The following is a 70,511-nucleotide window of genomic DNA, read 5'->3' as shown; positions in this document are numbered from 1 at the left end:
TATCAACCTGGCGAAAAGGCTTATCTTCGAGTCACACCTATGAAGGGTGCTCACCGCTTCGGGATCAAGGGCAAACTAGCTCCTCGCTATATTGGCCCATTCACTATTCTCGAGAGGCGTGGAAAAGTGGCATACCAACTGGAGCTACCGCCGAACCTTTCTCAGGTTCACGATGTGTTCCATGTGTCACAGCTCCGCCGTTGCTTCAAGGACCCAATCTGAGCTGTGGATCATGAAGTGCTCGAATTGCAGCAAGACCTCTCCTATAAGGAGCATCCGGTCCGCATTCTCGACCAAGCTGAACGCCGCACACGTCAGAAGGCGATCAAGTTTCTCAAAGTCCACTGGTCGCACCATTCTGAAGATGAGGCCACTTGGGAACGAGAGGATCGTCTGCGCGAAGAATACCCCGCACTATTTCCTTCTACCTCCTAAATCTCGGGACGAGATTTCTTGTAGTGGAGGAGATTTGTAACACCCTGAGGATCATGCTGCAGTAACCCTCTGTGATTAAGCTAATCATGTTGCTAAACAGGGCTTGATCACAATTGCATCACATTTCTTTTCAAACTCCTAATTCAAACTTCAATTAAATTTAAAGTGGAAAAAAAAAGTTTTCAAAAATTTAAACAAAAATGTTCGGGCACTGCCAGAAATTGCACTGATAATTATTGTGGAGAAAACACATTTTTATAAAACACCTAAATACTTCTAAATGAAATAAAACAGCAAAGAAAATAAACAAATAAAAAGAAAACAGAAAACAGAACAAACAGAGCAGAAAAAGAAAAGGAGAAGCCCTCCCCCCCCCCACTGGACCCGTGGCCCATCTGGACCGAACCCCCGGCCCAAACTGGGCCGCCACCCCCGGCCCAGCCCACTCTCCCCCTCGCCCCCTTCCCTGTTCCCCCGACCGGGGTCGAACAGTGGCCGTCCCCGCCGCACCCCCTCGCCGACGACGGGGAGGATAAGGGCGCCAGCACCCCCGCCTCCTCGGGCCTCTCTCCCACTCGCCCCCCGCTCTCCCTCTCGGCCTCTGCGCCTTCCCCCGCCAGATCCACCTCCCTCTCCCCTTCGATCCCCTCTGCCCGAGTGTGCTCGCCGCCGTTCACCGTCGTTCCCGCGGCCACCGTGCCCCGATTGCCCCAACGACGTGCCCGAACGGCTCCCCGTCGTCGACTACGTCGACTACGCCATCGGGAACGAGCCGAGCGCCTCTGCACCGACCTCCACGAGCTCGTCTTCAACCTTCGGGTCGCCGTCGTTCGTCGCCAATTCCGGCTACCCCGCGCCCTCCCCGAGCTCACTGCCACTCCCTACGGCTCCGCTGTGAGCTCCCGCTTCTCCTCCCCCTCTCCGTTAGCTCGCCCGCGTACCGTAGCCGCTGTTTCCACGCGCGCCCGAACGCCGCGCCACGGAGCTCGCCGCCGGCGGGTCTCCGGTGACCAAATGGTCACGGGCGTAGGCCCGCTAGTTCGACCGCATCGTGCCGCACCCGCCTAGCTAGATAGTTCGGCCGCTCGCGCGCTCTAACGCTGCACCCGCCCCAGCCCGTAGCACCTCGCCGCCGGCGAGCTCGTAGCGCTCGCCCCCGCCCGTTCCAGCCCCTCCGGCCACCACCGTTGGACGCGCGGCGCCGAGCCGCGTCGAACGCGCCCAGCCACGCCCCCGCAAACCCCCTGTGCGTGAAACCCGCACCCCTCCCGAGCCGCGCCGCCGCGTTTGGCTCGCCGGAGTTGCTCCGGCCGCCGTACTGACCTGCCGCCGACGTGGCTGGCCTGGGGCCACCCCAGTGCCCCTGCCCGTGGGCCCCGTTGACTGGGTCAACGTGCTGACTGGGCAGGCCCAGTCACTGACATGCGGGCCCCGCCGCAAAAATTAAAAAAGAAAAAGAAAAAGAAAAATGTTTTATAAATAAAATAATTAATTAATTTAATCACTCACTGACAGGTGGGCCCAGTAGTTAATTAACTAAAAATTAATTAGTTTAATCTTCTGTTTAACCCACTGTCTATGACAGGTGGGTCCCCCGTGTCAGTTTTGACCAGTCAACCGGACTGTTGACCGCTGACGTCGCTCATACGTCATGCTGACGTCATATCCCTTTTTCTGTTAATTAAATAATTCCAGAAATTCAAATAAACTTTGAAAATTCATATCTTTTAAACCGTAACTCGGATGAAAATGTTTTCTATATGAAAGTTGCTCAGAACGACGAGACAAATCCGAATACGCAGTCCGTTCGTCCACCACACCTCCCTAACCTATCGAACTAGCAATTTTCCCCCTCCGGTCCGTCTGTCCGAAAACGCGAAACATCGGGAATACCTCCCGGATGTCCCCCCCCCTTCGCCGGTACCACCTACTGTCGCGTTAGGACACACCTAGCACCGTTCATTGTCATGTCACGCATCGTCATGCTTATGTTTGCATTGTATTTACTGTTTCTTCCCCCTCTTCTCTCCGGTAGACTATGAGACCGACACTGCTGCTGCCCAATTCGCCTACGGAGTCGACGACCCCTCCTACTTGCCAGAGCAACCAGGCAAGCCCCCCCCCCCCTTGATCACCAGATATCGCCTATTCTTCTCTATACTGCTTGCATTAGAGTAGTGTAGCATGTTACTGCTTTTCAATATCCTATCCTGATGCATAGCCTATCCTTGCTACTACTGTTGATACCTTTACCAGCAATCCTATATGCTTAGTATAGGATGCTAGATTTCCATCAGTGGCCCTACATTCTTGTCCGTCTACTGTGCTATACTATCGGGCCGTGATCACCTGGGCGGTGATCACGGGTATATACTTATATACTATATACATGACACATGTGATGACTAAAGTCGGGTCGGCTCGTAGGAGTACCCGCAAGTGGATCTTTGTGGCGGAGCGACAGGGCAGGTTGAGACCGCCTAACTGAGAGGTGGGCCTGGCCCTGGTCGGCGTTCGCGGATACTTAATACGCTTAACGAGATCTTGGTATTTGATCTGAGTCTGGCCATTTGGTCTATACGCACTAGCCATCTACGCGGGAGTAGTTATGGGTATCCCGGCGTCGTGGTATCAGCCGAAGCCTTCTTGACGTCAGCGACTGAGTGGCGCGCGCCGGATTGGACTGGAACGCCACTAGGCTAGGTCTGCTTCCGGCCGCGTACGCAACGTGCAGGTGTGCATAGGGCGATGGGCCCAGACCCCTGCGCGCATAGGGTTAGACCGGCGTGCTGACCGCTCTGTTGTGCTTAGGTGGGGCTGCGACGCGTTGATCTTACGAGGTCGGGCATGACCCAGGAAAGTGTGTCCGGCCAAATGGGATCGAGCGTGTTGGGTTATGTGGTGCACCCCTGCAGGGAAGTTTATCTATTCGAATAGCCGTGTCCCTCGGTAAAAGGACGACCCGGAGTTGTACCTTGACCTTATGACAACTAGAACTGGATACTGAATAAAATACACCCTTCCAAGTGCCAGATACAACCCAGTGATCGCTCTCTAACAGGGCGACGAGGAGGGGATCGCCGGGTAGGATTATGCTATGCGATACTACTTGGAGGACTTCAATCTACTCTCTTCTACATGCTGCAAGATGGAGGCTGCCAGAAGCGTAGTCTTCGACAGGACTAGCTATCCCCCTTTTATTCTGGCATTCTGCAGTTCAGTCCACTGATATGCCCCTTTACACATATACCCATGCATATGTAGTATAGCTCCTTGCTTGCGAGTACTTTGGATGAGTACTCACGGTTGCTTCTCTCCCTCTTTTCCCCCTTTCCTTTCTATCTGGTTGTCGCAACCAGATGTTGGAGCCCAGGAGCCAGACGCCACCGTCGACGACGACTCCTACGACACTGGAGGTGCCTACTACTACGTGCAGGCCGCTGACGACGACCATGAGTAGTTAGGAGGATCCCAGGCAGGAGGCCTGCGCCTCGTTCGATCTGTATCCCAGTGAGAACCCCCACCTAGTGTCCCTAGGTCTTTTAAGTGATCGAATCTGATTTGCTCCTTGTTCTAGTATGAACCTTCCTTTTTCTATCATATGTGCTAGTTCTACTAGTTGGGCATCATGGAGCTCATCATGGAGTTTTGATGAGGAGTCAAGAGTGTTTACAATGAAGATCAAATTCTAGAAAAACTAGGCAATAGGAACCACCTCTTTGGATGCATCTACTAGTGCAAGTTGCAGTCTGTAAGCATAACAATGATCGTAGTATGCATATGGGCACACCTTCAGGAAAAAAAAAGATTGCAATCCATTCAGTTCTCCTCTCATGTTGCTAGCCCCATCGTATCCTTGTCCACAAAGTTTCTGAATATCAAAACCATTTAGTGATAATGCAGAGCACAATTTATCTTTCAATGTCATGGCCTTAGTGTTGGCCACATGTATCAAATCAAATAACCGCTCTTGTGAAAAGCCAGCTTCATTAACAAATCTAAAAACCAGTGTCATTTGTTCTCTTTTCGCCACATCACATGTCTCATCCACTAGAATAGAGAATTTAGAATCCCCGATTTCTTCACGGATATGTCTCCTAACTTTATATGCATATATGGACAAGGTTTCCTTTTGAATATCCGGAGACGTGTACTTTGAGTTGTATGGAGAATTCCCCAAAATGACTTTGGCAAGATCAGGACTGAACGCTGCGAGAAGCTCTAACAATTCAAGAAAATTTCCTTTATTCCTTGACTCAACTTTCTCATTATGTCCTCTAAAAGCGCAAGATCCAAATGTTAGCAACCTAACAACCACAACAGATGCTTTTAGCCTTAAACGGTTTCTTTCTGCCTTTTGCATCATCCTTTGTTGCTACAACATTTTCTAAATGGCCTTAATGGTTCAATAATGCTTGACGTTCTACGACTGCATTGTTGTGAGTATTCTCCACCACCACTTGATGATCAAACATCTATTCATGACCGAAGTATTCATAATGCCCAAACCCCCAAGGTTCTTAGGCTTGCACACTAACTATCATTTAACTAATATGTACTCCCTCTGTTCCTTTATATAAGGTGTATTTGTATTTTCAAAAGTCAAATGAGTGCATGTTTGACCAAGGTTTCAGAAAAATATATCAATATCCACAATACAAAATTCATATCATTTGATTCATCATGAACAGTAGTTTCATATTTTATCTATTAGGTATTACAGATGTTGTTATTTTATTCTATAATCCTGGTCAAACTTTTAAATGGTTGACTTGCACGGAAATCAATACACCTTATATTCTGGAACGGAGGGAGTACTTTCTTTTATTATATTTATTTTTAGCGTGTAGCGATTGATCCTACTCCCTCTGTCTGGAAAAGCTTGTCCCTCAAATGGATGTATCTAGCACTAACTAGGTTCTAGATACATCCACTTGAGGGATAAGCTTGGGACAAGTTTTTTCGGACGGAGGGAGTACATTCCTACTGAGATGCTGACAAACGCTCCGTACTAGTACTCCTACTACTTTTTGACACGAAATGGAAAACAGACGCTCCATCGTTGAACAATTCGTCCATCCTTTTTTTAGGGTTAATGTTGCTGCTTTATTTAAAACTCAAAGTTCGGAATCTCATCCGAAAGAACATCAAGCACAAAGTCTGGGGGAGCCCCCAACCAAACCTTACATAGTTCATCCCCTATGCCAACTCTATCTAACTTATGTGCGGCAACATTAGCTGAACGTCTAACCCACGTTACCTTTGAATCTGCAAATGATCTCAGCATCACCTTGATCTCCTCCACCAACGGCCCCGCAGCTGAGAGATTCTTCTGTGGGTTGTTCAGTGCATGAACTACCCCCTGGCTATCCAGCTTCATGTGAACTCTCTCTGCGTTGATTTCTCACGCCACATGAAGGCCTTGCCTGCATGCCAACATCTCAGCCGTCTCAGGATCCACTATATCAGGGAAAAGATGGCACATTCCTGCCCTAAAAGCACCCTGGTGGTCCCTTAGCACTGCCCACCGCCCGACTTGTCCCCTGTCTTGGTAGTCGCCCCGTCGAAGTTGACCTTGATCCACCCCTCCTCCGGCGCCTCCCACTTCTGCACCACTTTTTGCACGGGGTTTTGGTTCGACGGAGGTTGAGCTCATTTCCATTCTGCCATGTGATAGAGGACGGAAGCTAGTATTTCATGTGGTTGCTTGATCTTCCTCCCATCTCTAGCTTCATTCCTATCCAGCCACAGGCCATAGATTGCATGTATCGTCGCCTCTTTCTCTTCATCTGACACCCCCGCTAGCCACCCAAGGAGCCAACGCGCTAGTTCACTATGGGACTCCATCGGACCAGGTGGGATTGCCACCCTAACTCCCATCTCCGAGTGAAACAGCTTCGAGAATAAAACCGAGTGTTGGCATGCCCAAAAACGATGGTAGATGGTTTCTTCTCTTCCACAAGCCACACAAAAGACTCCTGGTTTTATTCGTCGTCGATGAATCTCAGCTCCTACCGCCAGCCCATTTTTGATAAGCCTCCATAGGTGTATCCTTGTCTTGCCAGGCGCACATGTATCCTAGAGAGCAGAAAAACCCTTGTGACAGGCAACAGAGCTTGATGATTCCGGTTGTCCGGTTCTTGCTCTGCCCCAGGACATTTTTAGATGATAGGCTGATCGCACCGTAAACACACCGTTCTTTGTGTAGTTCCAAGCGAGGTGATCCTCTCTTCCAGCTCCACCAACAGCGATCTGCAAAATATCCGCAACATCTAGGGGGGAAAACATCTCCCGAACTCTCTCCTTTTGCCAAGAGCTACCGTCCGGCGTCAACAGATCGGCAACTTTCCTCACCCCTCGGATAAACACCTGGCCCAATGGCTTTAATGATCCCGCCCGAGGTATCCAATTTGCATGGTGGATTCTAACCTTTGACCCATCGCCAATACGCCAAACCAGTCCCTCTCGCGACAGGTCCCGTCCATGGAGAATGCTTCTAAAAGTGTACGAGGCCGACGCGGGGCAAGTTGATGACAAAATGGAGTCCTCCTTAAAATATCTCGCCTTCAAGACCCTAGCACATAGAGATTGGGGGTATTGCAGAATTCGCCACGCCTGTTTGGCGAGAAGAGCTTGATTAAAGGCCTCCGAGTCTCTAAATCCCATCCCCCTTCTCTTTTTGAATTGCACATTTTCTGCCATGAAATCCAATGTACTTTCCGTTCACCATCTTTTGCTCCCGACCAGAATTTTGACGAGATAGAGTTCAGTTTCCGGCTTGTTTTCTTTGCGAGGAGAAAACAACTCATAGTGAACGTAGGTACGGCTTGGAGACCCGACTTGATCAACACTTCCCTTGCAGCTTTCGAAAGGCCTTGTCCCTTCCAACCACTTACTTTTCCTTTAGAGCTCTCCATGACATACTAGAAGGTTCCATCCTTTGATCTCCCAACCAGTGTTGGTAGACCTAGATACCTTTCACTTAGCGCTTCCGATGAAATACCCAAGACTGTTTTGAGCTCATCCTTAGTGTTGTCCTGGCACCCCTTACCAAAGAAGATAGAGGACTTCTGCAGATTTACCTTTTGACCCGAAGCTTGTTCATATATGGCCAGCATATCTCTAAGTGTCTCCATGTTATCCTTGGACCCCTCAAGAAACACAATGCTGTCATCGGCAAACAGAAGGTGTGTGACATGGGGGCAGTGCTCCCAAACGGCACCCCTTTGATTTTTTTATCAGTTTGAGCCCTTTTCAGCACTGCAGAAAACCCCTCAACACAAAACAAGAACAGGTAAGGAGAGAGGGGGTCCCCCCGCCGGAGCCCCTAGTAGGCACAAAACTCCTAGACAAACCTCCATTCATCTTGACTGAGAAACTGGTTGTAGATACACACCTCATAATCATCTCAATCCATTCTGATGCAAAGCCAAAACTGTCCATCACTTGTTGCAGAAAACTCCATTCAACTCTATCGTAGGCTTTCATCATATCCAACTTCACAGCACACAAAGGTTTCCTTCTCTTCCGATTCCTTATCGCATGAACACACTCATAAGAGACAAGAACATTGTCCGTGATGTGCCGCCCGGGTACGAACGCGCTCTGCTCCTCTGATATAAGAATGGGAAGGATGATTTTCAGTCTGTTAGCCATCACCTTTGTCGCAATTTTGTACAGCACATTACACAAGCTAATTGGCCTAAACTGAGAAAGTAACTCCGGTGAGTTGACTTTCGGGATCATCACAAGTACAGTTGCGTTAAAACTCTCCGGTGCTTCCACCCCACTCAAGAAATCGCGAACAGCACGGCACACATCAGCACCCAACAACGACCAGTGTTGTTGATAAAATAGTGCAGGCAACCCATCCGGTCCAGGCGATTTCGTCGGACCCATCTAAAATAGAGTCGTCTCTATTTCTTTGTCCGAGAAAGGAGCAATTAGAGCTGCATTCATCTCTGGTGTGACCAGTACATCAATGTTCTGGAGTAGACTCGCCGGTCCTGTAGTACCCTTTGAGGTGAAAAGCTTTTCATAAAACGTTGCAGCCATCTCCCTCATCTCTTCATCAATCATGCATTTAGTTCCATCTTCTCTCCTTAGCGCTTTGACTGTGTTTTTTCGCTTTCTATGCGAGGCACGATTTTGGAAGTATTGGGCGTTTTGGTCCCCCGCTTTGAGCCAATCTACTCTCGAGCATTGACGGTACATAATTTCTTCTCTCTCATAAACTTCTCGGAGCTGTTCTTCTATATCTCGCACCTCATGTTGCGAGGCATAAAGCTCTCTCTTTAGCATCAAGTAGCTGCGGCTTCAGCTTCTTTATTTTCTGCCTGATAGATCCGAACACCTCGCAAGCCCATCGCTGCATGGAGCCCGTCATGGCCCAGCTTTTGCCACACTACTATCAGCCCCTCCTCGCCCGAGCTGGCGGCCTGCCAAGCCTCATCTATCATTGTCTCATACTGATCATGTCTGGTCCATGCTTCTTCAAACCGGAACTGCCTCTCCCCCGATCTCGCATGACATGGAGCCGTCTCCAGTACACGCACTAACAGGGCTTGATGGTCGGACACCTCGCATAAAATGTGCTTCACTGCCTTCTCCGGGAACATGCTTAAGAAACGGTCATTGCAAGTAGCTCTATCCAATCTCACCTGTACATTATCCAGCCCATCTCTCTTGTTATCCCAAGTATACGGGTACCCCGAGAAACCCAAATATGCCAGCCCACAATCAGCTAGGCAATCACGGAAGTCTTCCATTTGAGAGAAAGCCCTTTGGTTACCACCCAGCTGGTCCGTCTGAAAAAGTGCCTCATTAAAATCCCCCACGCATATCCATGGTAAATCATCCTGGGCACGAAGATATCGAATAGCATCCCAAGATTTTTTTCCGAAGTTCAGTCTGTGGTTCACCATAGAATCCAGTTATTCTAAAAGTTTTACCATCGCACGCTAATTTAGCATCGAGGAAATATTGACACCATGGTCTAATAGTAACCTGGATATGCTCTCTCCACCACAATGCAAGACCTCCACTTCTCCCCTTGCAGTCCACCGCAACACCACTCCTGAACCCCAAACTCCACTTAAGTCTCTCCATAGCTTTTGCTGTTTTTTTTGTTTCACTGAGAAAAACCACCGCTGGGTTGTGTGACTGTATCAGGTCCCGTAATTCGCCAACTGTCGAGTCCGACCCCAAGCCCCGACAGTTCCAGGCCAAGATGTTCATTGGTCTCGGCGGCCCCGGAATCCGGGGCTCGCCGCTTTATCACCACTCTTCTGAATACGGTCGAACACCGAGGCCGTCTTCTGCCTCTGAGGGAGTCCTGGATTAGGGGGTCCTCGGACAGCCAGACTATATCCCTTAGCCGGACTGTTGGACTATGAAGATACAAGATTGAAGACTCCGTCCCGTGTCCGGGTGGGACTCTCCTTGGCATGGAAGGCAAGCTTGGCTAGATCTCCTCCCTTGTAACCGACTCTGTGTAACCCCAGCCCCCTCCGGTGTCTATATAAACCGGAGGGTTTAGTCCGCAGGACAACAACAATCATACCATAGGCTAGCTTCTAGGGTTTAGCCTCTACGATCTCGTGGTAGATCAACTCTTGTAATACTCATATCATCAAGATCAATCAAGCAGGAAGTAGGGTATTACCTCCATCGAGAGGGCCTGAACCTGGGTAAACATCGTGTCCCCCGTCTCTTGTTACCATCGACCTTAGACGCACAGTTCGGGACCCCCTACCCGAGATCCGCCGGTTTTGACACCGACATTGGTGCTTTCATTGAGAGTTCCACTGTGCCGTCACCGTAAGGCTAGATGGCCCCTTCGATCATCGGCAACGATGCGATCCAGGGTGAGGTTTTCCTCCCCGGACAGATCTTCGTATTCGGCGGCTTCGTACTGCGGGCCAACTCGCTTGGCCATCTGGAGCAGATCGAGAGCTATGCCCCTGGCCATCAGGTCAGGTTTGGAAACTTGAACTATGTTGCCGACATCCGCGGAGATTTGATCTTTGACGGATTCGAGCCCATGTCAGGTGCGCCGCACAGTCACGACGAGCACGACTTAGCTCTGCCGCCGGACGGTGTTCGGGAGAGCACACCTATGCCTACTCTGGCCCTAGCTCCGGAATCGATTACGCCGTCCGAGGACGGGTGGATGGACCCCGCCTCGGAGGCCACACACTCAGTGGCAATAGAGCCGAACACTAACTTCACCTCCTATGAGACCTGTGTCGCCGGATCCTCGGATTCATCCCCGGCCACAGGCCCCGAACCACCTACGTCCGTGCCTATCGAATCCGATTGGGCACCGATCATGGAGTTTACCTCCACAGATATCTTTCAGCACTCGCCCTTTGGCAACGTGCTAAACTCGTTGAGGTCTCTCTCCCTGTCAGGAGACCCTTGGCCGAAGTATGTCCGGCTAGAATGGGATGTGGACGACGAAGAAATTCCTCCCCACCCACCACCCACTTAGTAGCCACTGTCGATGATCTAACCGACATGCTTGATTTCGGCTCCGAAGACATCGACAGTATGGACGACGATGCAGGAGACGAACAGGAACCACCGCCCACAGGGCGCTGGACAGCCACTTCATCACACGATATATATATGGTGGATACACGCAAAGAAAACAATGATGAGGAACGGAAGGATGCAGCGAAGGATAGCTCCCTCGAGAAGCAACCAAAGCGACGGCATGGGCGCGGCTCCAAATCCCGCCTCGGCAAAAACAGCGATAACAGCGCAAGAAAAAATAACACCCCGGTCGACTCCAGAGGAAGCGACGACCACATTGACCCAGCGATAGAGCAGGATGAACCAGCGAACGGCAAACATAGTACAGAGCCGCTGTCCGATCATGTCGACGCCGAGGATAAAGCTCATCAACCTCTCTCCGGAGAGGAAAACAGTCCGGACGACGACGCACACATCATCCCGGAAAGGCACTTGGAACAAGAGAACCTCCGTAGAAGGCTTATTGCCATCGCGAGCAGTCTGAAGAAGCAGAAGCAAAGGCTTAAGGCCGCGCAGAATACACTCAACAGTAGATGGAACAAAGTGCTCGACATTGAAGAAAAGTATGGTGGTAGTTGCCACACAAAGAGCTATCCAAAGCGCAAGCTGTTGCCTGAATTCGATGATGAGGCCTTAGAGCCCACACAGCCGAAAAATAAAACGGCCGACCCGTCGGATCGACCACCTCGTGGCTGCGATAGGGCGGCTAACGAGGCTGCGCATAAGTCAGCACATGATCCACGCAAGGACTTGCATCAAAAAGCCGGCGTGACCAGATCCATCTACGGATCTAGGAAGCGCGCTCCAGCGCATAATCAAAACCGAACACTACAACCGTCAGAACGCCATGACACATCCAAATACAGGGGTGCCGCGCACCCCCTATGTTTCACTGATGAGGTGCTAGATCACGAATTTCCAGAGGGATTCAAACCCGTGAACATAGAGGCGTACGACGGAACAACGGACCCTGGGGTCTGGATTGAGGACTTCATCCTCCACATCCATATGCCTCGCAGAGACGATCTCCACGCCATCAAATACTTGCCCCTCAAGCTGAAAGGACCAGCTCGGCACTGGCTGAAGAGCCTCCCCGAAAATTCAATTGGAAGTTGGGAGGAGCTTGAGGATGCTTTTAGGGCCAACTTTCAAGGGACCTATGTCCGACCTCCGGATGCAGACGATTTAAGTCATATAATTACAGCCCGGAGAGTTAGCCCAAAAGCTTTGGAACAGATTTCTCACTAAGAAAAACCAAATCGTCGACTGCCCAGACGCCGAAGCCTTAGCAGCCTTCAAACACAGCGTCCGAGACGAATGGCTCGCCAGACACCCCGGCCAAGAAAAACCAAGGACAATGGCAGCCCTAACAAGCCTTATGACCCGCTTTTGCGCGGGCAAAGATAGCTGGCTGGCCTGTAGTAGCACCAGCGACCCAGGCACATCTGAAGTCAGGGATGGTAATGGAAAACCACGACGAAATAAAAGCAAGCGTCGGAATAACGAAGACAGCCCAGACAACACGGAGGTAAACGCCGGATTTAGGGGCTCTCGACCCGGTCAACGGAAAAAGCCTTTCAAAGGCAACAGAGATGGAACGTCCAGCCTCAACAAGATTCTAGACAAATTATGTCAGATTCACGGCACCTCCGATAAACCTGCAAATCACACCCACAGAGAATGTTGGGTCTTCAAGCAGGCCGGCAAGCTAAACGCCGAACACAAGGGGAGGGAGACACCAAGTGAAGAGGAGGATGAGCCTTGTCCGCAAAACACTAGGGGACAGAAAACGTTCCCACCAGAGGTCAAAACAGTGAACATGATTCACGTGACGAAGAGGAGGAGCAAACAGGCACTCCGAGACGAATGCGCCGTAGAGCCCGTCACCCCCAAGTTCAACCCTTGGTCGACCTGCCCGATCACTTTTGATCGCAGGGATAGCCCGACCAATGTCCGGCACGGAGGATCGGCTGCCTTGGTGCTCGACCCAATAATCAACGGATACCATCTCACCCGAGTCCTTATGGACGGCGGCAGTAGTCTTAATCTGATATATCAGGACAAAATCCGCAAAATGGGGATAGACCCGACAAGAATCAGCCAAAGCAATACTACCTTTAAAGGAGTAATACCAGGCCCAGAGGCCCGCTGTACGGGCTCTCTAGTACTAGAGGTTGTATTCGGTTCTCCCGACAACTTCCGAAGTGAAAAATTAACCTTCGACATCGCTCCATTCCGAAGCGGCTATCAAGCACTACTCGGAAGAACAGCTTTCGCTCGTTTTAATGCAGTACCGCATTACGCTTCTCTTAAGCTTAAGATGCCCGGTCCACGTGGCATCATTACAGTTAGCGGAAATGTTGAGCGTTCCTTACGCGCGGAAGAGCGTGTGGCGGCTTTAGCAGCCGAACACTAAACGGCCTCTCCAACCAAGAGTAAACGATCGGTCGTCAAGACCACGGACACAGCTAGACGAGTCCGGCCACCATTAGCTATAACAGCTTAGATAAACCTGAGATTGGTTTGATGGATATACCCCCATAGGCGGTACCAGGGGCTTCCCGCATGTAAAAAGGACTACAGTTCGGCTCGACCCTACTCATCTTGAATTTTAATGGTTTATTAAGAACAACCAATTTTTTGCATGACAAATTTCATCTAAGTTCTTCTCTTTTAACAGTGGATAATCGTGCTACACCCTTCCAGGATACGGCACAACGGAGACACAGGCGCAGACGTGCAGCAGGGCCCCGCTCAAAGGTTTCTTTTTAGATTAAGACCCTGTGTAAACCTTTCTTACTGTCTCTTGTTGCTTCACACCCTCCGGATACTCAACACAACCGAGAGGGACGTTGGCATTATTGGCATTTCGCCACGTCAGACCAATGCACGCACCTGGAAATTCAGGGTTCAAGGGCGTTACTCAGCCCAGTATATGTTGTAAAGACCGAATACCTTAGGGAGTGTTCGGCGTCGCGAGTTTGGCCTTATATGCATCAGCTCCGAATCATGTCTTTGGTCAAATGTTGGGTTTGCCCGGCTCCCGTGTTTTGCTACCTTACGTTCCGTTCCATCGGCTAAGGTGGCACCGGGAGAACTACTGCGATTGTGCCCTGGTTCATCCGGACGAGCACCTCAGTAGAGAAAGCCGAAAACTGACTGTCATGATAAAGCGAGAAACTGGTCAACCACTCGATGACTCATGGGAATCTTCGGGATTCCTCCGCATTAACGAAGGACCGGTTTTCCCGGTCATGTATGTACGCACACCGTATTCGGATCGCCGCGGAAATACCAGGGGCTATATAGTAGCCCCACTATCAAACTCCTATGGTTAAGTGAAAGTGTTAAAGCAATATAGTCCGATTGCCTCGTTCGCCGCGCTACCACCTCCTTAATGGACCAAGACGTTGGATCAAATGTGAAGACGCGCTTTTGCGAACACCCCCGCATTATATGTGTGGGGGCTGAAGCCGACGACTGCAAACTTTCAGGTATATATATACATAAACGACCGCACAGGAGGCATAATAATACTTTCAGGCAAAAGTATAAACATAGCCTTTATAATTCAAATAACATTGTTCTTACAATTGGGATACATGTCACTAGAACATGATACTCTTCGAGCACTGAGCCTCTATTAAACGAGCGCCTTCTAAGACTTCTTCAAAATAGTGCTCGGCCGATACCCGGCCTACGGCCGAACTCTGGGTTGCAATAGCGGTGGCCTCCATCTCTGCCCAGTATGTCTTGACACGGGCAAGAGCCATCCGCGCACCCTCTATGCACGCCGACCTCTTCATAGCGTCGATATGCGGCACAGCACCAAGGAATCGTTGCACTAAGCCAAAATAACTATTCGGCCTTGGTCCTTCCGGCCAAAGATGATCCACAACAGACCTCATGGCAAGCCCGGACAACCTATGGAGCTCGGCCCACTCGGCCATTCGCTCATTTAACAGCAGCGGACGCACTGGAACATTGCACTGCGACCAGAACAGCTTTTCCACTTCGTGATCTTTTTGATCTTTGAAAAACTCGGTCGCATTAGCAGCACTCGCTGCCAAATCCAAGTATGCGTCTGCAGAACTCCATAATTGATCAAGAAGGGCATACTTAGGATATCCGAACTTCGTCCGCAACAAAAAGGGCTTCCCAGCCATGATATCTCCGGCTTGACGTCGCTCCTCCTTCGCCGCTCTGATTTTAGAGCGGGCTTCCTTGGCTGCTACCATGGCTTTCTCCAGGTCCGCCGTCTTCGTTCGGCTTTCCTTTTCAAGAAGCTCATAACGGTCGGCGGCATCTTTCAGCTCAACAGCCATCTGGGCTATTTTCTCTTTGCTCTGGCAATGCGCAGCCTGTTCGGCTCTCAGCTCTTCGACCGCCTTTAGGGCGGCCGCATCACTCTTCCTGGCTTGTTCCTTGGCTCGGGCAAGTTCCGCCCGAAGGGTCTCCACGGCGGCAGCTCCATCTGCAGTCACAGCATATTAAAGATACTAGCATCATGCTCCTCTTAATATGTGTTGATCACTGGAGGAAATACATACCCTGTGCCTCGTCAAGCCACTTGTTTACAAGCACGATGTCGGCATCTGCCGCATCAAGTTGCCGCTTCAGTTCGGCAAACTCACCAGTCCGGCTAGCCATCGGACCCTGAGCCGCCTGCACATGAAAGCAGCACGGTTATTACCTGGGACTATGATCCTCTATTCGCCGTCTTTTTCGATAGCAACCAGAGTCTCAGGGGCTACTATCTGCATAGGGCACACCTAGCGTGTGCGGTACCGTCAAAAAATATATATTACTTTGCGTACCTCAAAGCCTCTCAGCAGGCTCATAAAAGCTTCATGCAACCCGCTTTCGGCGGATGAAATCCTCTCAACCACCGTACCCATTAGCGTACGATGCGCTTCTGAGATAGCCGCTTGCTCCAGAAGATTCATCAGTGCGTCTGGTCGCGCACCGGACAATCCCGGACTCTTTCTGTTGCTCTCCTTAGGAGCCAAATACTCCGGACTCCGGGTGGCCGAAGGGTTACCCTCTGGCCTTGGCGGATCAGGAGAAATCCTCCGTGACGACACCTCAGGGTCATTCGCTTCACGAGGCGGGGAGGCACGAGGAGGCGTTTCTCTCTCCATCTCCGGAAGAAGATCCCCCGAAGACGAACTCTGTCGAGAAGGGCTACGATCCGAACTACAAGACATACGTCTCAGTTATTGATCTCAGAGATGAAGCAGGCTATATTTACTATAAAGTACTTTTGTTTACTTACAGTTCGATGGAGGGCTGGTTCCCTTGCGGGCACTGTGCAGTAAGGATACCCTCTGGGGTAGGACCCCCTGACGAAGATTTCTTCCCTCGTTTGGAAACCATTGTTTCCAAGCCTTCAGAGGTGTTCCTCTTCCTTCCTTGGGGAGAGGGGATTTTAGATTCTTCTCCCCGATTATCCTCCTTCGCGGAGGTACTAATTCCCCCGGTCTGGATGAATAATGAGTGCGGCCCGCTTTCGGCTGCTTTATTCCCCCCTTTATCTTCCCCTGATGGCACTTGATAAGGCGCGAGCTCAAGCATTCTGGCCAGTATTGGATCTGTTAAGCCTTAGGGAAGGGGGCCGAACACCTGATCATCTTCGCCTTTTTAACCCAGTCCTAGTCAAACAGCGACTTTTCAAGATGATGTTGTGATAAATAAAGAGACAGCATGTTCGGCCGAAGAATTACTTACTTGGGTATCTGGACGATTGCAGCTCAGACCCGCATCCTCGGTGGTGTCCGGACACTTTATTGTGATCCGAAGAACAATCCATACATCTCTTCGTGCGTCATGCCGAAGAAGTGCTGAATAGTTCGCGGTCCTTCCGGGTTGAACTCCCACATACGGAGAGGTCGACGTTTGCAAGGCAGGGCTCGACGAACTAGCATGACTTGCATTACCTTGACAAGACTGACATCTCTCTCGAGGAGATCTCGGATGCGACTCTGCAATGTCGGCACATCATTTACTGGCCCCCAGTCCAGCCCCTTGTTGACCCATGACGCCAGTTGTGGCGGGGGGCCCGAGCGGAAGGCAGGGGCGGCTACCCACTTAGTACCACGGGGAGCTGTGATGTAAAACCACTCCCGTTGCCATAAGCTGCGCACCTCCGGGAAGGAACCCTTTGGCCATGGAGCATCGGCGCCTTTGCTTATTATGGCACCTCCGCATTCTGCGTGCCGCCCATTAATCATCTTCGGCTTCACATTGGAGGTCTTGAGCCGCCGAAGTGTGGGGTGACGTGGAGGAAGGCCTCACACACGACGATGAACGACGAGATGTGAAGGATGGAATCCGGGGCCAGATCATGGAAATCGAGCCCGTAATAGAACATGAGCCCTCTAACGAAGGGATCTAGACTAAAGCCTAGCCCTCGGAGGAAGTGGGAGACGAATACGACACTCTCGTTGGGCTCGGGAGTGGGAACGGCCTGCCCTCGAGCAGGCAGCCTGTGCAAGATTTCGGCGGTCAGATACCTGGCTTCTCTTAGCTTCTTGATGTCCTCCTCTGTGACGGAGGAGGGCATCCACCGACCTTGAAGGTTGGATCCGGACATGATTGAAGGTCCGAAACGCCTAGCCTGAGCCTTGGGTGTTGGAACTCGGGGTGGGGGAAGGATTCGATTGAACGCGAGAAGAAAAGGACAGGCCTTGGCCCCTTTATAAAGAGGGTGAATATCAAGCGTCCTCCGTGTGGCCATTTGGAACTTGCCTAAAATTGAGGAGTCATACCAATAGGCACGATTGGGTTACCCATACCCGTATTGATGAGAATCCCATGATAAGGGGGACACGATCTCTGCTTCGACAAGACGTGCCAATAAAACCGCCTCGCGAAACATGCAGTGGCAGGCTGGGAGAAACGGTTCGAATAATGACCGGGTCGTGGTATGATGTCATGCTGCCGGATGTGTCAGCAGATTAGATTTGTGGAAATATTATTCTCTCTACGGTGGTATGTGGAATTTGTTTTGCAGAGTCGGACACTATCCTTGTGTTCAAAATCTTCTATGGAATATTCGGAGGAGGAACCCGCCTTGCAATGCCGAAGACAATCTGCGCGCCGGACTCATCGTCATTGAAGCCTGGTTCAGGGGCTACTGAGGGAGTCCTGGATTAGGGGGTCCTCGGACAGCCGGACTATATCCCTTAGCCGGACTGTTGGACTATGAAGATACAAGATTGAAGACTCCATCCCGTGTCCGGGTGGGACTCTCCTTGGCGTGGAAGGCAAGCTTGGCAATACGGATATGTAGATCTCCTCCCTTGTAACCGACTCTATGTAACCCTAGCCCCCTCCGGTGTCTATATAAACCGGAGGGTTTAGTCCGTAGGACAACAACAATCATACCATAGGCTAGCTTCTAGGGTTTAGCCTCTACGATCTCGTGGTAGATCAACTCTTGTAATACTCATATCATCAAGATCAATCAAGCAGGAAGTAGGGTATTACCTCCATTGAGAGGGCCCGAACTTGGGTAAACATCGTGTCCCCCGCCTCCTGTTACCATCTGCCTTAGACGCACAGTTCGGGACCCCCTGCCCGAGATCCGCCGGTTTTGACACCGACAGCCTCATATCGTGAACGAACATCTCCTCACTACCATGTTTATTAGCACCCCCCTTGGCTACCCATACTTGGCGAGGAGATCTTGTTTTCCTGCTTACATCCTCACGTCGTGCCTGGGGATCTACACGACGACTGTCCTCCACATCGTTTTTGTATTTTCTTACATAGTAGCCACATTTTCTCCCCCGAGTGCCATGCATATCGGGTCCCCCCAGTGGGTTATCTCGGCCCGAATTTGCATGCCGCCCGTTTCTGTTCTCGACCACAAAAGGATCAAAGTGGGAATCTGCTTTGTCTTTGCCTTTCTCGTCCCAGCCTCTCTCTATTGGCCTTACCCTCTGGCTGTTTTGGTTGTTTTCCATTAGCTTCGACCTGAGGTCTTGCTCTCACCTAGCTTCTAGATTATCTCTCAAGTCCTGCCCATGTGCCTGGTCGACTCGGTACCAGTCTTTGTTTTGGCTTTAAACCTCGCCTTGGAACTGCCTGGATCGATCGCCAGTGCGACCTTCTCCAGTACATGAAAACTCATAGTTCAAATTCCTCTTTATTGGCATATCCCTAACTCTCGGGTGATCATTATATCTGTTGAGGGTCTCACCAGTGCGAGAACTCCCCCTGCTGTTCAGACTACTAGCTACGCCACTCCTTGATCCATCCTTACCTGAATTATTCCTTCCTAGGGAGGCTCTCAGCCACCCCCCACTACTGCAGGATGCTGATAATGCGACACTACGATCAGAGACCCTTCGAGAAACTGTGTGCGATGCAATAATCGCAAATAGTGCTGTATGAAAACCGTCAAAAATGTATAAAACGTTTGCGATGACGGATGCATCAAACACGATTCAGGTTTTAGTTGCGTGTGTGATGAAGGGCATACGGTTCAGTTCAATGAAATGTTTGCGATGAGGAGGAACAAAAGAAATGGGCAGCCAGATGAAGGCGTGTGCGATACACAGCATACGGTTCACTCGAATGAACTGTTTGTGATTAGGCAACACAAAAGAAATGGGCAGCCAGATGAAGGTGTGTGTGATATACCGCATACGGTTCACTCGGATGAACTGTTTGTGATTAGGCAACACAAAAGAAACGGTCAGCCAGATCAAGGTGTGCGATATATGGCATGCGGTTCACTCGGATGAACTGTTTGCGTTGACACAAGAGAACAACAACGGTTCAACTTAACAAGACGTGTGTGTTGTGCGATGGGATTGCATGAGGTTCACTCGGCCCTTGTCATCAGTGTGTGACCTCTATGGCAACCGTTCGCTCCCCAGGCGCCTCTTCGTGTACTGTGGCAACCGTCCACCGACTCTTCGCCTTTCCCTCTCGATTTGGAACTACTGTTGCACGCTAGCTCTTCCTCCCTCCTCCATTTGCCTTCACCCTTCCTTCTGTCATTGTTTGATCGTCTTCTCCATGGAGGGAACAAGCCGGAAACGACCCCGTTATTCTTGCCCCGATATGAATGATGACGCAGTGGAGGAACTCATTGATCGGTGCGACGTCATCACCTCGGCTAGCATGGCAGGTTCGTTCAAGACAATTCTCGACTCAACTAATAACATCATTACAAGGAACCCAAGGGTCTAGGAGCGGTTTGATCTCCCCTATCTTCTTCGCCGTGACCCTGCTAACTGGCGTGGAGACGAGGGAAGCCTCGCCTTGTGTAAGTTGATGCCGCTTGATAATGATACATATGATGTTAAGATGCCATCGCTTGAGGGCAAGGCTTGGGCAGGCGCAAATGGAGATTGGGTTGTTTATATTGGGTACAACCGCGAGTGGGAACTTGTGAATGTGTACACTCGTCACCGGGTTCCACTTCAAAAAATCTCAGACGACTGCCCAGAGGTTGAGTACACCGGTATTCTACGTGAGTTCAAATACGATCATGCTGACTGTCATCTACGAAAGATAGCAATTTGTTGAGTTCCCAACCGCTCTTGGGGTTATAGGAATGCAAAAGTTGTCGCTATCTTCGACAAGCTTGTTGCCATCCTTCATGGTTCGACTCGATGGATATTGCTCAAAAATCAGTTTCTATACACGGATGAGTATTGTGATGCAATTAAATACGAGGGTCTTGTGTTTGCTGCCACCACTCATGGCACTGTTTTTGCATGGAATCCTTATGATTTCGGTACATTTGTCTTCCACCGTAATTATAATTGTTTCATCCACATGCATGCCGGTTAGCTAGTTTCCCTTTACTAATTAACCTTCTTGTGTTTCCAAGGTCCTGTGAACATTCCACCACCTATACTTGAAAATTTTATTCACGAGCATGAGGACGAGTAGGACCCATATACTCAATGGCGCCTGGCAACTTATTCTGATGGATCACCTCTTCTTGTTTGTATACGGGGCACTGCTGATGTTACTAAGGAAGCAGGTGTTGTCTCGTATGGTCGCACACTCCGGACCTATTCCAACATCCGTTGCAGGGTATTCGGGATGGATACTAGTGTACTAGCGCCAACACTTTCTCCCTGGTTCAGTATTGAAAGTCTTGGAGGAAACTCGCTCTTCCTTGGACAAAACTATCCAATGATGGTGGAAGGCGATCCAGCTGCTGTTGACACAACGTTACTACCATTTATGAGAAGCAACTGTATCTATACCTCGGACATTACTATGCTTCCCTACCGTCCCAATATGGGTCCTGACATAGGCCGCTTCAGCCTCGATGATCAGTCCTGCGTTGGTCTCGAGATTGACAGTAGCTGGCCCTTCCCAGAGAATCACTTCTGGTTCAAAGCAAGCGTTTCCAACGCCGACGAGTGGTTGAGCTGAAGTTCATTTCATCGCTTTGTTATTTGTTGTGTGAGAAAAACTTTACTAGAATGTTTTGTTGGAAATGATCTATAATCCAACGTGTATCCTCGTTGTCGTTGTGGGTTGATGACTTGTTGTATGTAATCAATGGTACATTTGCATATGCGTCCATGAACTCACGCCTGCTAGTGGTGTCCATATGAACAGTGCTAGTGATTTTAGTTGCAAAAATTAGATAGTGCTAGTGATTTGTAGCTGCATATTTTGACAAATCGCAGTGTTACAAGGTTGACAAATGGCAATGTTACTAGATAAACAAATGTCAATCTTTCCAGTTTGAGAAATGGCAACATACCCAAAATGACAGATATGCAAATCTTACCCAATTGTTTGTACGTGGTTGCACATGGGTCATGCAAAACAACCGTTTGCGTTGAAGGGATGCAGAAATCCTGCTCGGCACATTTTCCCTTGGCTTCCTGGGGAAGCTGTCGGTTTCCATACGGGTGTTCTAACTAAAACGTTTGCGATGAGTGTTTTATATTTAAAAACCGTTGACGTTTTTTTCAAAAGAAAATCGTTTGATAAGTCTATACATTAAGAGAGAAAAATGCAAGTTCGTTCAAACCATATCTTTCATTCAGTCACACTGTGAATTTATTATATGATCGAGAATTCGAGATACAGTATTAAACCCCAAAAAAACTATTTCCGACGGCGGCGGAGGCGGCGTGCCGCGCCGTCGTTGTCGTCCTCCGGGACGCCATTGTTGAAGTCTTCAAGGCAGCACAAAATGTTCTTCACTTGTAAATCAAACATCATGTCGTCACGCGATCGACGGGCGGGGCGCGGGAGGACGGCAACTGGCACCGCTGAGAGGTAGCGATCGACGGTAGCGTCCCATGCCCCTGAGGGGGGCGCGCACGGGCACAGGCACGGGCGCGGCGGGTGCAGCCAAACGCACGGGGACCGGCGCCGCGGTAGGTGGAGGGGCGCGCACGGGCGCGGCGGGTGCAGCCAAACGCACGGGGGCCGGCGTCACGGTGGGTGGAGGGGCGTGCACGGGCGCTGGCGCTGGCATGTACACGAGCTAGCGCGGGTCTGCGGAGACCTCGCTGACACCCGCGGCTTCCAGCTCTGCGATAGTGCTCGGTGACCAGCCCGTCAATGCTACGGGGATGGTCGCTGGCGCGGGCGCGGGGATGGGAGCTGGGACGGGAGCGGGGGCAGCAACCGCCGCGGCCAGCTCGTTCTGGGCCATGTCCATGAGGCCCCATTCCTCCTTATTTTCTATCTCCTCCGGCTCGGAGTCGACTTCACCAAACTTGAAGACTAGTGGCAGATGATCATTCTGCGCCATGGCGGTGGAGGTCTGCGGGGGGGGTGGGAGGCGAACAGTAAGGCCGCCCGTATTAAACAGTGGCTTGGGCGCCATTAATGGAGAGGAAGGCGGGCGGCCATGGAAGTTAAAGGGCTCGCTTCCCAGTGAGCCTACGCAGCGTACAGCTCGCATGCTTCCCGGTGAGCCTGCACATTGGAGGACAGCTTGCAGGCCTCTCGGTCAGCCTGCGCACCGGACTGCGCTCGCACGCCTCCCGTTCAGTCAAGGTCAAGCAGTTGTCCGTACGGCACCTCCTACAGCCATTAAAACCAAGACACGTGGCGTCACGTGAATGGTTAACAGAACGCACACGGTTTGAATTATACAAACGTTTGAGATATTAAAGTGGCAGCTATTTTTTCAAAATGCCTTTGTTGGCTGTCATTATTCGAGTGCGCCTTCTCTCAAAATGGACATGAAAAATACCACATCATGTCGGATGCCATTCCATGATAGCATGCCAAGTTTCATGAATTTCAGACAAGTTTTGGATTTACTAGAATTTAAAAACTAGGCATCTCAATGTTTTGTCGGCAATCAACGGTGCCCTGGTGTTTGAAATTCATTCTCATTTCTTGCATGGGACCTAAGCATGCACCCAAGGACACAGATTTGATTTTTCAACCAATTTATATGCACTGGAGCATGTGCATGTAGTTCAAATTTGAATTATGCACATAAATGCATTGAAAACTCAGTTAATGCATAAAAATGTCCAAAAGAACCCCCAAAATCACAAAAATTGACACAACACTCCTGTTGTTCTATGTTGACACGAGAAAATTTTTGGAAGCAATAAGAGGCAGTGGATATCGTTTCGTCCCCAAAGGTGGGACGTTCCCTACCGAAACCATGATGCTTGTTGTGAGAAGCTCTGGTTTGTGAGAAGCATATACCCAAACCTGCCCCAAACGGGACAAAAAATTTACCACGGCATGTTGATGCCGCTCCATGAAAGCATGCCAAGTTTCATGAATTTCAGACGAGTTTTGGATTTACTAGAACTTAAAAATGAGGCATCTCAATGTCTTGCCGGCAATCAACGGTGCCCTGGTGTTTGAAATTCATTCCCATTTCTTGCATGGGACCTAAGCATGCACCCAAGGACACAGATTTGATTTTTCAACCAATTTATATGCACTGGAGCATGTGCATGTAGTTCAAATTTGAATTATGCACATAAATGCATTGAAAACTCAGTTAATGCATAAAAATGTCCAAACGAACCCCGAAAAATCCCAAAAATTGACACAACACTCCTGTTGTTCTATGTTGACACGAGAAATTTTTTGAAAGCAATAAGAGGCAATGGATATCGTTTCGTCCCCAAAGGTGGGACGTTCCCTACCGAAACCATCATGCTTGTTGTGAGAAGCTCTGGTTTGTGAGAAGCATATACCCGAACCTGCCCCAAATGGGACAAATTTTTTAACACGGCATGTTGATGCCGCTCCATGATAGCATGCCAAGTTTCATGAATTTCAGACGAGTTTTGGATTTACTAGAATTTAAAAACCAGGCATCTCAACATTTTGCCGGCAATCAACAGTGCCCTGGTGTTTGAATTTCATTCCCATCTCTTGCATGGGACCTAGAAATTCACCCAAGGACACAGATTAGATTTTTCAACCAACCTTAGTGCATTGGAGCATGTGCTTGTAGTTCAAATTTGAATTATGCACATAAAATGCCTAGAAAACCCAGTTAATGCATAAAAATGTCCAAACGAACCCCGAAAAATCACAAAAATTGACACAACACTCCTGTTGTTCTATGTTGACACTAGAAAATTTTTGAAAGCAATAAGAGGTAATGGATATCATTTTGTCCTCAAAGGTGGGACGTTCCCTATCGAAACCATCATGCTTGTTGTGAGAAGCTCTGGTTTGTGAGAAGCTTATACCCGAACCTGCCCCAAATGGGACAAATTTTTACCACGGCATGTTGATGCCGCTCCATGATAGCATGCCAAGTTTCATGAATTTCAGACGAGTTTTGGATTTACTAGAATTTAAAAACCAGGCATCTCAATGTTTTGCCGGCAATCAACGGTGCCCTGGTGTTTTAAATTCATTCCCATTTCTTGCATGGGACCTAAGCATGCACCCAAGGACACAGATTTGATTTTTCAACCAATTTATATGCACTGGAGCATGTGCATGTAGTTCAAATTTGAATTATGCACATAAATGCATTGAAAACTCAGTTAATGCATAAAAATGTCCAAACGAACCCCGAAAAATCCCAAAAATTGACACAACACTCCTGTTGTTCTATGTTGACACGAGAAAATTTTTGAAAGCAATAAGAGGCAATGGATATCGTTTCGTCCCCAAAGGTGGGACGTTCCCTACCGAAACCATCATGCTTGTTGTGAGAAGCTTTGGTTTGTGAGAAGCATATACCCGAACCTGCCCCAAATGGGACAAATTTTTTAACACGGCATGTTGATGCCGCTCCATGATAGCATGCCAAGTTTCATGAATTTCAGACGAGTTTTGGATTTACTAGAATTTAAAAACCAGGCATCTCAACATTTTGCCGGCAATCAATAGTGCCCTGGTGTTTGAATTTCATTCCCATCTCTTGCATGGGACCTAGAAGTTCACCCAAGGACACAGATTAGATTTTTCAACCAACCTTAGTGCATTGGAGCATGTGTTTGTAGTTCAAATTTGAATTATGCACATAAAATGCCTAGAAAACCCAGTTAATGCATAAAAATGTCCAAAAAAACCCCGAAAATCACAAAAATTGACACAACACTCCTGTTGTTCTATGTTGACACTAGAAAATTTTTGAAAGCAATAAGAGGCAATGGATATCGTTTCGTCCCCAAAGGTGGGACGTTCCCTATCGAAACCATCATGCTTGTTGTGAGAAGCTTATACCCGTACCTGCCCCAAACGGGACAAATTTTTTACCACGACATGTTGATGCCGCTCCATGATAGTATGCCAAGTTTCATGAATTTCATACGAGTTTGGGATTTACTAGAATTTAAAACCAGGCATCTCAATGTTTTGCCGGCAATCAACAGTGCCCTTGTGTTTGAATTTCATTCTCATCTCTTGTATGGGACCTAGAATTAGTGCATTGGAGCATGTGCTTGTAGTTCAAATTTGAATTATGCACATAAAATGCCTAGAAAACCCAGTTAATGTATAAAAAAGGCCAAACGAACCCCGAAAAATTCCAAGATTGAACACAACACTCCTGTTGTTCTATGTTGACACTAGAAAATTTTCGAAAGCAATAAGAGGCAACGGATATCGTCCCGTCACCAAAGGTGGTACGTTCCCTATCGAAACCATCATGCTTGTTGTGAGAAGCTCTGGTTTGTGAGAAGCTTATACCCGAACCTGCCCCAAATGGGACAAAATTTTCACCACGGCATGTTGAGGCCGCTCCATGATAACATGCCAAGTTTCATGAATTTCAGACGAGTTTTGGATTTACTAGAATTTAAAAACCAGGCATCTCAACGTTTTGCCGGCAATCAACAGTGCCATGGTGTTTGAATTTCATTCCCATCTCTTGCATGGGACCTAGAAATTCACCCAAGGACACACATGTGATTTTTCAACCAACTTTAGTGCATTGGAGCATGTGCTTGTAGTTCAAATTTGAATTATGCACATAAAATGCCTAGAAAACCCAGTTAATGTATAAAAAAGGCCAAACGAACCCCGAAAAATTCCAAGATTGAACACAACACTCCTGTTGTTCTATGTTGACACTAGAAATTTTTTGAAAGCAATAAGAGGCAACGGATATCGTCCCGTCCCCAAAGGTGGTACGTTCCCTATCGAAACCATCATGCTTGTTGTGAGAAGCTTTTGGAGTTACCCAAACCTGCCCCAAATGGGACAAAATTTTCACCACGGCATGTTGATGCCGCTCCATGATAGCATGCCAAGTTTCATGAATTTCAGACGAGTTTTGGATTTACTAGAATTTAAAAACCAGGTATCTCAATGCTTAGCCAGCAATCAACAGTGCCCTGGTGTTCGAAATTCATTCCCATCTCTTGCATGGGACCTAGAAATTCACCCAAGGACACACATGTGATTTTTCAACCAACTTTAGTGCATTGGAGTATGTGCTTTTAGTTCAAATTTGAATTATGCACATAAAATGCCTAGAAAACCCAGTTAATGTATAAAAAAGGCCAAACGAACCCCGAAAAATTCATTCCCATTTCTTCCATGGGACCTAAGCAGGCACTGAAGGACACATATTTGATTTTTCAACCAATTTGTATGAACCGGAGCATGTGCATGTAGTTTAATTTTGAATTGTGCACCTGAAATGGCTAGAAAACAGTTTAATGTATGAAATGTCCAAACGAACCCTGAATAATTTCAATTCTTTTACGACACACATACAGTTGCATGTTCACTGCAGATAAAAGGTCTAGCAATTCAAACACCGTCCATTGCCGATGTGACCCCATTTTGTAATTCAAATCAAGTAGATCCCACACAGTTTATTCTCACCAACTGTGTGAGATGTAGTACAAAATATCTTGGAGCACCGTCGGTGTATAGTACGCTTGTGGCTTACGCGAGAAGGTGTGTCAGCTACAGTCCACAGCCGGCGTGTCAAGCACACTAGCTTGCTCCCCCAAAACTTCTGCCTCTGCATCCCTCGCAATCTCGAAAATATCTACCGCCTGGAAGGTTTTAATGTTTGATAGCACACGATTAGTATGTGCGGACCGTGTGCGATGTCTATTACTCCCGCTCTGCTTCAGTCCCTTGATTCAAATTTTCAGTAGCCCTAGCATTTTACTCCCGCCTCTGCATCCCTTGCAATCTCAAAAATATCTGCTCGCCCTTGATCCAAATTTTCAGTAGTCCCGCCTTATTACTCCCGCCTAGTAAAATTTTCAGTTGCCGCAGTATTTCCTCAAACACAATCTCCGCTCACACAGACACACACAACCCTCGAAACCATTGATAGGTCACCGCCGGTGCCTCCATCCTCAACCTCTGCCTGTGTGCCGGGGAGCTCGAGTAGCCAATGGCCAAAAAGAGGTTTATCGTGGCCTTTTCGCCCGACGCCGGCAAGGTGGCAGCCGAGGTGTCCCCGTCGTCCTCCGCGGGCCCGATCCACCGTCGTCGGTCCCCCGATCCGCCCGCCGCCGCGCCCCTACGCCGGTTCGAGGACTTCCCCGTCCTTCCTCGGATCCGGAAGCAGACGAAGTCCTACCTCGGTGTCTGGCAGCGGGGGTGGGGGACGTGGGTCGCCGAGATTACAGATCGAGAGACCCACACCCGCCGATGGCTCGGTAGCTTCCACACGGCCGAGATCATGGCCATGGAGTACGACCGCTGGCAGGTCCGCTGCCACGGCGCGACGGCTAGGCTCAATTTCCCCTTCGGCACACGTCCAGTCCACCTCGTTCCGCCAGAGCCAGGGGTGGTGAGCTCGGCTATGGCGTGGGAGGACCGCGAGGCGTGGGAGCGTCTCGAGGCCGAGGCCGCCGACAAGGCCTACATGCAAGAGCTCCGCGTGCAGCACCCGGAGCTCATGGAGGTGGAGCGGGCGATCTTTACCGGTGCGGAGGGCGGCGAGGTTATCACGCTCTCCTCCGATGACGAGGTCGAAGGCGGCGAGGACAGCGGCCCGGAGGGCGGCGAGGTTATCGCGTTCTCCTCTGATGATGAGGTCGAAGGCGGCAGCGACGGCGGCGCGGAGGGCATCGAGGTGGGCCCCGAGGACGAGGAGATCGACGTCGACGAGTGGAGGAGTGCCTTCCCCAACGACCCCGACGACGGTACTGGCTCGGACCCGGCTCGCGGCACACCGTACATGACGAGGAAGGATTGACTCGACCTCTACTTCGACCAAAAGTAGTTTAGCTTAGTTTAAATTTATGTTTTATGTTCGGTTATGCAAAACTATCTATGTTTATGTTTGAATGCATGCTACCTTCGGTTGAACCTGCTTTGAAGTTGATCAAATTGAAGTTTACAACCTTAAGTTTAGGGGATCGACTAGAAAAGGCCAAAAATTGCTGGAGTATATATATATATCCACTAAGGGTTTTAGTCCTTTAACTTTTTAAGGATCGCCTAGAGATGACCTTATGACTTGTTTATTTCAGTTCTTCACAATGTGATGCTCTATATGTGCAACTATTTGCCGTGCAGTTCAATTTCATCAATAACAGTTTCAACAATAACACTATGAATTACGAAATTTGGTTGCTGTTAAGGATATTGCAGTTAACATGCCTTTTCGTTTTTCAATTGTTGTTTAGCAACATGCATTGTACTGAATGACTGAATATGCAATCCTAGGCTACATAGCAACAAGGAAGAGTGTTACCTTAATGTTCTGATGATGTCTAGATATACATGTTATAAAATCTTATATAATGGGATGGATGGAGTGTTGTACTATATCATTTTTCAATTGTTGTTTAGCTTCTAATATTAACTTGGTGCTTTTAGGTACATATATCATTGCCAAAGGTCCACACTTCGACCCTTTCTGCGTATGGGGCAATGAGATATTCATGAACCAGCATCAAGTGAGGAAACTGATAAAGATTGTTACTAAAATGGGTCAAAAGATGTCAATCGAACTATTTGTTTACACTTTATGCAAGACAACAGTGAACTACAGGATGGTAAGTAAGAACCATGTAGCCTTCTTTTTACTGCCCGTAATGAGTTGTGTTAGATGATAATATCTGAATTTTTTTTCTTTTGCAGTGGATCCTGAAGCAGTTTACTCAAGATTACCTCTCAAACTACATGATTGGCGGCCGGCCATCACAAGGGGTTGGACTAGAGTCCTGCATGCCTTCTGCATCCAAGAGAGCACAATAGGGCCATTCCGCTTCACCTTGTTCAATAACTGGAATGTCTGTCACCTCTTTCTTTACCATCTGTAATAGTACAAGTATAGAACCCTGGTACATCATTCTTTATTTGTTGCTTCTGTAATTCTTAAACATATGTACCTGTGAATCAAATAATGCATTGGTTGTTTGAACCTGATGGATATGAATAAAGCTATAGCCTACTTTCAAATTTAAATTAGGTACAATTTTAAATAGCAGCAATTAAATTAGGGCGAAATTACGTTGTGCAGGTCATTATGGCTCACACGGTTGCTAAAATACAAATGTTTGCGATATACACCATAATCCGAGACGGTTCACTGAGAGGAAACATGTGCAAGCATGCACACAGTTGCCGTTTGCAAAGCGTGTGTGATGCCAGACACTATCATATACGATGCAGGAAAACTAAATGTGTGTGATTGTCTACCCATCGTACATGGTTTATAATCATGAACTGTTTGTGATGTGCCAAGCATCGTAAAACTCCCGTGCCTGGAATCTGCCTGGTTTTAGGTAGAACCACAAAACTCCGACTGCGATGGCAATGCGAGCACAAACGAGTAGCAAGGATGAAGTGTTTGGGATATTCGAGATATCGGAAACGGTTATATAGGGACAATTGTATGAATCAAGGCTCCCTATCCCCGATGGTTTCTGGGTCGTATGGGAAGGATCCCCCTATCGCCCACACTCACTTGGCGACGGTTCCAAATGCCGTCGCGGAATGGGGTAAAAAGCCGTTTGTTTAGGACCGACGCGCACTAGTGCCCCCCCCCCCACTGCATAGAGGAGTCCACCGGAGGATCACACTCCCCTTCAACATGAACCAGTCTCCCACAATCAAAACAAAAATGTGGAACCTTTCTCATAGTGGAAATCAAACCATGTCTTCTCCTTATCTTCTCTCTTTGTCCTCAGATAAAATCCTCTAACCAAAGGCTCATAAACAGAGATTTTTGCTCTAACCCTCAAGTGTTGTCCTCGGGCTAATCCTTCTTTGTCAACATCAACCCGAACAATCTCACCCAGCCAATTTCCAAGAGATCTACCAAATGCTTCGGTCCTTCTGTCAGGTGGCAGATCCGTAACCCTCATGTGACGCCCGGATAATTAGGCTACAGCAAAACTCTCCTAATGATGCCATGTCATCTCTGTTTACTGTTGCTAAACTCTCGTTAGTTCAAAACCCGTTCAAAAGTCAAATTCAAAATATGTCAAACAACAAAAGTTGAAACAAAAATGTTCGGGCAGTGCCAAAAATGGCATAGGTAATTATGGTGTAGAAGACACAATTTTATAAAATACGTAAATGCCCTAAATTAAATAAAACAGAAAAGGAAAAGAAATAAAAGAAAAGAAAATACAAAAGCAGAAGACAAAAAAGAGAGAAAAGGACCCCCCTAGACCAGACGGCCCAGCTCGCAGCCAGGCCAGCCCACCTGGCCCATCCGGCCGACCCGGCCCGTTCCCCTGGTCGCTCTCTCCCCTTCCCTGTTCCCTCGACCAGGGTCGGAACAGGGGCGTGTCCCCGCCGGACCCCCTCACCGGCGTCGAGGAGGGGATAAGATCGCCACGCCCTCGCCTCCTCGATCCCATCTCCCACTCGCCCCCGCTCTCCCCTCGGTCCCTGCGCCTCTCCCTCTCCCCTCAGATCCATCCCACCGCATCCGAGCGCCGCCATGGCCTCGCCGCCGTAGAACTCGCGGCCACCGCGACCTCCGCACCTCTCCAACGTTTCTGCTCGCTCCACCTCCCTCGACTACGCCTCCCCGACGAGCCGCAGTACGCCGGGCGCCCACGAACGTTGCCCCGGCCTCGTCTTCTTCCTCGGATCCCCGGCGCGTCTCCGACGAGCGCCATCGACTCTGCTGCTACTAAACTCCCAAGGGCCATCTTGCGTGCCGCACGGTGAGCTCCCCCATCTCCCGCCCATCTCCGTTAGCTCCCTCGCGCACCGTAGCTGCCTCGTCGCCGTTGTCGTGAGCACGTCGCCGCGGATCGCCTCGCCGCCGTGGCCATCCTCTCCGTCGTGCTCGCGTGAGCACGGCATCGTGTTCCTGGTGCTTCCAGGAACCCAACGCGCACGCGCGCACGCCTTCCCGTGCCCCCTAGAGCTGGATCCACTGATGCCCGAACTCCGACGTCCGCTCCGCCGCTCGCCACCGCTGTCTCCGGCTGTTTCCGGCCAAGCCCCCTCCACCGTTCGACGCGCCTCGACGCGCTCGTCTGTTCGGTCCCAAACATGCCTCGTTCGAACGCCCCGTAGCGCGATCCCCGTCCGCGCCTGAACTGCCGTCCGCCGCGCTCGTTACCGGCGACCATTCCGTCCACCCCCGCCGTCGTGCTCCCCTCCATCAGACGCGGCGCGAAGAGGCCGTTCCAGAGAGCCTGCCCGCGCCCGATTTGGTGCCCCGTAGGTGAATCCCGACGCTCGCCGGCGTTCGGCCGCTGCGCGCGAGCTCGCCGGAGCTACTCCGGCGGCTCCGCTGAGCTGGCACACAGGGGCCCACCCCCTGGGTCACTGCCTGTGGGCCTAGGGGCCCCAACTGGCCACGTTGACCGAAGTCAACTGCGCTGATGTGGCAGCTACTGCCACTGACATGCGGGCCTGCGTCATTTAAAACATTTTTGTAAATAAATAAAATGCTAATTATTTCATTAATTAATTTAATTAACTAAATAGTCACTGACTACTAGGCCCCACCCACTAATTAACCCATTTAGTTAGTCTAAACCCCCTGTTACTGCCCCAGACAATGACATGTAGGTCCCACTGGACCCACCTGTCTGGTTTGACTGGTCAACCGACCAGTTGACCTGCTGACATCACTCTGATGTCATGCCTACGTCATCATTCACTGTTCTGGATAATGTTGGGTTTAAATAAATAATTAAAATCAGAAAATGATTAAACCTTTAGAAAATCACATAAAATAATCCGTAACTCGGATGAAAATACTTTCTACATGAAAGTTGCTCAGAACGACGAGACGAATCCGGATACGCAGCCCGTTCGTCCGCCACACATCCCTAACATATCGAACTCGCAACTTTCCCCCTCCGGTTCATCTGTCCGAAAACGCGAAACACCGGGAATACTTTCCCGGATGTTTCCCCCCTTCGCCGGTATCACCTACTACCACGTTTGGGCACACCTAGCATCACGCTTTGTCATGTCATGCATCGTTATGCATCTGTTTGCATTGTATTCATTGTTTCTTCCCCCTCTTCTCTCCGGTAGACTACGAGACCGACGCCGCTGCTGGTGCCCCGACCGACTACGCTGTTGACGACCCCTCCTTCTTGCCAGAGCAATCAGGCAAGCCCCCCCCCCCTTGATCACCAGATATCGCTATTCTTCTCTATACTGCTTGCATTAGAGTAGTGTAGCATGTTACTGCTTTCCGATTAATCCTATTCTGATGCATAGCCTGTCTTTGCTACTACTGTTGTTACCTTTACCTGCAATCCTATATGCTTAGTATAGGATGCTAGTATTCCATCTGTGGCCCTACCTTCTTGTCCGTCTGATGTGCTATACTACTGGGCCGTGATCACTTCGGGAGGTGATCATGGGTATATACTATATACTTTATACATGATACATGTGGTGACTAAAGTCGGGTCGACTCGAGGAGTACCCGCGAGTGATTCACGGATTGGGGGCTGAAAGGACCTTTGTCCCGACGGCCCTCTAGGTGGATCTTTGTGGCGGAGCGACAGGGCAGGTTGAGGCCGCCTAGGTGAGTGGTGGCCCTGGGCCTGGTCGGTGTCCGCGGTTACATCAATTAACACGCTTAATGAGATCTTGGTATTTGATCTGAGTCTGGCCATTTGGTCTATACGCACTAACCAACTACGTGGGAACAGTTATGGGCACTTGACGTCATGGTATCAGCCGAAGCCTTCGTAACGTCAGCGACTGAGCGGCGCGCGCCAGATTGGACCGCGTAACGTGACTTCCTTTGTAATGGAGGTTGCTAGGTCTGCTTCCGGCCGCCCATGCAACATGCAGGTGTGCAATGGGCGATGGGCCCAGACCCCTGCGCGCTTAGGATTAGACCGGCGTGCTGACCTCTCTGTTGTGCCTAGGTAGGGCTGCGACGTGTTGATCTTCCAAGGCCGGGCATGACCCAGGAAAGTGTGTCCGGCCAAATGGGATCAAGCGTGTTGGGTTATGTGGTGCACCCCTGCAGGGAAGTTTATCTATTCAAATAGCCGTGATCTTTGGTAACAGGACGACTTGGAGTTGTAACTTGACCTTATGACAACTAGAACCGGATACTTAATAAAACACACCCTTCCAAGTGCCAAATACACCCGGTGATCGCTCTCTAACAGGGCGACGAGGAGGGGATCGCCGGGTAGGATTATGCTATGCGATGCTACTTGGTGAACTTACCATCTACTCTATCCTACATGCTGCAAGATGGAGGTGGCCAGAAGCGTAGTCTTCGACAGGATTAGCTATCCCCCTCTTATCCTGGCATTCTGCAGTTCAGTCCACCGATATGGCCCTTTACACATATACCCATGCATATGTAGTGTAGCTCCTTACTTGCGAGTACTTTGGATGAGTACTCACGGTTGCTTTTCTCCCTCTTTCCCCCCTTTCCTTTCTACCTGGTTGTCGCAACCAGATGATGGAGCCCAGGAGCCAGACGCCACCGTCGATGACGACTCCTGCTACACCGGAGGTGCCTACTACTACGTGCAGCCCGCTGACGACGACCAGGAGTAGTTAGGAGGATCCCAGGCAGGAGGCCTACGCCTCTTTCGATCTGTATCCCAGTTTGTGCTAGCCTTCTTAAGGCAAACTTGTTTAAGTTATGTCTGTACTCAGATATTGTTGCTTCCGCTGACTCGTCTATGATCGAGCACTTGTATTCGAGCCCTCGAGGCCCCTGGCTTGTATTATGATGCTTGTATGACTTATTTATGTTTTAGAGTTGTGTTGTGATATCTTCCCGTGAGTTCCTGATCTTGATCGTACACGTTTGCGTGCATGATTAGTGTACGATTAAATCGGGGGCGTCACACCTCACCCATACGTCAATCTTGTCACCCTCATAATCCTTCATCACCACAACATTGAAGTCAAATTGCCACGGTCCATTACGCAACACATGTCTCCAATCCCCCTCTGATCCGAAGTGGACTTCAAAAATATTTGGACCGATCTCTGCAAACTTAGCCTCCTTGTGTAGTCCCCAAGCCCTAGGCATAGCTTTTTCAATAGCAGACATCTTCATTGGTCGGGGTGAACACACTTTGCCTATTGCGGGACTAGCGATGAGCTTTACGGACACCAGGATTTGGATCATCGAAGATAAAGCCCTCCACTTCCTTGTCCATCAGCACCATGCCGCCCAACCTTGCCGAAAGGCTTGCCGCCGGATCTGGCGTCTTGCTCTCCGCCGGGGACTTACCTGATCCCCCGCTAGCTGATCCCCCATCCTTCTTTGCCGGTGGTGTAGCCGCCGCCGTAGAAGGGGTAGATGGTGTTTTCTTCGCCATGGCCGCACCCTTTCCTCCTGCCTCCCCCGCCATTAGCGCCGCTACAGAGCGGAGGTACGCAGTCTCGCCGGCCTAGGTCCAGGTGAGCGTCGTTGCCGCCCTAAACCTCGCCGGATTCCTACCACCCAGATGCAGTAAACCCTAACCCTAGCGCAGGAACGCGTTCGCCTCGCGATCACCTCCTGCCGCCTTAGAGTTTCGTGACCCGGTGGACCCCTGCATGATTAGATACCGGAGTAAAAGTATTGCTCAATTCCTCCATGCTGATGGGTGGTGCACTCGACGCGAGCTTAGTTGGGGCCCCGAACCAGACTGATCGAGCGATTAGCATGACGTTGCTTAACTTATTGCCGCTCACATCCACATGGATTGCTCGCTCAACGTCTTGCGGTGCCACATGCCTGTACCCAGCTTTCCAGGGCATGGCCGATGGTGCGACCCCTTCTTCATCAACTTCAAAGCAACGAATGATACGGCATCAGCCTGCTGGTTAACTACGGTCGTTCGATCGTCCGGCGTGTATGTCTGCCTGATGATTCAGCAGAGATCGTTACGAAGGGGTCGCCTCCCGGACCCAGGAGGAGTGGTACGCGACATGATGGTGTGCATAGTGCTGCTTTGCAACAGCGAGGTGCCGTGTTCATGGAACCTGGCCTGGAATCCCGAACAGTGGGAAGGTGAACCCAGCCTCTTCGCAAAACGGTGAAACTGTCTTTTTCATCAAGGTACTCTGCAACTGCAAGTCATGTGTCTCTTGATACTACTGCTTAGCATTTCTATCACTATCGACGTCCACTCTCTCTTTCTGGATGAAAGAGATCGATGTTCCAGATCAGAGTAACCGTGACACAGATCCAGTCCCTTTTTTGGGGTTAGAATAGAATACCATATACTGCAAAAAAAAGGGAATAACTGTGACATACTGACATTGATCTGGAACCGGTGGCTACTTTGTTGGAGTACGAAGCAGAGCCAACGTTGGCCCTGAGGTCAAGAGAAGAAATATATTCCTCGCAAAAAAAAAAAGAAGAAATATCCTATCCTTGTCAGAATATTAATTTCAAACAAAAATGGGCTTGGAGAATACAATGTACAGTACGTGTTAGTGTTTTTCAACTTGAATTCCCTACTTGACGCATTTTACGTCAAATTGGTGACGCCACGCTCCCTAGAGTAATTTTTATCCACTGAGCAACGATCCTTCAACATAGCATCGTCAGATCACTAAGGTCGACTTTCGTCTCTGCTCAACGGGTGAGTCTTACACCCCTCTAGCTAAACGCGCAAGCCCAATTTAGTGTATCACAGTTTGCTGATATCTGGTTTTGGAAACTCCTAGAAGGTTCTTGAACTGATTTTTTTAATGGTTTTTCTGGCATTTTAGTTTTTCAATTTTTTTCTTTTTCGTTTGTCAAAAATGTTCACAAATTTCAAATATTTTTCAGGATTTCAAAAAGCGTGCATACTTTTAAAAAATGTTCACAAATCAAAATAAAAAGGTTGCATTTTCAATTTTTGATTGGAGTTTCAACAAATGTTCCAGTTTGAAAAAATAATTCTTGCTTTCAAAAACTGTCTGCATTTTCAAAGTTTGTTCAAATTTTCAAAAACAAATCTCGTTTTACAAAAATTCTTCACGAAACGAAAAAAATATTGAGTTTTTATAATTTTATTCACATTTTTTTAAGAAAACATGATTTCAAAAAATGTCCGTGTTTTCAGGTTTGGAGTTTCAAAACATTGATCGAGATTTTTTTTAAAGTTTGACTTCCTAAAAAATATGTTCAAAATTTTGAAAAATGATTTCATTTATATAAAAATATTTTTCCCCAACAAATTGTGTTTGAAATTTCAAGAATGTTTGGATCTGCCGTTGCAGATAGTTCTTAAAGTTTAGCGTTGCCTAGTAGTTAGCAAAGCTCATCAGTTATAGTGGTTGAAATTTAGCCACTCTGCACTACTGTACCAGTTGGTGCAGGGCCAACCCGATCGGGTGAGCCCCCTGTGCGACACACGTCTACTTGACGCAGAACGCGATGTTTTAGGAGCCGAATTCCCTATTTGACGCATTTTGCGTTAAATTGGTGGCGCCATGCATTTAACTCACACGAGAGGAACCGAACTAGATGAATGAGCATCGTAGTTGGCTGAAATCCATTTTTTTGAACCTCCTGGAAGCTTGCTGATTGGTTTTGGGAACCTTCTAGAAAGTTCCTAAACCGAGTTTTAATATTTTTGGGCATTACAGGTTTTATTTATTTATATATTTTTGTTTTTAAGTCTTTTTACAAAAAATGTTCGCAAATTTCAAATATCATTCTAAATTTATAAATTATTTACTTTTTATTTTTTTCCACAGATTCAATAAAATTCCTTGTTTCAAAAAATGTTGTCGTTTAAAATAAATCAGAGTTCAACAATGTTTGTATTTACAAATTTTCGAAAAATGTACCCTTTTTGAAAAAAATGTTCATATAGTGTTCACATATTAAAAATTTGTTCGAGTTTTTTTTAATATTTGAGTGTCCAAACAGTTGTTCAAAATTTTTAAAATGTCTGCATTTCAAGAAATATTCACTTTTTCCATTAAAATTGTGTTTGAAATTTTAGAAAATGTTTGTATATGTTGATTCCTGCATGTACATGTTTTTTATTGAGAATTTTGCCCGTTTTGTTGCTACAGTACAACCCGCTGCTGAGAATTTTGACCGTTTTAGGCTGCTGTCCAACGCATGTATTTGACACAGAACGTTGCGTGCAGGAACCACATTTCCTATACAGTACTTATAGCGTCCGTTAACGTTGCGTGCAGGAACAACATTTGCTATAAGTACTGTATAAAGTGTGTCGCTAAGTACTGTATAAAGCTCTCTGGATTGCCCGCAAAAAAAGTGTAATCAGACCGGGGTTATCCTATTTGACGCATTTTGTGTCAAAATGTAGGGGTGCCGCACACGCGCGATCGACAAGGATGGGCCGGCCCATTTAGAAGCGAGGCGGGCGTTCCACCTATCCTGATTTTGGAAACCTTCTCGAAGGTTTCATCCGGTTTTTTCCGGTTTTGCGAACCTTCTAGAAGGTGTCTGAATCGGTATTTGCGTTTGTATTTCGTTTTTCTTTTTTCCTTTTTGTTTTCTATCCCTTTTCTTTTTTTGTTTTTCATTTATCTTTTCCTTTTCTTTTTCTCCTTTTCTTTTTCTTGTTCTTTTTCTGTTTTCCTGTTTCTTTTTCTTCTTTCTTTTTTTGTTTTTGTTTGTTTATTTTTTATTTTTCAAGTTTATTTTTAAAAAATATCATCTCACAAAAAATGTTTGGACTTCTAAAAAATTCTCATGCTTTTATAAAAATGTTCAAAATTTCAAAAAATGCTCGTGATTTAGAAAATTGTTCATAATTTTATAAAATGTTCGTATTTTTCAAAAATGTTTGGGAATTTCCAAAAATGTTTGAATGTTTTGTTCAATTTAAAAAAATGTTCATGTTCAATTTTTTTCCACAAATTCCCAAAATTGCTCACGTTTCCATTTTTCGTAGAAGTTTCAAATTTGTCCAGGAATTTCAAAAAATGTTCGTGTTTTCTAATTTTTTTAAATGTTCCCATTTCAAAAAATTGGTCATGATTTTTTTTAAATGTTCCTATTTGTTTGAAAAATGTTATATATTTTCAAAAAATGTTCACAAACTTGAAAAGTATTTGCGTTTCATCGAACATTTCAGTTTTGAAACAAAAATTGCTTTTCAAAATTCCTAAACTAATTCGGATTAGCGCAGGGTGCATGGTTCTTTACGCCTGATGCTCCTTTCTGATCAGATAGGAGTGCTAGCATTCAATCCTGTGTTCGAATCACCGTGGCTGCAAATTTTTTTGAGCTATAGTGCGTGTCCTGTGTGTCCGTCGCTATCTTCATGGACCGGCCCAGTCGAAGACCCGGTTGTGCAAAACCGCAGCAACTTGACAAAGAGCACGTCACACCGGAGGTCCCATCGGTGCGCTCACACAGTCCACAATGCTTGTATCAGCATAGGGCGGCTCATGTAGGTTTTTTTGTCACCGTTTTTTCCTCTGGTTTTTCTAGGTGATTTTCCTTTCGATTTTCCCCAGCACTAGTGTTTCCTGGTTTTCATGATTTTTCCTTTTTCTTTTTATATTTCTATTTTCCTTTATGTTTTTGTCTTTTTATTATTATAACCTTTTCAAAGTCATTAAATTTATAAAATTAGCTAACTTTTCCAATTAATGATTTTTTAAATATGTTAACTTTTGAAATATTCATGATTCAAATTCGTGAACTTTTTTCAAAATCCTGAACTTTTATCCAATTTTCAAGTTTTCTCAACTTCGTGATTTTTAAAAATCCACAAGTTTTTTTTCATATTCTATGACTCTTTTGTAATTCATGATCTTTTTTTGGAATTCTTTAACATTTCGAAATTTAGGATTTTTATAAATTGTTTCTTAACTCACGATCTTTTTCCAAATTTTGTGAACTTTCTAAATTTTATGTTTTTTCCTATTCATGTTTCTATCAAAAGTCAACGATCACCCCATCAACCGGTGAACGGTCCACTAGTCAAACCGATCAACCACATAAACGAGCGGACCAAAACTCTGCCATCCCACGTACCCAGCCACACAAACGAGCAGACCACAAAAGGTTCGTTCCGCACCCACTTAATCCCATCGCACAATTAACACTAACATCTCGTGTGGTGAGAGGCCGCCCGCTCAGCAACCTAGCCCCTTGTGCGCTCACGCCGGAGAACTTCACGGCGCATCGACCGCTGGCTGCTCCGGTCGCCGCCCTACTCCTGAGGGCGCCGCGTGCTGAGAGGTCGAGGCAGTGGCCCATGTATGTCATCCTCATTTGCTTGGTGGCTTCCATGGATGGGGGAGAACATGAGGTCACCAAATCCATCGTTGGCCGACCGAAGGGCCCTCGAAAGACGACTGTCGGCCGGAGCCTCGCCATCTATCTTCAACTGTCGTCCGGCACCCCATTGCTACCCGCACGCCGCAGACAAGCGCATCCCATATTTCCTTGCACGATCACATTGAAACAAACAATGTTGAATATCTTTCGACTCCAATTGCGCAAGCAGGACACTCCGGCGAACATGGAATATACCAAGATGGTAGTACACCGTAGCAGGAAGAACCCCACTCAACACTTGGTACACAAAGTGTTTCACTTTACCAGGGACTCGCCAAGGCGGGTTTCCGAGCATAATTGGTTTGCTGCCAAAAATTAGCATATGCCAATGTTTGGCATTGTGCCAAATATTGGCTACTGCTTAGTTAATTCTTGCCTATCTTACATAAAATTGTCAATAATTGGCAAGTCTTGGCAATGCCAACATTTGGCAAGCCAAATATTGGCAGCAAACCAATTATGCTCCATGCATCACCGGTAATCAAGTCGGTTCCTCGAAAATAAACATCCCAAAACGGAAAGGGCAGCCGCGAAAAGGACACCCCGTGCGCCATCAGCCGCAGGATCAGATCTCAACGGCTCTGCCAGCCCGCCCCGCAGCCCAGGAACCTTCTAGAGCTTCACGAGCCCTCCCCTGCCAAATTATAAAATCCCCGGTTCCGCCTCCAGCAATCCTCCACTTCAAACCCTAGCCCCCCTCCCCCCCTCCTCCTTGACCCGCCGCCGCTTCTCCCACCCCGAAAGAAAAACACACACACAGTAGAGAGCTTCAGCTTCCCCTGAGAGCGAGAGATGGCGGCGAAGGGCGACGGGCCGGCGATCGGCATCGACCTCGGCACGACCTACTCGTGCGTCGGCGTGTGGCAGCACGACCGGGTCGAGATCATCGCCAATGACCAGGGCAACCGCACCACGCCGTCGTACGTCGCCTTCACCGACTCGGAGCGCCTCATCGGTGACGCCGCCAAGAACCAGGTGGCGATGAACCCCATCAACACCGTCTTCGGTGAGCGCCCATCTCTTTGCCTTTGCTTTCGTCACAGCTCAGATCTGCTTACTGTTTTCATAAAGTTATTACTAGGCTACCCTCGATTTACTCCGGTTAGTGTGTTTTGGTAATGTTTCCACGGATTTAACTGTTGTTGGTCCTGGTCGCTCAGATCCGTGGTCGTAGCTATACAGATTTTTGTGCTGGCAATGGTTCGTAGAGGTAGCTGTTGTTAGCTGGTTGGTGTTGAGGTGTCAGATCTGTTAGTATTAGTATATATGACTTGCACAGTTGGATCTTCTTGTTTGGTCTCAATTAGATCTATTTGTTTATAGTTGATCTGGACTGTGAGTTGTTTAACACTCTGTTGACATGTGTCTCGGTTGATACATATTAGATCTTATATTATTATTAATGTTATTATAGAGCTCGATTGCTTTGTCTTGCCAACTGCGATTTGTTTAACATGTTTTATAAATCTACATTGTCTGCCTTGTGTCCTCTTGTTCATGTCAGTTAAAGCAAGTATGTTTTAACACAATGTAGTATTGGAACTATTTTGTATGAAATTCTACTTAGTTGTATGATAGGCTTGCTGTTCACTGCACACCTCATTGATTCTCATTATTCTTAACTACATGTTGTTCTGGGCCGTTTTGTGTTGCTTTATCATTTGAATTAGTTACTGTTGGCGTTTCTCTTTAATTTTTGGAGCTAGCAGATTGATGATGATAAGAAATCCAAGCGCTTTTCTGCTGAATTTATGATGGATTGCTTTGGGCCATTAGGTTTGCTACCACGTTTTGTGAAGCGGAATTGGGGCGAATCCCTTTGATTTGCTCCTTTTTTGCCCGTTTATTTTTAGATGTGGCAAAATTGGGCAGCAAGCTGAATGTGCCCATAGCTTTCATGGTTTTCAATCTGAACAATCTGCGGTTCAATCTCCCATTGATTTTTTACTAATGGGATTTTTATGTGCTGGTTTGTGGCAAATTATCCTTTTTGTCTGTTGTTTGCTTGTCACATGTATGACTTGATGGGAGAAATTATGATATCATAACCATACCACATTTCTGCATTCACTGTGATGATCAATTTACACATGCACTACCATCTGATCTCCCATTGCTGTTTGTATATTTGTAAGATTTTTTCATGTGATTAAAACCTTTTGGATTCAATGCTGAACCTGTTCTCTTGCTGTGCAATCTGTGATGCAAACAATCCCATTTGCTGAATCACTGTGATTATTATAAACAAGATCACCATCTTTCGGCTGAGATTGCATGGCAAGTTTTTTTCTTTGTTTAATGCGATGTTCATCACCAAACGCCATTTGGTATCTTACACCTGGTCATTTTTTGTGATTCTGTGTCTCAAAACATGGCAGAAAATGAGGGGGAATGGAACTTTGCGACACTGGCTGCTCCTAATGAACCTCTAGCTACTATATACCCATTTACATTACATTGCTTATGAGGGTTTATTATCCGATAGGGTCCTCTCGATACATCCCTTTGTATTAGCCTGCCTAGTCCATTTGTGTATGCAAACCATGTTTTCTGCCTTATAAGTCATTTGTTGTCTGCCTTGCCTCAGTTTAAGAAAGTAGCATGAGATTGGACTTTTCATATAATGGTTGGTGTTACTTTTTTGGTTTGTGTTTATGCAATTTATTCTGACATGAAACTGTTTTGTGCAGATGCCAAGCGTCTCATTGGCCGTAGATTCACCGATTCTACTGTCCAGAGTGATATTAAGCTGTGGCCCTTCAAGGTTGTTGCTGGACCTGGTGACAAGCCCATGATCAACGTCCAGTACAAGGGTGAGGAGAAGCAGTTTGCAGCTGAGGAGATATCTTCTATGGTCCTCATCAAGATGCGCGAGATTGCAGAAGCTTTCCTTGGCACCACTGTGAAGAATGCTGTTGTCACTGTACCTGCATACTTCAATGACTCGCAGAGGCAGGCTACCAAGGATGCTGGTGTCATTGCTGGCATCAATGTCCTCCGTATCATCAATGAGCCAACAGCTGCTGCCATTGCTTATGGTCTTGACAAGAAGGCTTCCAGTGTTGGTGAGAAGAACGTCCTCATCTTTGACCTTGGAGGTGGTACCTTTGATGTCTCTCTTCTCACCATTGAGGAGGGTATCTTCGAGGTTAAAGCCACAGCTGGTGACACTCATCTTGGTGGTGAGGACTTTGACAACAGGATGGTCAACCACTTTGTTCAGGAGTTCAAGAGGAAGAACAAGAAGGACATCAGTGGCAACCCAAGAGCTCTGCGGAGGCTGAGGACATCCTGTGAGAGGGCAAAGAGAACTCTCTCCTCCACTGCCCAGACCACCATTGAGATTGACTCGCTGTTTGAGGGCATTGACTTCTACTCCACCATCACCCGTGCCAGGTTTGAGGAGATGAACATGGATCTGTTCAGGAAGTGTATGGAGCCTGTGGAGAAGTGTTTGAGGGACGCAAAGATGGACAAGAGCACCGTGCACGATGTTGTCCTTGTTGGTGGTTCCACTAGGATTCCCAGAGTGCAGCAGCTTCTTCAGGACTTCTTCAACGGCAAGGAGCTCTGCAAGAGCATCAACCCTGATGAGGCTGTTGCCTACGGAGCTGCCGTCCAGGCTGCCATCTTGAGCGGTGAGGGCAACGAGAAGGTCCAGGACCTGCTGCTATTGGATGTCACTCCTCTTTCTCTTGGTCTGGAGACGGCTGGAGGTGTAATGACAGTCTTGATCCCAAGGAACACAACCATCCCCACCAAGAAGGAGCAGGTCTTCTCCACCTACTCGGACAACCAGCCTGGTGTGCTCATCCAGGTGTATGAGGGTGAGAGGACCAGGACCCGTGACAACAACCTCCTTGGCAAGTTTGAGCTGTCTGGCATCCCTCCTGCACCCAGGGGAGTTCCCCAGATCACTGTCTGCTTTGACATCGACGCCAATGGTATCCTGAACGTGTCTGCCGAGGACAAGACGACTGGGCAGAAGAACAAGATCACCATCACCAACGACAAGGGTAGGCTGAGCAAGGAGGAGATCGAGAAGATGGTCCAGGAGGCTGAGAAGTACAAGTCTGAGGACGAGGAGCACAAGAAGAAGGTGGAGTCTAAGAACGCCCTGGAGAACTACTCGTACAACATGCGCAACACCATCAAGGACGAGAAGATCGCCTCCAAGCTGCCGGCAGACGACAAGAAGAAGATCGAGGACGCCATCGATGCTGCCATCCAGTGGCTGGACACGAACCAGCTCGCTGAGGCGGACGAGTTCGAGGACAAGATGAAGGAGCTGGAGGCCCTGTGCAACCCCATCATCGCCAAGATGTACCAGGGTGCTGGCGCCGACATGGAGGGCGGCATGGATGACGACACCCCGGCTGCATCCGGCGGCGCTGGCCCCAAGATTGAGGAGGTCGACTAAGCTAGTCGATGTTCTGTGGCAGAGACCTGCTGCTTAGTTATTATTATGTCGTGCCCTATCGTTATCTGAGACTGGGTTGTGGTGGTTATTGTTTTGGTCCGAGTGGTCAGGGTTATTCCGTGGAGTAAACATTCGTGGAACATCAGTGGATTATGGGTCACGTCACGTCTAAGTAATATATTAATCTAAATCATCCAGTGGATTATGCTGCTTGTAGCAATCAAGCTTATACTTTGTGCAAGCCAGTTGTTTTAGCACTTGTTGCTGATACTGTGTGCCGATTTGAACACTTCTGGACTGACCTTTGGATTGGCGTCATTTAATTTTTGCGCTGATGGCTCTTTTGAGATCCATCTGCTTTTTTAGTTCTAGTTTACTTCTGTACATCTTCGAAGTTCAATGTTTTTTTAATACATAGAACGGTCTTTTTTCTTTCTCTACATCTTCGAAGTTCAATGTTTTTTTAATACAGAGAACGGTCTTTTTTCTTTGTTTTGTGCTGATGGCATTGACGACTGGTAAAATTTTATGACTTTGTTTTGTTATCTTTGTATCTTTTATGTCTTTTTGCTTTTGTTTTTCCTGGAGAAGATTGTTGCGATGAGGACAAACAAGCCTGAAAGGACATTGCAGTCGTTGCTGTGCTTTTGCAATCTCTTCTATTTTTAATGGATTTTTCACCTTGAAACAATCTTAGCACACTTTCTGACACAGTGCTGTTATCCTGTGAATGGGAAGTCATTTATTTTCTGCTCAATGCATATCTTATTCTTCTTTAATTTTCTACTACTTGTATAGGGTTAAGCACTTGAGCCCTAGGAATTGCCGTCAGTGACGAAATTTTATGGGTTTGTCTTTGTAAACCCTTTTCTTGATTATTTGTTAATCTAACATGGGCCTATGGTCCTTTTCTGGTAGCTACAAGCATTGACCAGGGTATCTATAATTGGCCAAAGAATCAGTTTCCCCCGGTTGATAGGACCTGGGACTTCATTCCTTGCCAATATAGCTGTAGTGCATTTGCTATTGGAAAATTTACGGAAATGATGATAAAGTTAAAGTTGTTTCTCAAAACTTTTGCAGTTTCCGCCTAAGAGCTTTTGCTTTGCCAGACTTGAGATGCTGCTTCTTCCTTCCTTGGATACTGAGCTTTGTTATTTCTCCTGGTCAATGTGTTTCTCAATGAGTTTCAGCACTCGAAATATAGTATGTTAATTATGCTGCTGCATTGCAAATGATGACAAAATCAAGGAATGTTTCTCCCAGCCAGGCGAGCTAGTGCTGTTAGAACCTTCCTTGGATGTCTGATGCAATGCTGGACATATATTTGCTTCTGTTGTATTTGGTGTTAATTCAGTGGGTGGTAATGCATGCCCGGTGATGACTAATTTAAGGCCTGTTTCTCAAAACATCCGCAGTTGCCGCATATGTGCTTTCTCCCTGCCAGGCTTGAGAGCTAATGCCGTTAGATCCTTCCTTGGGTGTCTGAGGGCATATATGAGCTCACTGTTTTTCGTCTTTTGTTATTTATTGTCTGTCTTCTCTTTTTGTTCTTGAAGCTGTTGTTTCGGGACTGATTGGCGTGCTCAGTGTGCCACGCTGCCAAATCTGCAATTCTGTGGTAATCTAAGTTTTGTATTGTAGACCTGGATGTTTCTGTATCTGTATTTCTGTTTATGTTTGTCCGGTATTGAAAAACCTATTCATCATACCATCTTTCGGGACTGATTGGTTGATGTGCTCCCATGCTCATTCTGCAATTCTGAGGCCAAATTGAACAGCTTTTGATTGTCGTTTTTGCTTCTTAAGTGTGTAATTTTTCCGAATACTTTCAAAATTCTTTAGATATCTCGTCCGCTCTGCTTTTTGTTGATTCTGTTGTTTACTATGTATATTTTATTATGCGTATTGTCGAGAATCTGGCTGGACAGTGATGAAAATCACGAACAAAACACACCATCTTTCGGGACTGATTGGTGCGCTCGGTGTGCCATGTTGTGAAAGTCTTCAATTCAGATGCCCACCTACCAGATTTCCTCTAAAATAGAACTTTTGTGTTTCTGATTTGATCTGTTTTAAAATTTTAGAGATCGAAATTTTTATGACCAAATTTCCACCTGGGCTTGAATTTTCCAGATGGGCTACACTTTATGTAGATCTTGAGTCTCTTACCGATTCTGAGGTGCAGTGAATAACATTCTCCAAAATTGCTCCTGCTGTTCTTATCATAAATGTTTGATGGTTTTCAAGTCTTTTCTCTGCAGCTCAGTTCGGTGAGTCCAGTGATGGCAAATATTTGAGACCTGAGTTTTCTTCCTTGATGAAAATCATAAGCATAATCCCTACGGCCTACTGATTTGATCTTCTATTGTTCCTGGTCTACCGATTTGAATATTATGTTGTTCCATGATCCTCTTCCTTAACTTCTGCTCGAGTATTGTTTGATTGTGTGTACCTTCTAGTGTCATGGATGAAGATATGCACTGGGCTCTGAGCAGCGAACATCACTGTGGTCTGAATTTGCCTAGAAAGCATTGTCTGACAGCTCAACCATTAATTCTCAGTGTCAAAGAACTGTGGGCCTGAACTGAGGGTACTTCATAAGGTTTCTGTTTGATTTTTCTTTCCTATGATTGGAGATTGTTGTTCATGTATCCCGTTGCTGAGTGTTAAAAAGTAGTGGCCTGACTCATACATTGATGAGATCTATATTATCACCCAGATGGATCTGAATCAACAACATATCTGATTTTGTTATTCGTTTGTGGTTTCTTTTAGCTATCTGGTCTCTGTTTTGGCCTCCTGGACAAATATGTCTGCATCATCCGAGCTAGCCTTGTGGTTGGCATCCGAGAAGAGACATTATCTATCTTCTCCAATCGTCTCAAACATTACATTTTCAATTACTTCTTTTCTTCTGCTTTTTCTCATGTTTGCGTTAGTTCCTATTCTCCCTCTTAGTTGGGAGTCAAGTTTTTTACTGGACTTGGATCTGAGGGGGACGCAGCAAGCATGGATAGTGAGACGGTTTACTTACCAACCCTTTGCGGCCTTTGCCATTGCTCTGGAGTCAAATGGTCTAACCGAGAGTTTCTTCTCAGATATTGTTCTAAAATATTTATAATTATTTTACTTTCCTGCTGGCAAGTGTTGATCAGATATCATTGATCAGATATCCTACACTCTCAATGGAAAATTCCGTGTGTGGACTAATAATCTCTGCTTATTATCTGATGCCTGACGTAAAGCACTTTATTTGTCGTTCTTTTTTCCCCATACAAATTTATCAAACCCTGCAAATGATGTGAAATATTATATGGTAAACGCTGAACCTTTGATATGTTTACAAAACTCTGCTTATTATCTGATGCCACCCATCAGCTTCAAACGACTTTTATCAAGTTATCTTGCCTGCACAATTTTGGTGTACTTCGGTATTTGTGTCCATCTCTTCTGTGAATTTCTTTTGATTAATGGCAGTATGTTAAAGGACTTGGTATCCAGAGCACTTCAACAGGTCATTTCCATACCCTTCTATAATGTTAAAGATCTCAACACACGGCATCTCATCTGTTCAGTACCATTTTGCCCTGTGCCATGAGCTACCTTTTCCTTCCATTTAATTTCCATAGAATTACCCGTCATATTATATATGTATCAGGTAGACAAGGGTGTTATTGAGCACTTGCTTCCTTCACTGCGCGAAAATGATTGGGATGTTCTTATTGCACATTTCCTTGGTGTTGTAAGTTGTTTGTATTCACTTTGGCACTGGCTTACACATTTGATCCTTTCCCTTGTGGAATCTGAAGCGTATGAGACCAACTTTCTTTAATTTTAGGATCGTACAGGTTATCCTTGCATTGGGAGCCGGATGCGCGGCAGCGAAGCTGCAACCAAAGGACATACAAATTTGGTATGCACACACACATGTGGTTAGCGGTAACTACGCCGCTGTCACATGTTTACTGAATTGTTTATACTAATCAATTACATCAAGGAGCGCCCTCATATACATTGTTTTTTGGGGTTCATATCAAGTTTTGATCGCTTTCCACGATATGCCACGTGGTCCATATACTTCATTTGATTTGACAAAGTTATCATCTGCAGCTAATGGTTGATTCGTTTAATCAATGAGCTGGTCCTAAACCGATCAGTGTAATTTAAACACAGCTGCAAACCCGAGATCAACACAGGAGTTCTTCATAAACATCAGGTCCTTGGAGTCTTCAAGATAACATTGTTGCCTGATCCTGTATTCAGCTAGACCATCACTTCTCTGGCAGTTGAGCACAGCCACAATCTGTTTGAGGTATGACGCCTTCCATTCTTGTTACGTACCTATCTGTAATCGTTTGTGCGTATATCTACTTTGAAGATTAGAGACAGCAACCTTGCAATAGAACTCCAAATTTGTTTGTGAAGGTTCGACTTAGCTGGAGTTCAGATCTCCATCCTTTCCCCCGCTATGTACGTTCAACTTTGGTTTTTCTAGATTGGAAATGCCCAAGTAGAGAGTAGACAATGGCTTTGCTTCAGGCCCTCTTTGTTGGTGCTATTGAGAAGGATCTTTGATAGTCCATCTTTTCTTCCAAGTCATATGTAAACTTAAAAATATGTCTACCTTGCAGCTCCTCCAGATGCAAGATGTCTGAGGAATACACAAACTGTCTTTCTTGTTGAACTGGAATACACAAACTGGGTTATCTTATATGCCGCCTCCCTTGTGCAATATGCGCCAATTAATTTGGCTACATGGCAGCATTTCCCTGGATAGACACTCTAGAATGGCTTGAGCTTGTGTCTGGGCACTCTAGAATGGCTAAAGCTCATAGTGTTCGATGTCCACGCCATTTTCGTCAGCGTGGTTCTCAGCCTCTCAGGCTCGGAAGCTTTGGTCCTCATCATGGCGGGCATCGTCTGGGTTGTGTGGAGAACCACAGTGCTCTGGTATTTCTTGCAGAGACCGTCCGTCCAGTTGTCACTACCGGCATTCTGCTCTGAAGCTGGCGCCGGCAACAAATCCATTCTAGCCGGCAACCAATCCACAAATCCACTCTGGACGAGTGGGCTCAATGCAAAACAGATTCCTTGTAATATAATTCCGTCTCGTTTTGATAGAACTTCCCAAATAACTACAATTTTATATGTTTGGTTTACTGCTAATATAGGGCCTGTAGAGAACCTTCAATTAGTGCTGAACTGCAGACAGAGTATAGCATCGGTATATTAGTTAGCCAGGGGAAAATGATGTCACAAACAAGGCACTGAACATGCCTAAAGTGGAGACGAATTCTATTTGGAAGAGCAGGATCTTTTGCTCTTTTTTTTCTGGAAAAAATACACTGAATTATTTTACATTTTGTTGTATCCATCAGGTGGTGCAAGACATTCAGAACCTAGCATACATGCGATGGAGCGGTTGATCAGACTATATAATGAGTGGGAAATACAGCTACTTGTGCTCCTTAGCTTCACATTGCAGTTGTTCCTCTTCTTCGCTGGCAGGCTTCGGCGGTGTAGCGGCAACAGGCTCCTAAGGCTCTCCCTTTGGGCTGCTTACTTGGGGGCAGACCTGGCAGCAGTTTATGCACTTGGCTATCTGTCACGGCATCAGGATATCAACATTGAAAGGCTAAGAAGAACCGAACAACTGGCTTTCTTTTGGGCACCATTTCTCCTCATCCATCTTGGTGGGCAGGACACCATTACTGCTTTTGCCATGGAGGATAACAACTTGTGGTTGAGGCATCTCTTGAATCTGCTCACCCAAATTGCCCTAGCTTTATATGTATTCCGGAAGTCCATTGGAAGACACAGCGCGAACCTTTTACTCTCAGGCATCTTTTTGTTTATTGCCGGAATTATCAAGTATGGAGAAAGAATATGGTCTCTCAAGTGTGGCCGTCTTAGAAGTCTTGAGAGCTCAACTGGGCATCAGAGCAGAAAACAATTGCCTGAAGGAAACGCCGGCGACGCTGGCTTTGTTGGCGCAGCCCTCAATTCCATGCCACGCGCCCTTGATGTCTTATTGGAGCGCAGCATGATTGATCCATCGTCAGACCAATTGGACCAATTGGTAAAGACAGAAGTTGACTCTGACGAAATGATCAAGATGGTGAGGCTGCAGCTTGGCATAATATACGACGACCTCTACACTAAGGCTCTTGTGCTCAGGACTTGGAGCGGAGTTATACTTAGATGCATCTCCCAGGCCTCGGTTGTTGTTGCTTTTGCGCTCTTCCATCCAGATGACAAACAGAGGTATAGCAAAGCTGATGTTGCAATCACCTATACACTATTTGTCGGGTGCTTTTTCCTGGAAGTCTGCTCAATGTTCATTTCCATGATGTCACCATGGACATGGGCATGGTTGAAGGTTCAAAATTGTGATGTCCTTGCCAGGTTGTCATGGTTTGTGTTTTGCTGTGACATCGGATACCCAAGGATGAAACAACGGTGGCCAAATTTGATTGGGCAGTACAACTTCCATAGCTGGTTGACTGAGAGCGACCTGCAGCGAAGTACACGTAATCGACAAATAATGGTGGTCTTCAGAAAGCTGTTCGTGGGTTTGCTCGGTGTTAAAAAGAAGAAAATGTTTTGGGTAAGCAATCTATTGGATACCAAGTACACGGATGTGGATGAAATGATCGTGAAATGTGTAGCAAAAGAGCTGAGTCTGTTACTACATGAATTTGACGATGGTCAAGCACGACAAGAATGGCCAAACATTAGCCAACTGTTTGGCAATGCACAGGATGGAATTATTAGAGACTTTGGCTATGGTATTATCTTCATGCACTATGTCACAGAGACACTTTTAGAAAAACCTGCTTCCCCCAGTGAGGACATGGAAGCAAATGCTACAAGGCCAGATGTACCTTCTGGTCTGGTGGAGGTATGCCAGAAACTCTCGAACTACATGATGTACCTTTTGGTTACCCACCCTTCCATGCTGCCGCTGTCTATCAGCGCCACAGCTACCCTGGATCACTTCCACGAACCTGAACGGCTTAAAGATGTCACAAAGCTCATGGAGGACTTTGAATTGGTGGCAACCAAAGAAACACTGGAGGAGATAGCTCGCCTGTGGGTGAGGTTACTCCTCTACACTGCTGGCAAGTCGAAGGCAGAGATGCACGCGGCGCAGCTGAGTGAAGGCGGGGAGCTGATCACATTCGCCTGGCTGCTCATGGCCCACCGCAGGATCGGGGATTACCATCTTAGAAGGATTCATCTTACCAATGGCAATACTCGTGGAGCAGATGCAGAGTTGACGAATGTATACGCCTTCTATGTTCCCCGAAAGTCGGAAGATCAGATACCGGCCGCTGATCATGGGTAACTGCAAATCGATCAGTTATTTATTTATTACTACATCCTCTACACTGCATAGATGGATATCTTATTTTGCTGTTTGTTTCTTGTTTTGGAAAGCAGGTCGGATGTATAAGTCATATTACTTCGGGTTTGGTTGCCGTACTGTTTGAATGTCGTGGCGTGCTGGAAGCCTACCTATCCGTCTTCTGTTTGTGTTCTGGTGTGCTTCAGTAGTGTTCAGTTATTTGTGCGGGTGTTCTTTCCTTGTTTGCTGTCCGTGTGATGAAATAAGGCGCTACATTTTTCCTATTTCCTGATGATATGTCTATGTATAATGTTACCAACAACATGTAACCTTTAACAATGCTATTCATTCAGTATGTTAAAGGACTTGATATCTAGAGCACTTCAACAAGTCATTTCCATACCCTTCTTTTAATGTTAAAGATCTTGACACGGTATCTCATCTGTTCAGTACCATTTTGCTCTTGCTTTGCGATGAGCTACCTTTTCCTTCCATTTAATTTCCATGGAGTTACCCGTCAAGTTATATACTCCCTCCGTCCCAAAATTCTTAGATTTGTCTAAATACGGATGTATCAAGTCTTATTTTAGTATTAGATACATCGCATCTAGACGAATTTAAGACAAGCATTTTGGGACGGAGGGAGTATGTATCAGGTAGACAAGGGTGTTATTGAGCACTTGCTTCCTTCACTGCACGAAAATGATTGGGATGTTCTTATTGCACATTTCCTTGGTGTGGTAAGTTGTTTGTGTTCACTTTGGCTCTGGCTTACCCATTTGATCTTTTCCCTTGTGGAACCAGAAGTGTATGAGGCCAACTTTCTTTAGAACCATTCAGGTCATCCTTGCGCTGGGAGCCCGATGCACGGCAGCGAGCTGCAACCAAAGGACATACAAATTCGGTATGCACACACACATGTGGTTAGCGGTAACTACGCCGCTATCACGTGTCTACTGAATTTGTTTATACTCCCTTCGTTCCTAAATATAAGTCTTTTTAGAGATTCCACTATGGACTACATACGGAGCAAAATGAGTAAATCTACACCCTAAAATATGTCTATATACATCCGTATGTAGTTTGTAGTGGAATCTCTAAAAAGACTTATATTTAGGAACGGAGGGAGTACTAATCAGTTACATCGAGGGGCACCCCCATATACATTGTTTTTTGGGGTTCATATCAAGTTTTGATCGCTCGCCACGATATGCCACGTGGTCCATATACTTCATTTGACTTGACAAACTTATCATCTGCAGCTAATGGTTGAGTGGTTTAATCAATGAGCTGGTCCTAAGCCTACCAGTGTAGTTTAAATACAGCTGCAAGCCCGAGATCAACACAGGAGTTGTTCATAAACGTTATGTCATTGGAGTCTTCAAGATAACATTGTTGCCTGACCCTATATTCAGCTAGACCATCATTTCTCTGGCAGTTGAGCACAGCCACAATCTGCTTGAGGGTATGATGCCTTCCTTTCCTGTTATGTACTACTCCCTCCGTCCCAAAATAAGTTTGAAGATTAGAGACAGCAACCTTGCAATAGAACTCCAAATTTGTTTGTGAAGGTTCGGCTTAGCTGGACTTCAGGTCTCCACACCCCCCCCCCCCCCCCCCCCCCCCCCCCCCCATGTACTCTCAATTTGTTCAACTTCGTTTTCTTAGTTGGAACTCTGCCCAAGTAGAGATTAGACATTCGCTTGCTTCATGCCCTCTTTGTTTGTGTCACTGGAGAAGGATCTTTGACAGTCCATCTTTTCTTCCAATTTGTATGTAAGCTTAAAAATCTATCTACCCTGCAGCTCCTCTAGATGCAACATTTCTGAGGAAGCTGAACTCCCAAAACAGAGCTTTATAAGGATTTTCAAATTTCCTTGTTTCTTGTTGAACTCGTATATGCAAACTGGATTATCTTATATGTCAATTCCCCCCTGCAATATGCACGAATTAATTAGGCTACATGGCAGCATTTCCCTGGATAGACACTATAGAATGGCTTGAGCTCGTGGCTGGGCGCTCTAGACATAGCTTCGCCACTGTAAAGCTCATAGATGTCCGCTGCATATACTGCTTGCTACTGCCATGAGGCTGAAAGTTGGGTTGCACTTGAGGTGGGCTGCGACAACAGGGCGCAACCTATGTGGGTTGTCCCTAGCATGCTCTCTTGTCGCCGGTGCTGGTGATTACCGTGATGCACAGCTGCAATGTCTTGTTTGGAGTGGATTCATTTGTAGGATTTGTAAGAATCTATCCACCTTCTTTGTTGTTGATAGTCGAATTTCGTAACTTGGGTAGGAACTAATTATGTTGGTTTCAACAGATTTTAAATTTCAGCATGATGACTCTATACTCGAATTTGCAATTGAGACAGCTTGTTTGCCTCAACCCCAAGTAATTGAACTGTTATTTCAATGAGAGTAGTAAATTGGCTGAAAATTTGGTTTCCGACTGAGCGATGAACCCACAAAGAAATCTTGCGCTGAGGAGCTACTTCTACTTCCATTATGCCTTTTTTTGTGTGTGTGCAGATGCTCTAAACCCAAATAAACAGATTAAACATGATTCCAGGTTGGAGATGTTTATTACGGTGGCTGGAGCTTGTTGGTAGTGGCAAAGCTTTGGCAGAGTTAGTTTCTAGCTGTTCTGGTTAGCATTGCACTGGATGAATCATATGTGACAAGTCAGAAACTTTGTCAACTTTGTTTTCTTAAACTGCAGGGATGTTCAATGTATGAGAATTCTTATAAATCACTAACATTCAGAAATTGAGAGATTGACAACAACGGCCCAACATCCGAAGTAGAATAGATGTATGCTTCTTTCGGAAGTTTGAACTTCTGAGAATATCTTTTAGAAGTTCACTAACATATTATTTTGCATGCTTAACACAAAATAAAAGTAGAATAGATGTCAGCTTCTTTTGGAAGTTAGAACTTCTGAGAATATCTTCTTTTTACCGGTAAGTTCTAGAGAATCTTCCTAACTGTATGTATCTGACTACTGCGGCCACTTGCAGAGGTAAATGGCACCATAGCAGGCAATTCTTTCATGGGTAATACCAAAGAAGTTATATCTCCGTACTTACAGATTGAACTTGGAAGATCCCTGGTCAACTGTTTATTATTTTTCAATTTTACAATCTCATTACTAGCCTAAGCATTCACCCTGTATATATGGAATTTGTAAGTGGAAGCAGAGTAACAGACCTCCTTTGCTGTTGAAAATACACCTTAAAGCTTCAGGCGGCGAACTGTTAAGTCTTCATTCTTTGCAACATGTTAAATGCTGTGAGTTGATCAAACAGATCAGTACAACATTTATACATTTTGAAGAAGTTATATATCATAACATACACTGTTTTGGAAATATTTTTCTGAAATGTACATTTTACAACATCTTGGCACAAAACTTGTCCTAATGTACATATGAACTAGTACAAGATCATCTAGAACAACATACACAACAATGGGATCATCTGGATGTAGTAACACAAATCAGTAGGAAATAAATTTGTGGAAGAACATACATGCAAGAGTAAGATACCTGTGATGGTTGCTAGCTTGATGGGCACATGATATGGTCGTTATTAAGTTGGTTCCAACTTTGATCCAACCTTTAGACTTCTCAAAAAAGAGGCACCATGTAGACCGATGGCTTCCAGCACATCCCCAGCTTCAGGCTCGCTGCCTGAATGCTCATAGAGATGAAATGCAGCACTCAGGATGAAGCTGTCAGGTTTCAGTGACCCGCGTGTTGTCTCGAAGAGCGATATGCCCTCGTCGACGCGACCGTGCTCAAGGTACGCCCTCATCATTGCCCGGCAACATGCTAAATCAACAGCCACGCCAATCTCCTGCATCTGGCTGCAGATCCTCTGGGCTTCATCAATCTGGTCTGCCTTCAGAAAGGCAAAAATGAGGTGGCTAAAATGAGGGCATGAAGGGGTTATGCCGCTGGTCAACATCATCTGGATGGCTTTCTCAGCTTTGGAGTAGCATCTACTTTCTGAGTATGATCTGATCAATGCAAGGTATGTCGTCGAGTCGGGAACTTGACCGTGTGATTGCATCTCCTGGAAAACAATCTCTGCTTCATCATGCAGCCTGGCAGTGGCGTAGGCATTGATCATGGAGTTGCAACTGATCTGCACATTGATTGCAAGTTTCAGTCACAGCAGTCAATCTCAAGGCAGATAACTGTAATTTCAGAAGTCAGACACCAACGGAAGCATACCTTTCCAGGCATGATACCAAGTTCCTTCATTCTATCGAATAGTGAAGACGCCTCCTGATGCCTCCCTGAAGAAATTGCACTGAATAGTACGAACGAGAGTGCGAAAAACTCGTCGAACATGAAAAGGGAAATCTCCTTTGATTCCTATACGCAAGGTAGAAGGGACTAACCAGCCTTTCCATAGAAGTTAAGCATGTTGGTGTATATCTTCTCGTCGATCAGTAAGCCTAGCTCCTGTGCAGCAGCAAACATTTCAGCAGCCTTGTCCAGCTTTCCTCCTAGGCCATAAACACTGAACAAGAAAACTGAAGCTAATGACAAAGTGGTCTTAAGTCTCAACACAAACATAAAAGATAAAAAACAGTTGCATACTTCTAACTCCCATTTTCCTATGGTTTTATCAAGATTATCTACCTTATCATTATATTGAAAGTCTGCAAGGACCGAGGAACCCCAGTGGATATCATGCGATCATATATGTTGACAGCTGAGTATAGTTTGCCTGTTTGGAAACTAAAGCTGTAGCAGTTAGCCATGACACCCATACCCTGAAAATTTTGCTTGCCCACCTTATGAAGAGGAAAAGATGTTTATCCAGACCTGACTCGAGCATCGACTTGATAAATGTATTATACGCAACAGTATCAAGCTCAACTTCACCATGGAAGCAGCCATGCATGATGTTCTCCACCTCCTGAAACTTTCCTGGGAGTAATTTCGCAGTGTGAGTATACACAGAAGCGAAGCGCCTCACCAAATTTACCGCACAAGGATTGGTAGCAGTTAGAAAAAATATTTACCATGTTTGGTCAGGTGAGTGACAAGTATGCTAATTGTCACAACATCTCTGCTATGGCCTTGATCAGCCATTTTCATAAAGAGATGATACGCCTCTCCGATATTGCCGCACTTGCATAATGCGTCGACCATGGCATTGTAGACAGGCCCTCGTATTGGAAACGATGTCGATGCCGACTCAAACAGTTCCTCTGCTTGATGTAACTTCTGTTCCTGGCCATATTGGACAATGAGAGTAGATGTTGCAGAATCTTCAGGCTTGACTCCCAACTGAGTCAGCTGTTCATGAAGGAATTTTGCCTCACATGTCCTCCCTGCAGAAAAATAAATAAATAAACAGCAGTGGATGACAGTATGGTTAGGCATGAACACCATGATCTGTGTGGTACCTGGTTTCCTCACCTTCCCTAGCCAATTTTCTGATCAATTGGCACGCGATGGACGAACCCCCAGGTGTGTCCAACAATGACTTTAACGTCGCGTTCAGTGCCGAACTGTCGGTCCGACAGGCTAGTGCCTTCGACGAACTATCTTGTTCCTGCATCACACTAGTTCTGTTTCTAGCATACATCTCTATAATAGAAACCATTGTTGAACTCTTCATGGTCACTCCACCATTGTTCATCTCTTTCAGTATCTTATCCGCATCGGTGATCATCCCGCTTTTGCAGCAAACTTCCATTACAGTCATGCAGAGGGCCTCATCAAGCTGGATATCTTCTTTTCTCATCTTCAGAATGAATGCACTTGCCTTCTCTAGCTGGCCCAGCTTGACATATAATCTCAGTAGGTCATTGCAGCAGAACACATCAGGGAGGCCATATTTGCACAGAGCTCTGAAGACATCTTCTGCTGCAGCTATGTCTTCCCTCGCGACATGACATCGAAGAAGAGCGCCGTAAGAGAACTTTGAAGGCTTCACATTCCTCGACCTCATCAAACCCAAAACCTGCAACGCCTTATCATAGTTGCGAGCATTCATGTGAACCTGAGCCATTGCCACATAAGTCTGTTCATCACTCAGAAGACCCGCACTGTCGATTTCCTCGAAAGTGCGCTGCGCATCGTCGTAGAGCCCGATCTTACCATAGATCCTAATGAGGATCCCATAGATGACCTCATCAATGACAACCCTGCTTCGCTCCATCTCTGAGAAGAGCGAGAGCGCCTTCGAGTAGTCCTCACTCTTGTCATAGAGTGCCAGGAGGGATGCACAGGTGTAGTTGCTGGGGACAATGCCATGAGCCCTCATCTCCTCATAGAGCATCACAACCTGCTCCCCTCTGCCATGCCTGGAACTCAAGCTGATCAGGCAACTGTAAGTCGCCTCCTCCGGGACGAGTCGGGAGGCCCTCATCTTCCCCAGGACATCCATGGCCTCCTCCAGGAGACCCGCCTTGACAAATGAGCCGATCACAACTGTGTATGTGAAGTGATTTGGCACCACATTGTTGGCTTCTTCCATTTCCATCATGTGTTTCCAGAGGTGGATCACCTTGCCGTGGAGCCTGTGCTTCTGCAGGGAGGAGAGCATGAAGTTGAAGGCGGAGACGGGCGGTGCCACGCCGCGCCTGCGCGTCGCGGCGTAGAAGAGCATCATGTCGCCGTGCCTCCCCCGGCGCGCGTACACGCACAGCAGGGTGCCGCACGCCACCGCGTCCGGCTCCACGCCGGCCTCGAGCATCTCCAGGAACGCCTCCTCGGCGAGCTCGATCTTGCTGGCGTTGCCATACGCCCTGAGGAGGATGGTGTAGGCGACCACGCTGGGCTCGTAGCACAGCTGCAAGAAAATCAGGTGAGGACCAAGGTTTTGGATTTCGTTTTGCGAAATATACACGCCCCTGTGGCTTGAGATTGGGGCTATCGCGTGGACCCTCCGGACGATTCGCAATAAACTTATGATTCAGCGCACTCCTCTTCGATGGGCGACTGACGCTTTTTTCAAACTGTCTGGTTACTTGCAACTTTGGCGGCCGCTTAGTCGCCCTCGGGACCGGGACGCCATCTCCGCCTTCATCGCCGACCTTCGATCGATGGCCGTCCGCCTGTCGCCGCCGCCCCCGCCGCCTCCTCCGGAGCCAGATTAGATGTTTGCCGGCCCCGCGGCCCGGGCCCCGCCTGCGCCTCTTGTGTTTTCTTGTGTGTGTTGTGTTGGGCTTGTTGAGCTGTGCCCTCAGCAGTACCTTTGGACCTCGTGTTGTGTGGCGTGGGTGTGTGTGCTCTGAACTAGACAATGTATGTGTGCTCTTGGCGGTTTGCTTTATTTATAAAGCGGGGCGAAAGCCTTTTTCGGTAAATTGACGAAATTCGGTTTTTCGAAAAGTTCCATCCAAAACTTGAATTCTTCAATGAAAAACGAGTGAATTTTGAAAATGACCGACATTGTTCCAAAAAATCGAAGTCTGAAAATAAGGAAGAACCAAGATGAACAACAATGATCCATTGGTTGATTATACACACATGAATCAGAATTGTTCAACCAGCGCTCAGAATTTTCAGCTCAAAACGGAGAAAAATTGCTGAGGATTCAGCGCAACATCGCATCGGGGCGGATTAAATGACAGAAAATTTGAAGAAAAAAATGGTTCATGTGTGGGGAATCTTGTTCTGTACCTGGAGCTTCATCCACGAGAAGAAATCGTGGGCCTGGCGCCACCCGCGCTGCTCGCGGAGGACGACGCACATCTCGCGGAAGGTGAGCTTGGCGACGAAGGAGGCCATGGCCTCTCGCATGGTGGACCCGCCGGCGGGCGGGTGGGACGCGGTGGCGCGTGCGGCGCGGGCCGCGGCGACGACGTGGCGGCCGTGGACGTGGCCGGCGCGGTCGTCCTCGACGTACCGGGCCATCTGGCCCTCGGTGCGGCGCACCCACCGGGGCGTTTCGGCGCCGGCGCCCTGGCCGCGGCGCTCCTGGAGGAGGCGCCGCGCCTCGTCGTGGAGGAGCCGCCGGTACGGCGGCGGGCGGCGCCCCCGCGACGACGACGGCAGCGAGGAGGAGCGTGCGCCGGAGGAGAGCGACCACGAGGCGGCGCCGTCATCGTCCTCCCGGTAGGAGCAGGTGACGGAGACGGCGGCGGTCGGCGCGGCGAGTGGAGTGTGAGGAGGAGGAGGAGCAGAAGGCATCGGCGCGGTGGACGGACGCGGGAAAGCGGAGCGATTACGAGATAAGGTTAGATTTCTCCTCTCTTTTTTATCTCTGGGTAAATCGGGTAGGACCCACCTGTCAGCGTGAAGGTAACTATCTGGGTCAGCTCAAAGAGACGAGGATGGGGTACGAATTCACCCCAATCAGCCAGTTGGAAAAACAAATGATATCGCAACCGGAAATCCGTTGGATATTTTTTGAAATGCCAAAAAAATTTCAACAAAAATTTGAGTGTACTTTGTCACATCCAATGCTACATCCAAATTTGTAGGCAAAAAGATTAAACAGTAAACGACAAATGTTACTCTAAAATGTCATCCTAAATTTGTTTTTTACCGGTGAAACTCCATTTCGCATGAAATTTTTCAATGATGTTTGCGATATTAACACGAACATCTACAAAAAAAATTATTTTTTTAAAAAATGTTCACTATATATTTTTTGTTTACTATTCACGCGGGAACATGCACTCTTGAGAGCCAAGACGCCATTCTCCATAATGTGTAAGTGGGGCAGCACGGGAGGACGCCGGCCACCACTGATTTTGACAGTATTCACATTTGATTTTATCTTTTTTGATTCTCTAAGTATAGTTTGAATTAGGAGCTGGAACTTTTTGAGCTTGTACATTAAAGATTGGATGACTGTCTTCAATTTCTTTCATATTTTTTGAACATGTTTTGTATCATAAAAAACCCGACCTTATTGATCTCACCTAATGTAGATCCTATACAACTCTTCCCTACAGCCGGACTTAGCAAATATAACCCTATAAACGCCCGCAGACGCGCCTTGTCAGTGACCGGGTGTGTTTGTTTTGAACCCTTATTTGTCCGTTCATACATCAACACTCCTCATTTTTTCCTCATATGTCCAATCACTTGCACGTGATTGGTGGAGATGAAGAGAGAGAAAGAAAAGAATGAATAAAGAAAGAGAAAAGGTAGTTCGGGGTGGGCCACGTCCTACATGGCGGACTGACCGGGTGCGTCTGTGAGTCCTCATATCCACCCTACACTTGTCCACAATATGAGGGTTCGCGGACAGTCCTGACGTATAGAGATAATATAAAAGGTCCGGTTAGGTCATTTTTTTCCTTTTCTCTTCTGTCGGCCATTAATCGGGCACGTCCGCGAACGTTTGAGGGGGATTTGAGGATGCCGGTTTGTAGATGCTCTAAGGCCTTTCATCTGGCATCGGTTCTGGCGGTGTGCCTAACGTCGTCGGAGGTCGTGTGAAGGTGTGTCTCCGGTGGAACTCTCCAGATTCGATCGGTGTTTGTCTTCGATGGTTCCACTTGAATCCGGCCGTCGTTCGTGTGTGTTTGTATGTTTATCGGTCGAATTCCAATTTACGTTTCTCTTCACCGACGACAACTGCTAGTGAAGTCCAGCAGTAGAGCATCTCCAGCCGCGCCCCCAACAAGGCCCCCAGGCGATTTTTCGGCCGCCGGCGCCAAAAAAAGGCCCAGCCGCGCCCCCAAGGGCCCAGTTTTCGCCGGCTCGGGCCGAAATTGACGCCGGCGGACCCAACCCGAACCCGGCGCGCTGGGGGGCGCTCGGGGGCGCCGGGCGAATTGTTTTTGGCGCGAAGAGCCGCGGCCCCCCTTGCCAGCGACTCGACTCGACTCTCTTCTCGCCACTTCGTCGTCCTCATCGCCTCGTTCCCCGTGGCGAATCAATGCCAAAGCTGCACGCGCTGCCGCGCCGGTCAGCCTCCATTGATGCCTCACGGGCGGCGCGGTGAAGGCCGGGCGAAGCGCGTCCCCTCGCCCGCCACGCGTACTACGCGGCGCCCCCGCCTATATAAGCCGACCACCAGCGCGCCGGAGACACGCACAGATCCTCCACCGCCGACGCGCCCATTTCTCCCCCTTCCTCCCTCGCCTCCTCTCGCCGTCTCCAGTTTAGAAGAATGGCCGAGCGCTTCCCAGGCGACGGCGCGGCGGCGAATGGCTTCGGGCGCCGCCATCTTCGCGAGGACGAGGCTCGCCTCCTTTTCGAGGCCGAGTACCCGGTCCCGCCGGACATGCGGGTGCCCGGGGCGTGGAGGATCAGCGCCGGCGGCGTGCCGGTGCCACCACCACCCACCGGGGCGGCGCGGCGTGCGGAGATCGCACGTATCCGCGCGTCCCTGCCGCGGGCGGCGAGGGAAGGCCCGCGGTACACCCCCGACTGCCCGCTCTGGGAGCCCTACTTCCGCCGCCGCCACGCCGAACAGCTTGAGGCGACGAACGGCGTCGTGCCCTCCGGCAGGCTCAACTCGAGGGCCGGCGCCGGTGGTGGGGCGTGCCCGGCCGCACATTGGAGGCCGTCCTCGAGTACATCGAGGGCGGCAACACGCCGCGCCTCTAGTACCCCTCTCCCCCGTCCTTCTCACGCCGCCGTGGGAGCTCCTGGACGCCGAGGCGCATGGAGCGGGCCGGGGCGTCCTCCTCCTCGTCCGGCCGCTCGTCCGGCTCTCCCTGCCTCCGCCCCGTCAAGCCGGAGCCCCAGGACACGCCTGTCAGCACGCGCACCCGCAGCTCCGGCGTCCGCATCGGCGACTCCACCCCCCTCCGGCCGCTTCGTCCTCGTCGAGCCCAAGCCGGAGCCCGGCCTCCCCCCGGAGTACGAGGAGATAGCCCGGCGCGGCTTCTCCGACGAGGAGGCCCTACAGTGGGCGCGGGACGACTACTACCGCGACGAGATGGTCCGGCAGCGCCGGGCCCTGGAGGAGATAGAAGCCCGCAAACGTGGGCGCGAGGACGAGCACGGCGTCGTGATCCTCGACAGCGACGACGAGGAGGACGCCCCCAGACCGTCCAACCCGCCGCGCCAACCAGGGGAGGGATGCAGCAGGGACGGCGGCGGCGACAACGACGACGACGGCGGCGGCGACTACACGCGGTTCTACAGCCTTCTCGGCATGTAGAACTGCAAGGGCGGGCGGCGGGCGGCGAGGAGCGGCGAGGGAGACGGCGAGGAGCGGCGATGGAGACGGCGAGGAGCAGCCCCTAGTAGTTTTTTTTTTCTTTTTTTGTAAAATATGTTTAAATTTGAACGAACTCGCCGATGTTTGCGTTAAATTTGAGCCGTGTTTGCGCCGTATTTAAGTTTTTCAAAAAAGTGGGCGCCACGACTGGGAGGCATCACGCCCGCAGCGCGCGGTTTAGCGCTGGTGCGCTCCCGGGGGCGATTTTTAGCCCCTCCTGGCCAACGGCTGGAGATGCTCTAACCGGTGATAATCCCCTATCGGACATTAACTTTACAGAAAATTTAGATCGTGGGCCTGGCCCAGCTGAAGCCTGGTCCGGGAGTCCATCGCGGCGACGGACCACGGACACCGAGTCGATCTCTCCTCGAATAAAAAAGGTCCTTAGGTTCCTGGTTTTATACAGATCGAGACGACCACCGCCGCCGCCGCCCAAAAATCCGTCCCACTTTCCGCGGCGAGCCAGTGCCCAGTAGCCAGTAGATCAACCCACCGATGGCCGGCACCAAAAGGAAGGCACCCGGCTCCGTCGATCTTCCCAAAGCCCGGGCGGGTGAGGCGCCCCCTTCGCCGGCCGTCCTCGCTATGCGGCGGGAGAGGATCAAGTCCAATCTGCTAACCTTCCCCGAGGCGGCGGCGCTGGACGAGCTTCAGCTGTACCATGCGGTCGACAGGGTCATCAGGGAGTCCACGCCCTCCACCGCGACCCCGACCGCCCAGGGCATGGTTCGCCTGGACGACAAGAGCATCATCGCCACCTTCGAGTACGCCAACTGGCTGTTGAGCTTCTCCGCCGACGACTACCCGCCCGCCGGGGTGGATCCGCTCGTGTGGCTGAGTGAGCGGAGGCGGATGCTGGACGGGGAGATGAAGCCGGAGAAGAAGAGGGATGACCCCGACAACTCGCGGTTCCTCGTCGCCAAGATGCGCGTCGACCTGCTCACCAAGGGCTACGTCGAGCTCCCCAGGCCGTACGTCGATTACACGCCCCCGCCCCCGACGATCCGTGCCCGCGGCCAGCCCAAGAACGCCACGGCAATGGTGGTTGGATGAAGGCACGAAGCAGATAGCTACGCAAAGGATGATAGACAGCAGATCTATCTATCTGTACTTGGAGAACCCATCTATGCAAGTTATTACTCTAACGTGTAGTTATGCATCTGTGTAAATGTTTATCGAACCATCTATCCAAGTTGCTGGCACTGTAATATGGTGATTAATTAACATGCTTTGGTTGTTATTATAGGCCTAAATCAACTAATTAATTATACAATTGGGAGTTGATCTTTTGATTGTTTTTGAGCCGAAATCTTTTGATTTATTTTGATGGACGAAAAATACCTTTTTTGTTTTGCAGTTTTCGGAGTGTACCGAAGCACTTCTAATAAAAGGTGAAAGCATTAGCAGCTCGTTCATCATGCCTCATGAAAGCAAATACTTGTTCACCGCCTTCACTGTCATAGAAAAAAGTGACCGGTTTTCTGCATATTAACCAGGGAATTATTCTCTCCTTTTTTTAAATATATAAATCGAGATCCTTCAGGGCCGACTTAAAAAAAAAAGTTGACCGCCTTCCAGTTTGCAACTAGTAAGAAAATAACACGCTGCACATGCCGAGATGCCATTGCAGAACCATCAAATAGAAAGGCTCAAGATCCAACCAAGTCTATGCTAAATCACCCCATACTCCATTAAGGCATTAACCAACTAATTTCAGATTTACACATCTAACTGTGCATCCACAAGAACCTTCTTTCCAATGCAGATCACACAGCATGATGATCTTGTACTACGTTACAATCTTAGAAGGGCAGTGATACCCCAAGTCTAATAGAGTCCAAACCTCGGGTTTGACGCTTTGGTTTCTCAAGAAAAAGGAATACACTTTCAGTGGGAGGTGATGTTTTCATGGATAGTGAGGCGCCTATGATGACCAAGTCAATAGTCAGCTTAGTCTCTTGGACGTACTCATAGGGGTATTGTGTGTGTGCGGGCGCGCGTGTTTATAGGTATGAATGCATATATGTGTTTGTGAGCTTCTGCGTTTGTATTGTGCTTCTCACCAAAAAAAAAACAGTAGTCTTCACCTTCCATTCATAAAACATCATGTATTTTGCTCCCGTCATCAAGTGTGAGTAGTCTCCATTAGGCTATGTATATTTAGTAGTAACTATACAAAAACATATATCCCTTAAAAGCGCCTAGAACTCATCTAGTTGAGACATAACTATTTCTCATTTATCCGAGTCACCGGACTATTGTTTGGTTGTAGTTGTCCAGTTTCTAGTTAGGCGCTTCCAATTACGCACGGGGGCATAGTGGTCAACTCACGCACATGCGACTAGTAAGAAAAAAAAGGTTGCCACCAGTTGCATACGTGTTGCCACAATTGCAATGGTGCATGCGTGGTCATGTGCAATTCGCGCATGTGGACACTAGTTGCAATTGTGCATGGGTGGGTCACGTGCAACTCACGCATGTGCGACTAGCAGGAAAAAAGGAAAAAACAGCTGGACACTAGTTGCACACGTGTTGTGATGGTTGTAATTGTGCATGGGTGCGTTGTGTTCAACAAGGCATGCGCGTGTGACTAGTAGGGAAAAAGTTCAAGTTAAACCTAATTGCACTCGTTTTGTGCCCGTGAAGTTGTAGTCGGGTTACAACACTTGCACCTGCATGTCTGGTGGCATGCAACTGGCCCCAACAACTCCACTTCAGACCTCAATTGTAGTAGCTTCGTGCCCGTGGAGTTGCAGTTGGGTTACAACATTTGCAGTTGGATGTCTAGTGGTGGACATGCAGCAGGTCCCGACAACCCACCTACCGACCCCAATTGCAGTTGCTTTGTGTCAGTCTAGTTGCGGTCAAAATACAATGGTTCTAGTTGAATGTCTAGCCTGGCAACTCACCCTTCGACCTTAGTTGCAGTCGCTTAGTGCCCATGAAATTGCAGTCGGGTTATAACGCTTGTAGTTGCATGTCTAATGGTGGATATGCAACTGGCCAAACTACCCCTCTTGACCCCGGTTGCAGTCGTTTTATGCCCATGCGTGAATATTGAGCTAAAAAAAATGGAAACAAACAATTTTACAATCCTTGGTAATAAATGTATATTACTCTACAAGAAAAATGAATATACTAAAATACGAAAAGGGAAAAGAGTGAAGACATGACTAGATGCTAAAAGATGGACAAGATCAACCTGTAGTTGGTCTCTGCGCCGATGACGCAATAGGTTATCTAGTAGTTTGAAAGAAGGACTAGATTACCCAGCTAGACTAGAGCAGCAACAAGAGATGATCTTTAGTCTTGTTATGCCTCTAAATCTAAAACTTCTAGAAGCTTCTTGAAGAACTCCCTCTTGCCTTGCTCTTTGAGAAAGTTGTCAATAAGTTCAAACACTTTGTTTGCTTCTTCATGAAGTTCTTTCTCACCATGCTTTGCAAGAACTTTGTTGAGAGCAATGATACGTTCATTTTGCATCACCATTTCTTAGTATAAATTACTCATTTTTATACATGTTTTATGTATTATCACAAAATTCGCATACCTTTCTATCTTATTTTGCATATTGTATCGGAGGAGGAGAAATTGTCGTTAAGTTGTAGAAAAGCACTAACATAAGGAAGGGTGAACAAAATATATTTGCGGAGCTAGAAAGAAAACAGAAAAAATAATTAAAAAATTCTCATGGGAAGAGAGCCAGGGGCATACATGTGCCGAGGAGGCCCCTATGGGGCCTATCCGTCCAGGCATTGGGTCGTGAGACAAGGGCAGGTGGGTCCCACAGGGAACCCCTTAATTCTATTTTACCCCGAAACCCTCAGTTCTTTTTTACCGGATTTTTTCGCCGCTATCTTCGAGGCGGAAACCGAGCGGAGCAGGTTTTCCTCCCAGAGGGTTGATTCTCTAGGATCCTTCCTCTTCGGGTGGGGAATCAAAGCCATCGACATCACCAAGACTCCATTCATCATTATATCATCATCACCACACGAACAACTCCAATCATCATCCGTCTCCAACCCTACTTTTCAACCTATGAACTATTACTTCAGATTAGTTGATGAGATCACCTCCTGGTATACATTACTGCTTGCATTTGATGCTTAGAGGTTTAATCGGTGAAATATTTGTATGTTACTTTTTTATCATATCATTACCTCCACTGATCATGTCTATATGTCTTCTGAGTAGTCCGTTAGGTTCTTGAGGACTTGGGAGAAACCTTGTTGTTAGTAACCATGTGAAATTAAGTAAAGTTCAATGTTTTGATATTATGTTGTGGGGTAACTCATGTGTGAGCCTCGACTACATATCACTTCACTTTATGGGCCTAGAGGAGGCATTGTGTAATAACTTTTACCTAGGATGGCTGCTCGGAACAGATATTACCGTTGCCTGAGTTTGCCTACCGATATGTAATAAGTTGGAGCAGACCGGATTCGCCATTGAGGATGCGCTGGTGGAGTTCGGTGTCGCACAAGTAGAGGAGGCGACAGAGCAGCAGACCATCATTGAGTCCATCCAGTTGGAGCTTGAGGTCGAGGGAAGCCGCCGCTACATCCACGAGGTGGACATGGCGCGTGAGGAGCTCTTTGCCGCCGAGGAGACGACAGAGACGCGCCGGAAATTCACCTCGCTGCCAATAACGACAAGGTCGACGGCTTCTGCAAGGGCGTCATCGACATATCTGATGACGAGTAGATAGTCTAGCTATGTACATAGATGAATTTTGTGTTGCATGTAGTAGTGTGGATATGAGAATCGGGGAATGAAGACTATGGTTGCAGTGTCTAAGCTGCATGAGAGGTCATATATGTCACTCACGCGACAGCTCGCGCTCCTTCGCACAAGGTGCCCCCCAACTGGGCCGACCTTAGTTTGAACTTTGAACAGCGAAAATTTCCCAAAAAGTGAGCGTGCGTGCCTAGCCACTTGAGCCAACGAGGTTTGGTTGCTACCTCCGTCCTGATTTATTGGCCACCTTCGTATTTCGTGCCAAATTTTGACCAAAGATTTAACTAATAAAATGTCAATGCATGTATACAAAAATTATACCGGCTGATTCATATTTGAACATAGTTTTCAATGAATATTATTTTCGCTATGTATAACATATATTTTATTAGTTAAAATCATGGTTAAAATATGACCCTAAATACAAGGGGGACTAAAAAACCCAGGACAGAAGTGGTAATAGGCGGCGCGGGACATTTTTGGAAACTTCAAAATTATTATTTTTCTTTGGAAAAGCGATTACTTTTTGGAACACAAACCTTTTTCAAAATTGTGAATAAAATTATAAAATCTCAAACATTTTTGAACATGTAAATATTTTATGAAAAATCTTGAATATGTTATGAAGACATGATTTGTTACTCTTTGAATTTTTTTTGAAAAAAGGATTTATTATAATTCTGAACACAATTTGAAAATGCGATCCTTTTTTCAAATTTGTCCTTTTAAGCATGATATATTTAATTTTTTAAAACAAGAACATTTTAAAAATGTTTGAACATTATTTTAAAAAGTCTTGACCAAATTCGAAATTTTTATAATATTTTTTTGATAAAAGTGAACAATTTTAAAATCCTAATAATATTAGACCGCAAAGAAAATTTGAAACTTTTCATTATTTTTCCTCTAAAAAAGAACAATTTACCAAGATTTGAATATTTTTTTCGAAAATTGTTGAATTTATGAAAAAATGTGAGAAAAAGGAAAAAGAAAAAGAAAGCAGAAAAAAACAAGAATATGAAACTACTTTTCATGATGGATCAAATGATATAAATTTCTTATTGTGAATGTTGATATATTTTTCTAAAAACTCAGTCAAACTTGCACTCGTTTGACTTTTCAAAAAACAAATACACCTTATATAAAGGAACGGAGGGAGTACAAAAGAAAACAAAAGTGCTCAAAGCCGTCTGGTTCACACTTGAGATGGGTCGACCTGTGTGCTCTCACGAAATCATGTGCATTTGTGGCAACCTGCTAGTTTTTCCTTTTCTTGTAGATTCGTTTATTCAAAATGATTTATCTCTTGAACCATGCATTCAAATTCCGAACCATTTCACTGTTCAAATTTTCACGTCAAGATATTTGAAATTAATAATAGGTTGCGACGAACTTTTTTTAGAACCCACCCCCTCCTAAAGAAAGAACAAAAAGCAATAAAGAAACAAAAATAAAAAAATGGCAACGAAAAGGAAACAAAAGAAAGAGAAAAAACCAAAGCCGAAAGCATGGTTACGGTTTTTTCACCCTTTTCCCTTTTTGAGAAGCACAACTTGCGAAAACAAATTCATGCCTCTTATGGAAGCATATTTTTTCCCTTTTTAAAGAAGCACATCACATTTTTTCCTTTTTCTAGAAGCATAGTTGTGCTTCTCACATAAGAAAATCTGTGCTTTCACGAGAAGCAAATGTGCTTCTTGTGGAATCATAGTTTTTTTTAAAAGCACGACAATGAAGCAAATCAGTGCCTCCACGAGAAGCAAATATGTTCTTCTCATGGAAGCACAATTTTTTCTCTTTTCGAGAAGCACAATTGTGCTTCTCAAAAAAATAAATTTGTGCCTCCATGATATTTGCTTCTTGTGGAAAGCACAGATTTGTTTCCCCTTTATGTGCTTCTCGTGCAAGCACAAATTTTTTTCGTGTAATTTTTTCCCATCCAAAACCTAGGAAAAGCTGAAAGAAAACAAAAATACTCATCCAAAACCTGAAAGCGCGTACAAAAAAGTGAAGAACGAAATCCAGGGAGAATGCTCAGCACGCGACACGTTGCGCCACTTGACTTGACGTACTCCCAGTCCACCAAAATTGACCCCAGTCCCTGCAAGGGGTAACCTTGACTTATTTTTCTTTTTTTTATTGAACTTAGGGCTCATCAACTTTTTTTTTCGAGAGTACGCCAATAGCGTACCTTATCTTTATAGAAGGGAGAAAGACAGTTTACAAGATTCGTGCGATCGATGCGAACATCCATCGCCCGAGCACCCACTCACACCCACCTACAAGAAAATCAAGTGTGATCTCTCACAAAACGGTCTAATCCACCCGCACCCACACCTGCATTATACCACTCGCGGATTTCATCAAGGATGGCTCTAGCTAGCTCACTATAGTCTTTAACTTGCTCTTGCCGATTGAACACCTTGGCGTTCCTTTGCTTCCACAGCATCCAAGCCGCGCCAATGACAACCGAGTCAAAACCTCGCTTGTGTTTCCCTTGGAAACCAGAGCGAGCCCCAAGCCACCACTCCACAAGTGTGTCCGTGTCATTGGGAAGAAGGACATTGATTTGTAGGGAGTTGAAACACGTGTGCCACACCTGACGAGCGTAAACACACTGCACCACGATGTGCTCAACTGTGTCCTCCTCCTGCAAGCAAGTGTAGCAAGGCGAGGTGTTGTCCTGCAACCCATGTCGCGTCCGTCTGTCAGATGTCCAAAGCCGGTGCTGCACGGCGAGCCAAGCAAAGATCTTGCACTTTAGTGGTGCCCAGCTACGCCAGATCGCGGCAGCAGTAGGTGACCT

The 70,511-nt window shown here is 47.2% G+C and overlaps 3 protein-coding genes, 8 non-coding genes and 2 pseudogenes across 11 annotated transcripts; 12 read left to right on the top strand and 1 right to left on the bottom strand.

The window, feature by feature from the left end:
* The first annotated feature begins 40,720 nt into the window (after positions 1-40,720).
* Positions 40,721-44,658, top strand: LOC123145747 (heat shock cognate 70 kDa protein 2). The gene is made up of 2 exons (XM_044565232.1): positions 40,721-41,051; positions 42,736-44,658. Exons 1-2 carry the CDS (start codon positions 40,838-40,840, stop codon positions 44,463-44,465), a joined length of 1,944 nt encoding a protein of 647 aa, XP_044421167.1. The 5' UTR covers positions 40,721-40,837; the 3' UTR covers positions 44,466-44,658.
* Positions 42,072-42,157, top strand: LOC123146530 (small nucleolar RNA Z195/SNORD33/SNORD32 family). The gene has a single exon (XR_006472783.1). It is a non-coding gene; the product is annotated as a small nucleolar RNA Z195/SNORD33/SNORD32 family (small nucleolar RNA).
* Positions 42,237-42,320, top strand: LOC123146531 (small nucleolar RNA Z196/R39/R59 family). Its single transcript, XR_006472784.1, has one exon. It is a non-coding gene; the product is annotated as a small nucleolar RNA Z196/R39/R59 family (small nucleolar RNA).
* On the top strand, positions 42,361-42,500 carry LOC123146641 (small nucleolar RNA F1/F2/snoR5a). The gene has a single exon (XR_006472851.1). It is a non-coding gene; the product is annotated as a small nucleolar RNA F1/F2/snoR5a (small nucleolar RNA).
* A 1,179-nt stretch (positions 44,659-45,837) lies between the features above and the next one.
* On the top strand, positions 45,838-45,958 carry LOC123146491 (small nucleolar RNA SNORD14). Its single transcript, XR_006472754.1, has one exon. It is a non-coding gene; the product is annotated as a small nucleolar RNA SNORD14 (small nucleolar RNA).
* Positions 45,959-46,146: 188 nt separating this feature from the next.
* Positions 46,147-46,236, top strand: LOC123146516 (small nucleolar RNA SNORD96 family). The gene has a single exon (XR_006472772.1). It is a non-coding gene; the product is annotated as a small nucleolar RNA SNORD96 family (small nucleolar RNA).
* Positions 46,237-46,390: 154 nt separating this feature from the next.
* Positions 46,391-46,487, top strand: LOC123146515 (small nucleolar RNA SNORD96 family). Its single transcript, XR_006472771.1, has one exon. It is a non-coding gene; the product is annotated as a small nucleolar RNA SNORD96 family (small nucleolar RNA).
* Positions 46,488-46,743: 256 nt separating this feature from the next.
* Positions 46,744-46,815, top strand: LOC123146566 (small nucleolar RNA R66). Its single transcript, XR_006472808.1, has one exon. It is a non-coding gene; the product is annotated as a small nucleolar RNA R66 (small nucleolar RNA).
* Positions 46,816-46,931: 116 nt separating this feature from the next.
* On the top strand, positions 46,932-47,010 carry LOC123146671 (uncharacterized; annotated as a pseudogene).
* Positions 47,011-47,604: 594 nt separating this feature from the next.
* Positions 47,605-47,706, top strand: LOC123146587 (uncharacterized; annotated as a pseudogene).
* Positions 47,707-47,756: 50 nt separating this feature from the next.
* Positions 47,757-47,840, top strand: LOC123146585 (small nucleolar RNA R16). Its single transcript, XR_006472824.1, has one exon. It is a non-coding gene; the product is annotated as a small nucleolar RNA R16 (small nucleolar RNA).
* Positions 47,841-48,592: 752 nt separating this feature from the next.
* LOC123145748 (uncharacterized) lies at positions 48,593-52,240 on the top strand. Its single transcript, XM_044565233.1, has 3 exons — positions 48,593-48,780; positions 49,847-51,812; positions 51,912-52,240. The coding sequence occupies exons 2-3, from the start codon at positions 49,882-49,884 to the stop codon at positions 51,922-51,924; spliced, it is 1,944 nt and encodes a 647-aa protein (XP_044421168.1). The 5' UTR covers positions 48,593-48,780; positions 49,847-49,881; the 3' UTR covers positions 51,925-52,240.
* Positions 52,241-54,834: 2,594 nt separating this feature from the next.
* Positions 54,835-60,078, bottom strand: LOC123145746 (pentatricopeptide repeat-containing protein At5g27270). The gene is made up of 9 exons (XM_044565231.1): positions 59,464-60,078; positions 57,253-58,630; positions 56,853-57,164; positions 56,653-56,757; positions 56,467-56,554; positions 56,223-56,344; positions 56,053-56,117; positions 55,363-55,963; positions 54,835-55,104 (listed from the first exon to the last, which is right to left on the bottom strand). The coding sequence occupies exons 1-8, from the start codon at positions 59,971-59,973 to the stop codon at positions 55,406-55,408; spliced, it is 3,138 nt and encodes a 1,045-aa protein (XP_044421166.1). The 5' UTR covers positions 59,974-60,078; the 3' UTR covers positions 54,835-55,104; positions 55,363-55,405.
* Between the last annotated feature and the right edge of the window lie 10,433 nt (positions 60,079-70,511).

The sequence above is a fragment of the Triticum aestivum genome, chromosome 6D, assembly GCF_018294505.1.
Source record: "Triticum aestivum cultivar Chinese Spring chromosome 6D, IWGSC CS RefSeq v2.1, whole genome shotgun sequence".
In the NCBI taxonomy this organism is placed as follows: Eukaryota; Viridiplantae; Streptophyta; class Magnoliopsida; order Poales; family Poaceae; genus Triticum; species Triticum aestivum.
Note: the sequence above shows the minus strand (reverse complement) of the source record. Positions and strands in the feature narration are given on the sequence as shown.

Coding starts and splice junctions, on each gene's coding strand:
- LOC123145747 (XM_044565232.1), top strand. CDS start 40,838: ATGGCGGCGAAGGGCGACGGGCCGGCGATCGGCATCGACCTCGGCACG. Junction 41,052..42,735: donor CCCCATCAACACCGTCTTCG/GTGAGCGCCCAT, acceptor TGTTTTGTGCAG/ATGCCAAGCGTCTCATTGGC.
- LOC123145748 (XM_044565233.1), top strand. CDS start 49,882: ATGGAGCGGTTGATCAGACTATATAATGAGTGGGAAATACAGCTACTT.
- LOC123145746 (XM_044565231.1), bottom strand. CDS start 59,973: ATGCCTTCTGCTCCTCCTCCTCCTCACACTCCACTCGCCGCGCCGACC. Junction 57,165..57,252: donor CAGAAAATTGGCTAGGGAAG/GTGAGGAAACCA, acceptor ATTTTTCTGCAG/GGAGGACATGTGAGGCAAAA. Junction 56,345..56,466: donor ACTTTCAATATAATGATAAG/GTAGATAATCTT, acceptor TTTCTTGTTCAG/TGTTTATGGCCTAGGAGGAA.